General features: G+C 40.9%; 5 protein-coding genes and 1 long non-coding RNA gene across 9 annotated transcripts; 1 reads left to right on the top strand and 5 right to left on the bottom strand.

Moving 5' to 3' along the window:
• The first annotated feature begins 7,902 nt into the window (after window positions 1–7,902).
• Window positions 7,903–13,589, top strand: LOC133725889 (zinc finger CCCH domain-containing protein 18). Of its 3 annotated transcripts, XR_009854587.1 has the most exons (9): window positions 7,909–8,506; window positions 9,605–10,526; window positions 10,604–10,771; window positions 10,865–11,044; window positions 11,452–11,528; window positions 11,681–11,854; window positions 11,960–12,089; window positions 12,215–12,787; window positions 13,415–13,589. XR_009854587.1 is itself a non-coding variant. In XM_062153289.1 (8 exons), exons 2-8 carry the CDS (start codon window positions 9,619–9,621, stop codon window positions 12,270–12,272), a joined length of 1,695 nt encoding a protein of 564 aa, XP_062009273.1. In that variant the 5' UTR covers window positions 7,909–8,506; window positions 9,605–9,618; the 3' UTR covers window positions 12,273–13,051. The 3 variants fall into 3 exon arrangements, 2 of the variants coding, with proteins under 2 accessions (XP_062009274.1, XP_062009273.1); XM_062153289.1 differs by lacking the exon at window positions 13,415–13,589 and having other exon boundaries at window positions 12,215–13,051; XM_062153290.1 differs by lacking the exons at window positions 12,215–12,787; window positions 13,415–13,589 and having other exon boundaries at window positions 7,903–8,506; window positions 11,943–12,081.
• Window positions 13,590–18,851: 5,262 nt separating this feature from the next.
• On the bottom strand, window positions 18,852–21,572 carry LOC133725888 (uncharacterized). The gene is made up of 5 exons (XM_062153288.1): window positions 20,409–21,572; window positions 20,162–20,232; window positions 19,966–20,046; window positions 19,643–19,686; window positions 18,852–19,098 (listed from the first exon to the last, which is right to left on the bottom strand). The coding sequence occupies exons 1-5, from the start codon at window positions 20,446–20,448 to the stop codon at window positions 18,999–19,001; spliced, it is 336 nt and encodes a 111-aa protein (XP_062009272.1). The 5' UTR covers window positions 20,449–21,572; the 3' UTR covers window positions 18,852–18,998.
• Window positions 21,573–24,637: 3,065 nt separating this feature from the next.
• LOC133725887 (uncharacterized) lies at window positions 24,638–28,318 on the bottom strand. Of its 2 annotated transcripts, none has more exons than XM_062153287.1 (2): window positions 27,940–28,318; window positions 24,638–27,385 (listed from the first exon to the last, which is right to left on the bottom strand). In XM_062153287.1, exon 2 carries the CDS (start codon window positions 27,260–27,262, stop codon window positions 24,965–24,967), a length of 2,298 nt encoding a protein of 765 aa, XP_062009271.1. In that variant the 5' UTR covers window positions 27,263–27,385; window positions 27,940–28,318; the 3' UTR covers window positions 24,638–24,964. The 2 variants fall into 2 exon arrangements, with proteins under 2 accessions (XP_062009271.1, XP_062009270.1); XM_062153286.1 differs by having other exon boundaries at window positions 24,638–27,371.
• Window positions 28,319–32,409: 4,091 nt separating this feature from the next.
• On the bottom strand, window positions 32,410–33,744 carry LOC133743697 (F-box protein SNE). Its single transcript, XM_062171727.1, has one exon. The coding sequence runs from the start codon at window positions 33,228–33,230 to the stop codon at window positions 32,787–32,789; it is 444 nt and encodes a 147-aa protein (XP_062027711.1). The 5' UTR covers window positions 33,231–33,744; the 3' UTR covers window positions 32,410–32,786.
• Window positions 33,745–41,632: 7,888 nt separating this feature from the next.
• Window positions 41,633–43,681, bottom strand: LOC133743694 (uncharacterized). The gene is made up of 4 exons (XR_009863177.1): window positions 43,385–43,681; window positions 42,218–42,285; window positions 41,975–42,063; window positions 41,633–41,859 (listed from the first exon to the last, which is right to left on the bottom strand). It is a non-coding gene; the product is annotated as an uncharacterized LOC133743694 (long non-coding RNA).
• A 2,651-nt stretch (window positions 43,682–46,332) lies between these two features.
• Window positions 46,333–51,655, bottom strand: LOC133732153 (receptor-like protein 7). Its single transcript, XM_062159640.1, has 4 exons — window positions 51,547–51,655; window positions 50,248–50,490; window positions 49,906–50,003; window positions 46,333–49,284 (listed from the first exon to the last, which is right to left on the bottom strand). The coding sequence occupies exons 1-4, from the start codon at window positions 51,653–51,655 to the stop codon at window positions 46,333–46,335; spliced, it is 3,402 nt and encodes a 1,133-aa protein (XP_062015624.1).
• Between the last annotated feature and the right edge of the window lie 11,486 nt (window positions 51,656–63,141).

Genomic DNA, 63,141 nt, shown 5'->3' with positions numbered 1-63,141 from the left:
AGAGAGTTGCAGAAGAGAGAGAGAGGGATTTGGAGAAGAGAGAGAAACCCCGAAAGTGAGAGAGTTTTTTTTTTTTTTTTGGTTTTTTTTCTCTTAAAATGACAATTTTAGCCCTCAAAGTGGGTCCGATACTCCGATTATCAGAGTTAACGTCCAATTTGTACGGAATAGGAGAAATTGGACACAACTGATTAAAATTGGAAAATTTAGGGAGTAAAATTTCAAAATTGAGAATAGAGATGTCACCCCAAAACCTCAGGGGGATAAACTGAAATTAATCTTCTTTTTTTTAGACAAAGAACCTAAAGTTAATAGAAATGGGAAGGCCATGGCCAAATTATAACTTTTGCTTAGTACATGAGTTTAATACTTTTAATTTCCCAATCTAAAATACAGCACAACAAGTGTACGACATTCGTTCATCGTGACCCAGTACGAAGCTAGCATCATGATACATGCAGTCATGCACATGCCTAGTTGTCCTTGCTGGGTCAGCACGTACCTAATTCTCTTTGCTACTCCAGCCACGCCGGTTGCCGACAACAACCCCCGACACTACTGGGTCAGCACCTACGTACGTTTTTTCAGCCACCAATCCCACCATGCATATAACAAATTAACGTACTTTACCACATTCTTCCCACAAAAACCTTCCAGATGAGGAACCCTAATAAGTAATAACTCAGACACCTATAAATTTTTCACACACGTCTCTCTTTCAACAACCGTTTTCAGATAGACTTGTGTTTTTCGTGTCGAAGATCTCGACAGAAACGTCGCAAGAAAATCCGAAAAACCATATCCGGAGAGTGGATTTTCTCCATTGCTGTTGGGTCCTCAGCAAGCTGATGAACAGATCGATAGATGGGTAACCTGGAAATAAGCCAGTAAGATCCCGATAAGGTTCCCTTCACTGCTGCCACTCAATTACTTGATGCTTCTGATGGGCCATGAACATATTAGCAAGGCCAGAAACATCACACTCAGCCGTGAGCCGTCATATATATCGATCATGACAATGTAACACAGTAAAATGCAGATAGATATACAGATTAATATATAGTTGAATGTTCTAAATGATCTGATTAATTAGAGTGGGCCAAATATATTAATTTCTGCTTTCGGCCTTTCTGCAAAGCTTTTACCTCCCTTTTTTGAACCACATGTTGCCTGGAAAAAAGGCCAGAGGTGATTAGGTGAACGCATGTGAAGTAACTATCATTTCATTTCTATGTCTTTTCTGATTCCTTTTTCTTTTTTATATCGTAGAAGACCGAATGAATGACGAGATTGAATTCTTAACCTAACTTAATCTCAACTCAAATTTTCACTTTCCTTCAATATTTGAGCTAATTCCAAGAGCACCTTTTCAGTTATAATTTCTTTTTCTACATCCTAGCCTGCAGGCCAAAAAATTAAATATTATTAGTACCGAATATATAGCTGGGAATTACTAACAAAATGTTTGTAAAGTTGATTCATTTGGACGGTCTAAATTTGATTATGGTCTTAGTGTAGATACTATATGCTAATCAATGATTGCAATGGTTTTAATATCAATTTAGTGGGGTTTACTGGATAGTCTGGATTAGAACAAATACGAAATAAAGCTGAGAGAACGTCAGCCTGGTTTGTTTTTAAAACTGTTTGCCTGATCATGAAAAGGGTGTCAAAATCACATTCCTTGATCTGTTAATAATTATATAAGCCATTAGGGCATTAGGTATACATGTACTTATCACCCTTGATATATTATTCTCGGGTCTTTATTAGGATCAGGTCAAATCTCTCTTATTCACAAACTTGTGTATCATGTTAAGTAATTTCTCTAAATATGGATTTTCAACGGTCAAATATATTAGACTAGATAACGATCCATTTTAACGATTGAGAATTTACACATGTCCAGTATCATATCAGCTAAAATGACACTAATTAAGCTTAGCTATAGCTTCCATCCCCAACAATATATCTACATGCGTGTGTGTGTGGGATTTTTAGTTAACTTTAAACCATACAACTAGGGCTGGATTTGGTACGGTTACCGTTTTTTTTCAGCTGAGCCGAATACCAACCGAAACACATCGGTATATTGAAAACCGATACCACTACCGTACCGGAAAAGTCGGTAACCGTAAAGATCGGTTACCAATATTACGGTCGGTTTTGTCTCGGTTAGGGCCCAACCGAAGAGGATGATTGGGCCTAATATTGATAAACATTTACATAGTCCAATCACCCATTCTGGGCTGTTTTTAGACCATCTTTCCTGTTCAGTTTTTACCAAATACATAAAAGCTATTACATACATACTTAACTCTACAATTTCCTGAATAATACATCTTCATCAAGTGTATGTCACGTTGTCTAAAGGTTATTGAATATTACAGAACCTCAAATTGAAATAAACAATGAATATTACAGAACCTCAAATTGAAATAAACAAAAAGCTGCAAGTGATTAGAGTGTTCCAAAGACTAAACAAACAAAACAAAAAACACAGCAGCTGCATCCAAATCTTCAAGTAGACTCCAAAGACTTGACCAAAAAATGCACAGCAGCTATATCTTCGATCTGGATGTTTGCACCATCCAAATCTTCAAGCAGTACTTGTCGTAGACGAGTTCGCACCTCCCAAATTAAGCGCAGCAGTTTCTTCAATGTTAAAACCACAAAAAAAAATACAAATAGCCAAGTCAATATAGAAATAAGTTGATGTATTAATAAACAAAAATTTCAAGTAAGCTAATATTTCCAGATTATACCTTTCTGCAGTTCTTCTAGATCCTTATACAAGGACATCTCATCCATTGTTGGTTCTGAATAGAAATTAGGCTGCTCAGCTCTCAACCAATCACTAGTGCAAACTAGTGCCTCAACCATTTGAGGAGTGAGTGAACTCCTAAAGGGATCAACTACCCTTTTTCCCAAGCTAAATGCATTCTCACTTGCCACAGTAGAGCAAGGAATTGCAAAAATGTCTTTAGCAAGCTTGGAAAGAATAGGATATGCAACTGCATTGACCCTCCACCATTGTGAAACATCAAACCCTTTGACTAAAGGATTGACATATCTATCTGCAAGGTACTTGTCAACCTCATTGGATATCATTTCATGTTCATTTTCGAGTCTTTCTTGCATGAGATCAGCAAGTATCTCAGCTTGTCCATCTTCTAGATCATCAAACTCAATCCCCTCCATTACTGCAACACCATCTTGGGGGTTTGGTTGACTTAAACCTCCGTCACAGCCCTTATACTCATCATACATTCTCAACAAAATGTTCTTCAAGTCCCTAGTTATCTTCTCAATGGTGCCAACTCTGACTCCCACCCTTAAAAATGCTGCTTTCTGATATTGCAGTTTCCAGCGAGGGTCTAGGACATTTGCAATCACCATGATTTGATTCATGGTTTCAAAGCTGCCCCAATATTTGTTGAATTTTGCTTTCATCCCCACTGCCACCCTCTGCAAAACCTCATCAGAATTATCATTTGCCTTCTTATCAATCTCTGTTTGAAGGCCGATCATCTCTTTGAACTGCAAGTTTGCAGTAACTGATTTCCAAGCACTCAATTTGAGTGTTGTCTCGTAAAACTTTTTGAGGAAATGCACTAAAGCTTGAGCATTTCTCCAATCTGCCTCTACGGGAGGGCCTGTCCTCTTCCTACCTTTGGTATCTTTCTCCTCAAAATAATGCCTAAACTGCACATCTTCATCACCCATCCTATCAAACACTTTCTCATATTTTAATGCCGCAGCAAGCATTAAATAAGTGCTATTCCACGTAGTGATCACATCTAGGGGAACATTCGCATTCTTATTCAAGTGCTCAAGAACAGAAAACTCCCTAAACTTGTCTAATCTACTTGAACTTGACCTAATAAACTTTACACAGTGCCAAATTGCATCAATCCCATTCTGTAATTCTTTGATTCCATCCTTGACAATCAAATTGATGATGTGACATGCACATCGAAGGTGCAAGAAGTCCCCATCAAAGCTTAAAGTGTTCATGTTCCTCAGCCTTCTTTTCATGTAGACAGCTGCTTGGTCATTTGCACTAGCATTGTCCACTGTGATAGTGAACACCTTATTGATATCCCATTCCCTCAAACACTGCTCCAGTACCCTCCCTATATCTTCCCCTTTGTGACTGGTAATTGAACAAAAGTTAATAATCCTTTTGTGCAATTTCCAGTCGCTGTCCAAGAAATGGGCAGTGACCACCATGTAGTTAATGTTCTGAATTGATGTCCAAGTGTCAGTGGTCACACTAACTCTCTTTGCATGCTGTGCAAAGATCGACATCATCTTTCCCTTCTCAGATAGGTACAATTCCCACACTCCCTTGGCCACTAACTTTCTACTTGGTTGAATCCACTGTGGCTGAGCTTCTAGCATAAATGCTTTAAAGCCAAAACCCTCCACATGCCTAAAAGGAAGTTCATCCCTTATGATCATCTTGTGCAGCTTCTCATCTATCCTACCTTGATTAAATCTGTGATATTGTGGAGCCCCGAAAACATTATCCCTAGATAATATGGTCTGCCCTTTCTCGATTGGTTTCTCAAATAGAGGGTTAACCTTGCAGTTTCTTCCATGTGACCAACAAGAACTGGTTCCATTCTTTGAACTTAACGCAGGAACTACTGCTTTACAGTAGTTGCATTGTGCATTACTAGGGTCAGGCTTGCCATCAGGGAGCAAAGGCCTTGTAAAACACTCCCATACTCGACTCTGTTTCCTACCCTTTGTGGTCTTATCTACTCCTTTTCTTTTCCCCAGCCCCGCAGTAGCTTCCACCAATTCAGGATCTGGATTTGGTGTTTCAGTTGGGGTTGTAGTGGGAACTAAGTTAGGTGTTTCAGTTGGGGTACTATTATCTATTGGTGGTAAGTTACCTACTGGTGGTAAAGGGTTTTGGTTATCATTTGGGGAAACACTAACAGATTGATAACTTCCAGTAACCATGTTTGAAGTTATGGAAGGAGATGAACAACAATTACTTCCTGACCTACTTCTAGAAGCCATGGTCTACAATGACAAAAGATAGGTTCAGTTTTGACAAAAGATAGCTTAAATGGCAACATACAATTAAAAGCAACAGATGCGTTTCATACTTTCAAAGTTTTGCAATCATGTTCAATTTATACTTAAAAGTTAAAACTTTAAAAGCAACATACAATTAAAAGCAACACCTTCATACTTTGCAATCATGTTCAGTTTATACTTAAAAACAACATACAATTAAAAGCAACAGTTTCATACTTTGCAATCATGTTCAGTTTATAGTTATACACACAGAAAGTCACAAAATAATTAATAAGAGAACAAGCAGAAACTTGGTTCACACAGAAACTCTCAAAGTCACATACTAATTAATAAGAGTACAAGCAGAATAGAAACTTCATGTTCAAATAATCATAAACACCCATACACAAAGTCACAAGCAGATAATCATAAACACCCATACACAAAGTCACAAGCAGATAATCATAAACACCCATATACAAAGTCACAAAGTTCAAAGAATCAAAACCCAACCAAGCACACACAAGTTTAGACGTTTAGTTACCTAATCAAAGACCTCGATCACCTCCCTGCCTCAGGATAAACTGATAAAGCCTCAACTAAAATCCATGGTCAATACCTTCAAGCTTCAAAGGACTTTCCTACCAAAACACATATGAACATATATGTTAGATAACCACGATCAATTTCAACCATGAAATTAACAAAATCAACAACAGATTCCTTTTTTTTCATACAAATTAGAGCAAAAGGAGTAACAAGAGTAAAAAACTAAAAGGAGATCGATTTTACCTAATTATTTGTGCTCGGAAACACCAATTGAACACCGTATAAGTCTATGAGCAACCACTTCAACCAAGCAAGTGAAGCAAGTGAAGCAACTGATCTAGGGTTGGTCGAACGATTTGGGGATTTCAAAAATCAAACTCAATCTGGGTTGAAGCTTATGTTGGTGAGGTTCGCATCAATGATCGATTGTTGTTTTTGGGATTGGATTGGGGCTGGGTTGGTTCTGAGAGGAAGAGAGAGGAACAGTCTAGGGTTCGTCGGACGATTTGGGGATTTCAAAAATCAAACTCAATCTGGGTTGAAGCTTATGTTGGTGAGGTTCGCATCAATGATCGATTGTTGTTTTTGGGATTGGATTGGGGCTGGGTTGGTTCTGAGAGGAAGAGAGAGGAACAGTCTAGGGTTCGTCGAACGATTTGGGGATTTCAAAAAGGAAACTCAATCTGGGTTGAAGCTTATGTTGGTGAGGTTCGCATCAATGAGCGATCTAATCGACTGTTGTTGGGATTGGATTGGGGCTGGGTTTGGTTCTGAGAGGAAGAGATCGAGAGGAAGAGAGGGTCGAGACTCGACAGAGAGAGAGGCTGCAAATGACCTAATCTGAGTGACCCCTGTTAGGTTAACCCAAACTCCATAGATCCAACGGCTATCATTCACATATCCTATAAATCAACGGCTTAAAACATATCTGGTATTAAAAATAAATAAAAAATAATACAAGTATATATGTACGGTTGGTACGGTAATACCGTATAATTGATATGTGTGTACCGATACCGAGCCGCGTACGCGTATACGGTACGGTAAACCGAACCGGATCTTCCGGTTACCATCTCAGTCGGCGCCGACGGCGGCGGTTCGGCCGGTTTTCGGCCGGTTCCGGCAGGTTCGGGAATTTCAGCCACTCCTACATACAACAATTAAAAAAAAAAAAAAAAAGGATTCAAGGGTGCGTGACAAGATTCTAAGGAAATTGCAATTGACTCGCATAATGAATGTAAAGTGGTTAAATGGATAGAAAAAAGAAGAATGCATGTTACATAGGTTATGGATAATGTTTGTGCAATTTGTAGCTCACTCATGCTTAACGCATTGTTTAGCTTAGGTTAAGTTTGTCTAGGCAGTAATGTTTTTTAATTAGTGTGAGCACCTCCTATTTTCTTTATGTTACTTCTCATATGCAGCTTACATAGGTACATACATTCTCATTTGACACACGTTTATGGTCGCACATGCTTAACAATCATGTGGCCGGATATACTTGTGTACCTATGCATATGTGAAAATGCGAGCGGATGTGTTCGTATACCAAAACCAAAATGTGTGCGACCACAATTTATCAGACCACTTTCGATTAATGAGTTTTTTAAACATGTTGTTCAACACAACATGATTGTTAACATTAATATATTTCTAAAAATGAAAATCAAATCCCACAATAAATTAAATTAAAATGCATTTTAACAACCATGATTTTTTTTGAATTCAACAACAACCATGATTATTGAACAAACTTATACAAAAAAGGAAAATCCGAAACTATTCTTCTTTAATCGAAAATTTTCTTTTATATGTAACCAAAATTTTTTCTCTTTTTCTTTTATAAAGCTCAGAAGGAAACATTCAAGTTCAACCACCAATCACGGAGAACCGAACCGAGTCCCCTCTACCCTAGACCCCCATTGCCAGATAGGATTTGCGGGTACGGATTGGTCATGGGTCCCAAACCTCTCAAAAAAGAAATATATATTTTTAATATCCTAAAGTACACCAGCAACTTGCGGTTGCAATTCTCTGTGTCTCCCCCCTGCAGGAAAAAAACCGCTACTCGCTGCAACCGCCACGTGGCGGCCATGCATATGCCACCTTAGATTTTGCGCCCAGAACAGCCACCCCAAACTTCTAGAACAAATCGCAACCGCTCATCTCGTTCCGCGTGGGCCCCATCCCCCTCCCCACTGCATGTCAAACCGAAACGACTGGTCCAACGATTTCACATAGGAATTTACAAAATTGAATTTTTGTTTAAAAAGAAAAAAAAAGGTTACTGCTTGTTCTTGATGTTGTTGAGTAGAAAGAAACAGATAACTGGGTATGACTGATTCAAAAATAAAAGGTGGAGGCTGTTTCGAAAATCCAGGCTCAGTTTCCATAAATTTCTGTAACCACAAAGTACACCCTGTAATTTTGAATAAACCGTAGGTCAGCAAAACAGGGAAACAAACAAAGAGACCACAAGGATAAGAGTGACAGAGAGTGAGAGACAGAGCGGAGTGGATTATTACCCTTTTTAAATAAAATTTAATTTAGTTTAATCACCTTTTATTATAGTGATTTTGAGTGAGTGTTTTGTATATATATTTATGCAAGTTGGTGTGTGAGTTTGATTTTGAACTAAAGACAAGGGCGCTCTCTTCTTCTTCTTCTTCTTCTCCTCTAAATTAAAGCTCTCTATCCTTTCTGTCATTTTGCTTTTTTGTTTGTTTGAGAGAGAAAATGTGTCTTCTTTTCTGTTTGAGAGAATTGGGATATAAGAGGAGGAGGAGATAAAATTATAAAAACAGCAAAACAAAAAACAGAGAGAGGGGGGAAGCAATCATGGGTATGGAGGAGTTTGAAGGGTTGGATTGTTGGCTCCTTTGACTTTGGCTTCATATTCTTCTTCTGGCTCTGAAAACTAGAGGTGTGTTGTGTGTCAGATCTTTGCCCATGTTGTTTCTTATACTCCTTTTTTGTGCTTAATTGTGACCAAAGGTTTGGTCTTGACTGTGATTTCTGAGTTCAGAAATGGTTGGGAACTCTGAAGACATGTACTTTTGTTTGTGTTGCTTCAACTGCTTGTAGTTGTTTGTGTTTCTGTTTTGCCTCAGAGGTTTGTGTCTGATTTTATTATAGAGGTTAATTAAAAATGAAAACACTATTTCTTTTTTCTCTGTTCGCTGATCTTAGACATGTGTTTGTTCTGGCAAATGTTGTAAACAAGCGGCTGTGTTTATGACCAGATGGTGGTGTTTCACTAAAGTTCTGTAATTTTTCTTGATGAAATGAAAGTGTTTTTATTTCCTTTTTTTTTTTTTTCTTTTTCTTTTTAGAGAAAAATTAAAATGGTTCAGCTTTCTGAAGAATTGTTTCCCAGGGAAGAATATGTCTTCTGGTTTTCATTTGCCCTTGAAATATGACCAAAATTCACCGGAATCGTTTTCTGTTTTCCAAAAATTAAAACCCCTCTATCTGTCTCTCTCTTAAAAGAAATTTATTTTAAGCAGGTCACAGTTTTTTAGTTGTTAATGTATTTCTTTATTGTTGTGCTGATGCTTCTGTATTTTTCTTTTTGGCTGGTACTGCTGCTTATATTCTAGATTGTGATGAGTTTGCTGCTTTTCTTTTTGTTGGGAGTTATATTCATCTACCTATTTTTGGTTCAAATGTCATTGAATTTCTTCATCTTCTGAGCTCTGACCATGGAGTTGCAGAATTTTTATTTTTATAGACTATGCATGTGGTACCCTTTCTGAAGATAATTTTTAACCAGAAATAGCCTTCTGAACTGGTGCTAAAAAGATTACATGAATTTATTCGTGTTGGTTCATTGCTTCACTAGATCCGCATCATTTTCGATTTATTTTGATAAGGAAATTTATCTTCTTTTACCTCATTAATCCCTATTTGGAACAGAGCTGGATTACTTTACTTATTTACTTTATATATACATAGTTTGGTATTAGGCTATTCCTCCCTTTATTGTAATATATGTACCTTCGGTTGTACTTGTGCTATTCAGGGTTGCGATCTGAAATGGATTTTTCAGAGTCCACAAAAGTAGTGTACAATAGGATCCAGAAGCTAGAGCCTGAAAATGTCTCTAAGATAATTGGCTATCTTCTGTTGCAAGACAATGGGGAGCGTGACATGATCCGGCTGGCTTTCAGCCCCGATAATTTGATCCAGTCTTTGATTAATAAGGCGAAAACCGAGCTATGCAAACATGCAGTGTCGTCTCCAATCTCACCTTCTCAGGTGAACCAAGTGGCTGTCTCGGACCTGCCTTTGCAATTCACTCCCTACTCTCCGAGTTTAACAAGACCGATTTCATGTCCCACAACTCTTGGAGCAGCAAATCCATTTAGTAGGGAGGCCCAAGTGCCTGGTGATCAGCAACCACTGCAAGCTGTAGACTTTATTCCACCAGGGTACTCAGATTCAGCTGCTGAAGATTATTGCCTCCAGAGTCAACAAATGCAGTTTCTGCCAGACTTTTCAAGCAATTTCTGCTATCATGAACCTGCATTGGGCGTGAGGAGTCGAAGGTCTCCGAGCTTGCCTGAGTTTCCTCTTAAGGTTTGCCATTACTTCAGTAAGGGCTTTTGCAAGCATGGAAACAACTGCAGATACTTCCATGGCCACCCCATGCCAGAGAGCTTTTCACAGTTTTTCTGCCCAAATTCAAATGTGCTTCAAAGCGATGACCATGTCGTCTCTCCTGGCTCCCTTGAGAAGCTAGAGTATGAAATAATTGAGCTTCTGAAATCTCGAAGAGGGTTCCCAATATCTATTGCCTCTTTGCCAATGATGTATTATGAGAAATATGGGAGGACTCTTCAGGCCGAGGGGTACCTCACTGAGAGCCAGAGACATGGTAAGGCTGGCTATAGCCTCACAAAGCTTCTTGCTAGATTGAAAAACAGCATTCGTCTCATTGATCGGTAACACTTCGTTACTTTAGTAATATATAAACACAGATCATATTTGCTTGAAGCTTGACTACAGTTGTGTTATATAGGCCTCATGGACAGCACTCGGTTATATTGGCTGAAGATATTCCAAAATACTTGGAGTATACTGGCGAGAAAACTGAACCTGGTGGAATTATCGCTGGTTCTCGACAGATTTATCTCACTTTTCCAGCTGAGAGTAATTTCACTGAGCAAGATGTTTCTAACTATTTCAAGTAAGGATGCCTAAGAATTGTTGTTGAAACTCTTATTTTGAATACTTTGTCTCTTGGTTTACAGACTTTGGATCTGTAATATTTGTTTTGTAGCAAATATGGACCAGTTCAAGATGTGCGCATCCCATGCCAGCAGAAGAGGATGTTTGGGTTTGTCACCTTTCTTTATGCAGACACGGTGAGACATATTTTGTCAAAAGGGAATCCTCATTTTGTATGCGGGGCTCGAGTTCTGGTGAAACCTTACAGGGAAAAGTCTAGGCTTGTTGACAGGTAATGATTTTCTAATTTGTTTGAAGTCAAAGCAATGTTTTGATCTACCACTGTGCTTTGATCCTTGCAGTATTGGTCGTTCTTGGCCTCTTTCCCTTCTAGTATCATCTTATTGACTCATGTATCATGTTAAGTAGGTTCTAAGCTATATTCTTACAGGTGACAACAGCTGCTAGCATATCTAAACTTTTCCTAGTAGGAATGCTCTTGTTGCATTATGAATTATCTATAAGCATTCAAGAGTTAGCTATCAGTCATGACCATGCAGGAAGTGTTTGCTTACAAACTTTGTGTGTATTCAGTTTTCTTGCACATTTTGTGGGAGGTTTTCATTTCCATGTCTCATCCTTTTGTGGTTTTCAACTAGTTTATAAAGTTCTAAAGTTTCAAGCTAACTATATATACAGGAAGTTTTCAGACAAGATGCAGCATTCTCCATGCTACAATTCACATTACATTGATGCGGATGCAGAGCTTCACTCAAGTAAGCAAAGTCTTCATAAATGCAGTAATTGTCTACTTTTGCTACTCTACTTTTGCTATAGAGTTGCAACGAGATTACTCAAGTAATCTACTTTTGCCTTTGATTTGCAGAAAGATCACCTTTACCTAATAATCTATTCTTGTTTCTTACAGTGCCAAGAGTTTGTGACAGTTCAAGATTGCTAAGAAAGCAATTCATAGAAGAGCATGAGCAGGCATTTGAGTGTGAGAGAAGACGTCGCTCAGAAATGCACTTAGCAGCCAAGCCCTTGTCCCATCATCATCTCTATTATGGCTACTCCATGGATGAATTCAATCATCCAGAAGGTATGTCAATCTCATAAAACTAGAAGGGTACAAACAACTTTGTTTTTTTTTTTTTTTTTTTCACTTCTCAGTTAATAATTTAATTTAGTTATTCAATGGATGTAGCTCATGCAGAACAAGCTGAGTTCGCATCTGCGAAGGAATTTAACATTTTGCTGGATGCTTGGAATAATGGTTCCACCAGTGAGGACAAAATTCGACACATAAACACTAATTACATTGACCACCAGGATAGGTATCTTACTTTCATATGCTTCTCAAGGTTGAAGTAGTCATAATATATTTACCATTCTTCTTTCTTTATCATCTGGGTTATTTTTTTAACCTCTCCTTTTTTCTTTTATTCTTGGTTCTTGGCAGCCAAGGTATTATCCTCCCAGAGAGCCCATTCGCATCTGCAATATCAACAGTTATATAAGGATTCAAACAAACAGTAATTATAGAGGTAGAGGTACCGGATTGCTAGACTAAGAGACTACTAATTCATGCTTTGGATACAACAGGAACGACCTTCATATTCTTCTATTTCATTTTCACTTTACCTCAACTTCATGGGTCTGTTCATTTAAATAGAGTTCGTTCATACCAACTGAAGAAGAGAGAGAGAGAAAAACAGTAGAAGTACTTCCATTCTCCCCTGATATGTGGAGGAGAAGAATTCCAAGGAAGAAAGATAGAGAAAGCTAATATGTCACAGGTTTTAAGCCTCTTTTTTTTTTCCTCATTACTTCTTTTAATGTAATCACAGAGGCTGCAAGTGAGACTAGAGGCCCTAGAGAGCTCTCGTGGGTTCTTTACTGAAATATAAGTAGTTTGCTTTTAGTTGAAGAAGAAAGTAAGTGGTAGTGAAAAATATGCAGGAAGTGCAGAGTAAAGAAGAATGGTGTAGTGCGATATCTGCAACACCAAGAAACAAATTTCAATAAATATGAAGTACGTCATACAAAGTTTCTATTTACCGTATTACATATTTAAAATGCTTATGCCATGCATTATGTGAATTGCTTTTATTCAAAAGATGTTGGTTTTCTAAACCTTTTGAAATAAAAGATAGAGTATTTCATTTAGGCCACAAGTAGTGGAATATCTAAAGGTGCCTGACTACTGCATTAGTGGTTTCTGTACCATTTTGTTGTCCAACTGTTACAATCCTTATTGTTATATGATCTTTACCTCATTTTGATGGGAGATTAAGAATTGCATGTCCTAAAAGTATGGGGCTTTGATGTTGGTGTTTTGATTTACTTTTCAGATTAAAGGACAAAACTGGGCCTGATTTAGATTTTATTTTAGATTTGTGGAGCCTATATGACCTTTCACTGTATGAGGGGGTAACAAAAGATACTGAACTTGGCGATTTGATATTATCCTAGTCATGATACAGCTAAGCTTTAGAAGCCAGATAGGGATTTATTTATTTATTATTTTTTTTTTTGGTAGAAAGCCAGATAGGGATTTAAGATTGTGAAAGATCTGATCTTTTAGGTGTTGTAGCATCACCTCAGCTACAAAAATTGTGTATAAATCCCTAATAACCTTCCTGTTGTAACATACATCTAGGTCTCATGTACATGTTACGGTAAAGATAGATTTGAGTTCAAGTGGCACAAGACCTTTGCTTGATCGTAGGGCGTATTCTACCCTTAATTGAATTCAGTCTATTGAAGCGTAACATAAAAAGCTCTTGTCATGTTCCATTTCTTTGGTTTGGAAGTATCAGAATGTTGTCTGTGAATTTTGCCATTTGATTAATTAAAGTTCAGTGCTGTTCGCCACTCCCTGAGTCCCTGAGGCCGAGGTCAAACCGTAATTCTAGGATTTGCAGTCCATTCATGTTCATTATGTTGCCTAGTCAAACAATGAATACATCAGTTTGAAGGGAGCAAGCAGAATTTCATACTCGATCAGTATCTGTACGACTGTACCCAACAGAACATAGGATTTTGTCAATGGCACTGATTAGTTCCACTAGGATTGACCCCAGTGGAAGTTGGATTGTTATCTTTTTTATAATTCTTTTTCTCATTTATAAACAAAAGAAAGCCCAAGCACCCATTAAAGCAAAGTAACCAGTACATTACCTTAAGTACTACTGCATGCACTAGACAAACTGCAAAAGCACAGCATTTCATTCCCAGGCAAGCAAAGATTTTATTCATGGCATTGCAATAAACTCGATCTAGGGGTTGAAACCATTCAATTACACACAAAAAACAAAGCGAAGAAAAAAGGCACCAATCTGGAAACTAATAATAAAGTGAGCAGTTGTACTTAAATACATGCATATATGTATATGCCTGCATTTCTCAAACATTATGGATCCAGTAACAAACTGCACAGAATGTCAATACCACTAGGAACTGGTTGTTTGTGGTCATTTTTAATTCTAGGAACTGGTGTCGGCCACCATGGGAGCACAAATGGGAAGGCTCCAAATGAATCCCGAAAACCAAGACCAGGGCATCGCTTCACTGTATTGTACTTTATCACTCCGGTCCTCATGTTGCCCTTGCCGAAGTATCCAGATTTGGAGATCACATAGAAGCAATCCTCATTGATTGAGTCCAAAGATAGCAGCCAAGGCCTCCCAGTATCGTGGTTGAGAGGTATGCACCGCCGTGTAGCAAGTGTAAAACACCATTTGCCTCCATCCGACGACTGATCATCATCTCCTAATTCCAACTCGCAAATCTCAAAGTCACTATCCCGAAACCACACGAGGCACATACACCTAGGCGAATCTTTTCGAACATAGGGTTTCCGAAAACTTGAAATTGAATGAAACGACAATACCCCCGATTGATGAGATCACTATAACTAGTATTACTGTCAAATGCCAAGGGATCCAACTCCATGATGCCACCTTCGCCTAACCAATACAACTTTCCATTGTACACAAGGCCTCCACTATTATTGTAAGAGTTTTTCTCAGTAATGTCGATACTGCAATATTCAATAGCTCTTTCCGGGCATAATACAACAAATTCTCTCCATTCACCGGTCTCAGAAAAAAAGATGTCCATGCAGAATCGGAACGAATTCTCTGGAAATTCATAAATTAGCACAACACGACACCTATACTCATTATCGAGGATCATAGTTCTACTAGTAGTATCATTTTGTTCTTTATAATAGGGTTCAGAGATGAATCCCACTTCTGCAACGTCAAGGTCGTCGTGGTGGGGAAGGGTGGGAGGAAGAGCAACCCGTTGCATGGTATGTAGATTGCAAATGTTGTAGTAATTATCCGGAAAGCACAAAACTAGGTCATTGTACGTCGCCAGTACTGTGCAACACCCTTTCCTTCCCAAATTGTGTTTCAAAGATTTAGGAAGCTCGGACATTATGGTAAAAGAATAGTATTTTTCACAGTCATAGTCTGTGAAAATCATACCACTTTCAAGGGGGGTTTTCATTTCACTTTGGAGGCATAAAAAACAAGTGACAAACTTAGGGTCCGAGATGAGAGTGTACCAACGCTTGGACAAACACTTGCTCCGAACAACAGAGTTACGAGGGAGTCGAACAAGGATTTCAAGTATTATTTCTTCAGGGAGATGAGGAAGTTTGTTGACCTTTGTTGATCTTGATGGTAGTCTTTTTACCTCTCATGGTGCTGGAAACTTGGAGAACCAGGGCCAGTCTTGAGATTTTTTTTTTGATGATTCTGAGATTCGAAGTAAAAATTACAAATTAATGACAAGTTTTTAGAATAATCAACGAAAAAAAAAAAAACAAGTAACAAAATTTCTAACATCCAAAATTTCAAAAATAAAGAACATCAAATATCTATTTTGATCTATACCTCAACCTGCATCATGGAATGTCAAAAAATATGTCTACTCACTGTAGAAGAATAGAAAAATAGAGAGGAGAAAGATTGAAAATGACAAATGATGCAAGTGAATTGAAGGAATTAATAACCATAAAAACCCCAAATTTAAAGAGAAATTTGTTTGATTTCAAAGTTTTGAAGAGAGTGAAATACTCTGCTTTAATGATGCATGACTTTTTACAGTTCTCGATGACTCGAAGAGTCGAAGAAGAAGAAAACACATAGCTAGTTTCGTCTAGACTTCTAAAATAAAAGATTTTTTTTTTTCACATTCCCTAGCATATATTGCTATTTGTATATATATATATATATATATATATATATATATATATATATTCCACTAAGGGATCCCTTTTTTTGGTCTTTTCTAGGGATAGGGCATTAGACCAACTTTTCAATCACATTTCGTCATCTCAACCGTTCAGTTTTTAGATCCTAATGTGTAGATCATTTCTGCAAATTTTCAGCCAAAATGGTAATCGTTAAGGTATCAAACTAGATTAAATCAATGGACGAACTAAATCTGTCAAACTTGAACCGTTCATACTTATAATCTTAAATCATCATTTTGAATGTCTTAACTATAATCAATTTGGCTGAAAATTTGCAGAAATGATCTACACATTAGGACCTAAAAACTGAACGGTTGAGATGCGAAAATATGATAGATTAGTTGGTCAAATGCCTTATCCCTAGAAAAGATAAAAAAAAAAAGGATCCCTCACTAGAAGAGCCCTATATATATATATATAACCTTATATTTAAAAAAATTGTGCCCTACCTTCCCTTGGGCCCTGGGCTGTCGCCAAGGCTGCCCTTGGGCAAGGGCGGGCCTGTGGAGAACTGACTGATAGCTAGGGTTGCAATCCAAAACAACCAAGGTTGGAGTTAGTTTTCAAATTGGATGAGCCGAATATGTTGATTTTTTTTTTTGTCAATGTAAACAGATTCTAGTGAAATCAAAATTTAGATAATTAGAAATTATGCCCTAGACGAGAACAGTGATCGGAAAAAAGAAGAAGAAGAGTTTAGAACGACACAAGAATCCGAACCAAAGAGAATTACAACCAGGAAAAAAAAAAAAAGGACCAGACATTAAAGAATTAGAACTAAACTGTAACTTGAAGAAAACAATATGAAAAAACAGAATTAAAGAATAAGATCTAACCTGGGATTAGTATGGAAGGATTGGAAGCCGATTGAAGAAGATTAGAACATTTTGTTTCGACTCTTTGGGGTTTAGGGGTTTTTGGGTCTGAGCTTAGGTCCAGTGGGCTAGGCTTGTGGACACCCGAAGTAACATTTCTTTGTTTCTGTTTTTTAACTGAACACCTAATAATTACACTATATTGTTACGTAAACAACTAAACAAGCTTAATACATTGTTGGGAAAATGCTCGTTTACCCAATTTTAGGCTAAAAATTGCCCACTTGCTCCACCAACTGTTTTTTAACCCCATTTACCCAAAACACTCTAAGGGATTATTTCCCCTTTACCCAATTAATTCTTTTTTCTTTTTTTTTGAGACTTTTTTGCCCTCTCCTTCTTTCTCACTTAGAGAGAGAAGTCACCTTCCACCTTGCTGTGCTCCGGTGACCAGTGGTCGGCGCGGTCTCCGGCGACCGGACTCCGGCGACCGGTGACGGAACTTCGGCGAACGGTGACCAGATTCCGGCGACCGGTGACCGGAATCCGGAATCCGGCTATTATTGCCCCCCAGTAATCATATTACTGCCCCCCAGTAATCATATTATTGCCTCCCAAAAATCATATTATTGCCGTCCAGTGAATTTTATGAACTCCAAAAACCAAAATGAATACACTACAGGAACAATTGATCAATTTATAATCATATTACTGCCCCCCAGTAATCATATTATTGCCCCCCAATACAAAGTCCAATGTTTCTACTGCCTCCCAATAGACCACCAAAAATGCACATTTTTGTAGGATTCACAGATAATTTGACTTTAATACACAGAAAACAACAGGTAACTTATTAAAACACCACACTATAGTGATCCCTGTCCCTCATATAAAAGTCTACTGGGGGCCAATAATGTGTCTACTGCCCCAGTAGACCATCAAACAAACCCCACAGTTACATTGCAATTCCCCTCCTTCCTCATTCTTGGGGTTCACAGTGTACAAAAAAAAAAAAAAAAGTGATATGGGCACCCAGAAATTGCTCTGGGCACCCACCGAGTGTGAGGCCGGTGCAGGATTGGTCGGATCGTCATCGTCTTCGTCGAGATGGGAAGAGTTGGCGAAACAAGGTTAATGGGACCGGACCACCGACCTCAACCTCAATCACCGTACCTCTTCGTCGCCGTGGGTTCCCCAGTTAAGACCCGGCCAAGATCCGGATCGAGAAACAGAGACTAGATGGCCCAGAATCCGCCGGATCGATTGAGTTGTTGGCCCGAATCCGAAGGTGGAGCGCCTGAGCAGCCATGGCAGAGAGAGAGAGAGTCTGGGGGAGAGAGAGTATGGTTCGAGTGACGGCGGCGCTCGGAGGTTGAGGTCGAATCCGGATGCAGTGCTCCTATCTTCTCTGATGGAGGTGGAGACTTGATGGAGGTGGTGGCCCGAAGCTGCCGGAGCAACCATGGCACAGAGAGATAGAGAGAGAGAGAGAGCGAAGCCGGATGTGGGGCGCGGCAGAGAGAGAGAGTGTGTGAGAGAGAGTCTGAGAGGATAGAGTTTAATAGGGGGCAAAACTGTCACTATAGGTTAGATTGGGTAAATGAGGTCAAAAAACTCTTGGTGGAGTAAGTGGGCAATTTTTGGGCTAAAATTGGGTAAGTGGTCACGACCCCTTTATCATAAATTGGTTTTATCAAACAAATGATAAATCAAGACTACAAGTATTATATAGGCCTTTTTCAATGATTTGAAACCATATGGTTAAAATTCAATTTCACTGCCTAAAAAAGTCATTCTTTAAAATTTCTCTTTTTTTTTGTCGCACAAATAAAATAGAACATCACGAATGATCTTTGCTCTTAATATAACATCGTCTTCCCATTAAAAAACGAAAACATCCAGTTATTTATATATGAATTTTGTGGGCTTTCATTTCCACTACACATGAAAATTGAAAAGAATTCTACAAGTTTGTAACACAAGACTAATTGACTACCTGTAGTGACAGAACCGAATAACACTTAAAAGAGCACACGGTCATCAATTTAACATAAACCGGGAATTGACATTTATGGTTTCAAATTCAGTAAAAAAGCACAATGTGTTCACTAAGATAAGTAGATAACATTGTGTTGTACAGGGACTCGGAGAAGCTGGAGTTCTTAGAATAGTAAGCTAGCCCAAGCAGCGATGAAAGCAACGCCACCAAAAGGAGCCAATCTATTGTACTTCCTATCTTCGAGTAATGCCACAGTATAACACCTGAAAAACAAAAAAAGGAAAAAAAAAATAACAAAGGTATATCAATCAAGACCACTTCTGATATAAGGTCAACACGAAAATGATAATTAGTATAAGGACTCCAGTGAATATTGTTCCCTCAAAGCAAACTGGACTTTTAAATATACCACATAAGAAAAGGATTCATTGTCATGAAACAAGATACAGCCACCCAACAATTACAACTGCATGTATCCTTGTGTCATTAAATTGACAATTTCTGAGGCACTTATCAGTTTAACCATACCAACAGACAACTCTTGCATTAATAATCTAAAGATCTGTCCCTCAGAAGAGTAAAATACACTTTGCAAAACCTAACATTTTGACTTCTTTGCTTCCTAACAAGTGAGTGCTTTTACCCAATTTGCAAAACCTTTCAAATTTAGACTTAAGGAGCTTCAGAGTTTTCAAGTAACTTGAACTCCAGAATAATCTAACATGAAAATCTACTGCTTTGCAAACAAAATTAAAAGTTGAAACCATCCAACTTGTTAAAAAGGAGGCACAGAAGAATAGCACTTACGTCCCCGAGAATGCGAGTATACCGGTAGTTAAAAGGCCTCCAAACTGAAAAACAATGACAGAATTAGCAAAGACCAGTAGACTACCTAATATCCACCAACATAACAAAGTATGAACTGTGCCTGATCTGCATCACATTAACAATTGTCCTTACAAAAGCAAATCAATTTTACAGCTCCAAAATTCTATTATTGCTTAAATTTACTTCATAGCAGCAAGAAAAACACTAGCACAATAGAAGAGCTACAAAAATATGCTTCCGAAATGCTAAAAAACCAAAAAAAGGTAGCTGAAAATCGATAAAGGTTTCAACTTTGAACTCACAATATTGGGGTTTTTTGTGAGAGGGGCAGCAAGCAGAGCTGCTGTGTGAACCAAATGGTACAGAGAAGCCGTTTGCCAAACCTACCCATGATCAATCAAATGCATAAACTTCAAGAACTCAGATACCAAACAATCAAACATAATGACTGAAATGTACCAAAAATCAAATGGGCAAAGACTAAAACAGAAAATATACCTCTTTGTAAGCTGGGTTTTGGGGTTTAAAGCCATGGGCACCGTATGCGCCCAACCCAAGAGCTGCCATTCCTGTATATCACAAAATCACAAATTGGGTTTTCTCAGATTGATACAAAATCACCAGCCAAACACAATTTGAAACAAAAGTCTTCACACAACTACATCTAAACAGATATATGACATTTGTGATCAAAAAGAGAATAAAAATGATATCTTTTCTTGTATGAGAGAAGATGAGGTAGTACCAGAGACTGCAGCTACTTTGTGCCATAATATAGGATTCATTGCTGTTTCTTCCCTTGCTTGGTTTCCTTTCGGTCTCTCTCACCTTCTTCTCGGCCTCCGGCGGTGGTTGATTCGTTATATTATATGTGTTCTAGAACGACGGAGTCGGTGCAAGTTTGTGTAGGTGATATTTTCTCTCTCTCTCTCTTTTTTTTTAATTAATTTGGTTTGGGAATGTGTTACTAGTTTCCAATTTGGAAGAATAAAACCAAAAGAACACAAATAAAAATGGACACTCTTATGCCAAGGAAAACACATTTGCATGAGCATCAACACTTCATGATAAGCCTTCGGGAGCGAGAGAGAAAACCCTAGGGGCAGCGGCAGTCTTCGTCAGAATAGATCACTCTCGTCCGGTGGCGACCCCGGCATCTTGGCCGGCCTTTGGCCTCGCCGACGCCGCGCAGTCTGCTGCCGGACGGGGATGACAGGAATCGTTTTTGAGGAGCTCCTTTCGAGGGGTTTTGCTTGAGGTTTTTTGCAGGTTGGCTCGGGCTGCAGGCTGGGCTTGAAATCTCTATATGCGGTGGCTATGTAGGAGGAATCAGGACCTCGATTTGCTGCTGGATCAACGACCTATCGGGAAGGGTTCACTTTCTGTGGCGGCGTGGATTGCAAGCGGTTGGATTGGGGCGCGTCGTGGTGATGCTAAGTGTGGCGGCGTGTTTCCAGGTGATCTGGGCTGTGGCGAAGGTTTTGTCGCAGCGGGATCTTGGCGGAGCAGGCGTAGCGCTGATACTGTTTCAATGGCCAGGCGGGTGTGGAGATGAAGGTTGGGCCTGGACCCGGTCAGGCTTGCAGGGCTTTTTGCATGGGCCTATTTGGATCTGCCTTGTACAAAATAAGTTGGGCTAGGGTTTTTGCCCTCGGCCCATCCCTATGTTAATTAGGTGTCTAATTACAGTAATTTCCTTTGTTTTAGGAACCTAGGCACTCTTGTGCACCCTATGTCTCTTTAGCATCTCTGGAGTAGTACCGAAGGAGGTTATTCGCTATATCTACGTATTTGATTGTACAATGAGTAGGACTATATGTACGTACCACTGTGGGTACTACCACTAACTTCTTGTCTGTCTGTATATGGCAACGGCAGGGTATGTAACGGCCTATTCTGGCTTGGAACGACTATATATTCTAAGGGCAACTCCAACCATGAGCTCTATCTGGGGGTGCTATTTTCATTTTAGCACCCCCTTAGTGCACTATTCATGTATCCATCAATTCTCATCTCCAACCATGAGTTCTATTTGGAGGTGCTATTTTAACTATTCCTGACTAAAATATAATATGAGTATAATTTGAATGAATATTATATTAAAAATATGTTAATTTAATTAAATAAGGTAAGAAAAAATCATTTAACAATTTATCATAATATTTAATAATTATTCTTATTATTTAATGAATAAAAAAATGTTTAATTTTTTTTATTAGTGTCGGCATATACGGTGTGAGGAAATAGAAAAAAATGGGTTGGTATTTATAGAATTTCATATAATTTACTGTTCTAACGGGTATATTATTTTCCCTCAAATTTCTGATATTTTTTTAATTTTTTTTGGAACAAAATGGAATTAATAAGCCTTGAATTAACCAGAGCCATTGATCTCTTTTTAACATCAAATCTGAGCCATCAGATTTGAGATATATGATTTCAGTAAAAAAAAAAAAAAAAAAAAGGAAAACATCAGACCGTCCATTTTCAAAATGGAGTGATCTGAGCCGTACATTATCAGACCGTTGTGTGTCCCAACGGTCGGTTTCCGACAGGCCGAAGCTGGTGGGGCCCAGTGGAGCAGACCACAGCAGGCGTATTACCTCTCCCCAGCGCGAGTTGGCGCGTTTCTTCGCTTCCTCGTTTCACCCTGACGCGCGTGCTGCCCAGCTCTCCTTCCGGCGCGTCAGTCGAGCTTCTGGGCTGGGCTGGAATTTGGAGTGGTCCCGGGACACTGTTCCAAGTCCTGGTCTTGGTTTTGTCACATATTTGAGACTGGAAATGGCTCCAAGTCTCATAATTATAGGACTAGATCCACCAAAAATTATGGGTTGGAGATGATGAGTTCTATAAAAATCCCAAAACTGATTTTGAACCCTAAAGGTTGGAGTTGCCCTAATGGCTATGCCTTCATTCAAAAAAAAAAAAAAAAAAGGAAAACACATTTGCCACATAATAGAAATTCACATACGTATCCCAACAAAATATTTGTTGGGAAATTCTCCTATTAAAAAGAAACTAAAGGGATGTACATTTGAAAATGAAGAATCCGTCATTGAATGACAATACAAAATATAAAAGGGACGGATTCTGGCATTTAGGGTGCAACACTCCACCGCTTTGTTAGGCTCTTCCACAATCTCGTTTCATGATTAGGCTCTCTCATTTGCTCACCGCTAAAAGGTAAAAGTTCATAAATGGAAGAGAAAGATTAGAAGGGCTAGTTTCATCTCCAACTTCTTCAATTATATTCTCTCTTTATTAGTTGATATTACATTTCTAACTTTATTATAACATGTATATTGTGAATTTGATTTTCTATTATTGGGTTAAAAAAAAAAAAGACAACTTCTCTCTCTATCTCTGAGTTCCAAATCGCCTTTGAACCCTAGCCAGCTTCCAAGCGTTGCTCGTTCGGCGATAGCCAGCATTTGTGTCGTTGCTGTTGCCGGACAGGGATGGTTTCTAAGGCCTTGTTTTTGGTTTCTCTGGTTTGTTTTTTGCTTAGAGTTTGACGGCATCAGTGTTGGATTCTGGCTTGGTGTTGTGCTGAAGCATGGAGTTCGACGATGGCGTGGCGGCGATAGTAGCAGCAATTCAAGGGACGCCTAGGTGGCAATGGCCGCATCGGCAACATGGTTTTCAGTTGGTGGCTTGGTGCGTTGGGAATCTATGTCCTTTGGTTTGGGTCTTCTCCTGCACGAGTTTGCTAATGGATCCGATGCTGGGGTTCCTCATGGCGTTGGTTTGTAGGATCGCGCCGAGTTGTGCTACGTTTGGCGGATTAGCATAGTGCGACACATGTTTGGTTAGGGCTGGATGCTGTTAGGCTTGGGCTAGGGCAAACTTTTTTAGCCCTTATGCTGCGGCCTCTATTTAGCTTTAGTTTTTTGTATTCTAATAATTCCATATTTTTCTAAGGATCTATGCTTGTTAGTCCTTAATAAGCGCTAATGAGTGTAGTACTGTGCCTATGTGTTGTGTCTTAGTTTTATCTATAGGCTCGCTTTTATTAGTGAGCACTAGATGTATAATGAGTAGTCTATCCCTATGTATCATCGTGGTAGCTAGCCATACAACCTCTTGTCTGTTTAGTTTATGACTTAATGGTAGCGGAGGGATATGTATGTAATGACCATTTTAGCTTGAGTATTAATGACAATCATTTATTGATTGATAAAAAAATAAAATAAAATAAAATAAAATTTTTTAATAATTCGATCTTAGTTCTCAATAGCATAAAAAGTTTTTGATTGGAATAAATTCATCCATTGAGCTATGCAATCTTTAATTTAGGTTCATTTAACTATTACTTTATATCAATTAGCTAGTTCAATGTATTAAGAGATCTCAAGCGTTGTAGATTTACTTTGCGTTGAACTTTTCAATTCTCAGGGTCGGAGAATCAAGCAAAATATTGTGGAGATTGTTGCTAATTTGTAACTACAATTGTTTTGAGAACAAGATTCTCGTTAGAACGTTGAATGATGTATAAACTGTTCTAGGTCATGTAATTAGTAAATTTGTGTTGATACAAAGTTTTTTATTTCGGCTCCTTAGCTACTTAAAGAGAATATCAAGAAAAACAATCTCCAACATTTTTCTTAAGCGGCTCTCTACTATGTTTTACTAATTAAAATGCTCATCTTTGGTTTCTTTTTATTCTTATAACGATAATTATGATTTTATTTAAAACTTGCTTGCTAAAATATTTTTTGACTACTTTAGTTAAAATTTGACTTGTTGTTCAAAGTGCACATAGTCGGGACTTATACAAAGCAAGAAAAGTATTGGCAAAACTGTTAAGAATTGCTCTTAAAACACTTAATTTAGGGTTTAAATATCTTATTTGAATGGATGTTTAGACTTTTCTATTGGTGATTCGAAGTAATAGTTATGAGTAAAAACAATAACAATACAACACTGGTGTATGCAGGGAAACACAGTACATTGGAGCAATCAGCAATGCAATAGATCGGCAACAATGAAGAACTAAAAAAAAAAACCATTGCATTAATGCAATAGTGTTCATTTTCCAATCTCTCCTGAATAGTATTACAACTCTCCTGGACAAGTCATAACTGTGGGGTAATGGTGTAAACAAACAGTCACTAGAATCGAAATTGTTGTCACAAGTTTTGCTGGGTAAACATAGCACCCCCTAAATCATATCAGATGGGGTTAATGCTAGCCAGGTGTGACATATTTGTACAGTTAAACCTAATTTTGTCTAAAGAATGCTAAAAACGAACTCCCAAGCAACCAAATCTTTTGTTCCCTAGCTGCTTTAGTATGTTGTGCTTAAGCCTCAGCTTCCATAGCAGCATGAATCATCTCATCTGGAGTTGCAGCAGCATGAAGCAGCTCGTCTCTTGTTGCAGCATGAGGTAGCTCGTCTGGCGCTGCAGCATGAAGCTGCTCATCTGGAGTTGCAGCATTAAGCAGTCCTTCTGGAGTTGCAGCAGGATCCAGATCCCAACACTTACCAGGTAGGTTAGTCCCTTCTCCGTTGAGTAACCATGCGGGCACCTGGTGAGAAAAGCGTAACATCTCTCTTCTTGGAATCCATAGAATGGCGCTTCTATCCGTATCAGTCTGGTACACTGACCTAAATCCAGCCAGCTTCAAAAGGGGAGAGACGCAAACACCAATCTCTTCCGAGTAATCATCAAGAACCTCCACCATTTGATATTGGTGCCTCACTTCATCTGGAGTTGAACTATCCCAATCTTTTGACCAATTCCGATACAGAGCCCAGATATCCCCACTTTTTGGGTATATCTGAACAATACCTCCTCTAGCTGCTTTCGTGCGGCTCAAAATATGAGAGAATATGTTAACATGCTCAACGACATCAAGGTGTCGAGCTCTGAAATTTCCACAGGACTTGGTGAACCCGCTATCCAGCCAGTTCACGGGCCCGAATTCACTATCAGTTTTAGAGCTCAAGTAAGTAATGAGCAACTTAAATGGTTTGACTGAGACCACTTCACGTACCAGACAGTACAACCGAGGCATGCCATCTTCATCATATAAAGCCCATATTTGCTTTGGCTTAAAACATTCCTCTGACCTATCTTCGTCAAAATTGTGGAAGTCAGAGTCAGGGACTGGCATGTTTTGGGGCTCAGGGTCTCTATGGAAGTGTGGCTCACTTTTCTTTGTCTCTAATTGATGCCCTGGAGCTCCTCCAGATTGACCCACTCCAACACGTCTTTTTGTTTTCTTTAGTGAAGCAGCAGCCACTTCAACTTCAGCATGCCTTTTTGTTTTCTTTAGTGAAGCAGCAGTGACTACAACTTCAACATGCTTTTTTGTGTTCTTTACTGCAGCAGCAGCAGCAGCAGCTTCTGTAGCCAACTTCATCTCTTCTAATTTCTTCGAGATTTCCGTTCTCGCCTTCTCGATCAACATCTTCCTAGCATCAAAGGCTGGTGCCGTGGAGCATCGTCTGGTGGGAACGTCTGCTGAACTAGGAACTTTCTGATCATGCCCAATGCTGCCATTTCCATTTGCTAGGATTGCTTCTGAAGCAGATTTTGATACTCTGTCGTGATCCCCGACTCTAAAAGTTGCTCCAACAAGAAGTTTCCTTTTTTTCTCAGGTCCATTACGCTTGATTTTGGGATGTTCATCATAGCTAGCAGACACATTCAAATCCACATTAACCACAGCATTTTTTATGGAACGTTTTCCATTCACTCTCAATTTGGGTTTTGCTCCAGCTTTCTTAACCTTTCCATTTGCCTGATAAACAACATCAGAGGTTACAGCTGATGAGGACCCGTGAGGGCTGACAACTCCAGCAGAAGTTCCAGAATATGAGCTCCACTGAAATGACACATTTGAAATATAGTCATATGCATGTCCAGTATGAAATCCAGGGGCACCATTTGCTGGGAACAAGGTACCGTTGTTTGGAACATAGGTAACCCCATGATTTGAATGCCCATTATTAGGATATGGCCAAGGAGTATAGGGGAAGGAGCCATTTGCTGGGGCTGCCCCAGATTCCACAGCAATGAAAACACCTCGACAGTTCTTACACGAAAGTCTTTTGTTGACATATTTCCGGAGATACTCATACTGAACCTTGCAAGAAGTGCAAACGGTCCAGAAAGTGTCAAGTCTACCATGAGATGTCATAACCCCACCAGCATGAACTGTAGAGTAATTTGGTTGATTAACTGCAGTTGCCAAGTGCTTGTTTCTCTGAAGATCATAAAAGCCTCTCTTGGTAGTGTCAGACAACAAGGTCCATGCTTCGGAGACAAGTTTGAAAGCGCCATCAGCTCCCACACATTTGTTCTTATCAGGGTGGAGCAACACAGCCATCTTCTTATACTGCTTCTTCACTGCATCTTTACTTGAGGTGGGCTTCAACCCAAGAATCGAATAATGATCTATTTCACCACAGAATCTGTACTCGGTAGCGGCATAAACTTCAAATGTGGCAACCATTTGAGCTATGCCCTCCAGTTCCGGATTGAGTGATTTTGCCTTCACTGCATAATTCATAGCATTTATATAGTCCTTGTCAGCAAATCGCTTCTCAGCGATCTCTTTCGCCTTAAGGGCCTCCTCTTTGTTAACTTCCATGTAGGGACTCAGATCACTTCAAAACCAAAATCTCGAAACAAAATCTACAACGAAAATGTGCTTAACCGCGGAAACAGCCCAATTCTCATGCATATCCACATTTCCAATTCTGCAACAACACAACTAAGAACATTTAGGATATTACCAAGTAAAGCTACAATAATTCCTGCTCACAACCATAACTGGGCTATAAATGATAATAAATGCAGAATTACCGGAAAATATATAATCCAAATCTCACCCACCGACTAACTTTGATCACCGCAAATCAATCCAATTACGCAAACAACCGGTAACAACTAGAAAGATTTGATCTTCATATCAAGCAAACAAAACGAAAAGATTTGATCTTTATCACAATATGAGAATTGGGATTTCTGCATCAATGAAAAATTAGACAAAAAAGAATTGACTGTTTAAGCTCCTTTCATTATCCTCAGTGTTTCTAAGCAAACCAAACACTTCCAGGTATCAAAATAAACAATCCATTTCTCCACACCCACTAACAAACAACCATGAAATCAGCTCAATTTTTCAAATCCAGCCCCAAATTCCACTAAATCCCCAGCTTAAAAAATGCACAGAGATCGAAAATCCAAAGACAAAACAATTCACCGCAAAATCAAAGCACACAGTACAGATTGCTACACAAAGCCCAACTTAAAAAAGGGACTCACTGAAATTCCCGCAGCAACGGAGGTGGAGAAGACCCAGATCGCCACGTGTGCTTGGGAGCTCGAGCAAAATCAAGCTCTCAGCTTTAGCTCTGAATCTCAGTCACTGTATCCAAAGCGGAGGAGGACAGTAAAGTTTGCATCTTTAGGGTTGGGGACTGTAGAATCGCGGGGGGTTTGGGGAGTCGGTGGATTTGGGGAAGGACGGCGATCGACGGCCAAGAAATCTGGCGATTCCGTCGGAAATGGGGACAAGATTTATTAGGTAATAAAATGGTATGAAATTTTTTTTATTTTCAGTGAGAAGTAAACAGTGTGTTAATACTATTTAATGGTGGAGGAAGCTATTTTGCGCTGCCGTGCGTTATGGGCGTTTTGGGTTATTTTTTTTTTTCTTTCCTTCCTTCGATTATGTTTGGTAGTGGGTAGAAGTGGACTTTGGGTTATGGTATTTGTTTAATTACAATTTGGGTGGCTAAGATTGGCTAATATATTAATTTATTGATTTATTAGCTAATAATTACATTATGTGGATTATTTTGAAAAATAATGACACGAATTTGTTCATTTATGATTGAGATTTTTAAATTTCAAATAATGGCATGGAAATGTTGTTCTTGTCTAAAGTCCGATGAAATGGGAGATACGCATGATAACAAGAAGATTTCATACAATGGCATGGAATGATTGTTCATGTCTGAACTCCGGTAAATTGGGAGATACGCACAGTAACGAAAAGATTTGGATTCACTTGCTGTTTTTGAGCTTTGTCGTTTTTCGATTATATTTTCTTTCGTATAATGGGAGTAACCGTTACTCGTAGATTCGTCTGGAATATTTCAAATAATGGCATGGAATGATTGTTCCTGTCTGAAGTCCGATAAATTAGGAGATTGTTTTTGACTGAAGTCCCTGATAAATTGGGAGATACATATACTAACGAGAAGGTTTGGATTTGCTTGCTTTTTTAGTTTTTTTTTTTTTTTTAAGTTTAAGGTTTGTCGTTTTCAATTAGATTGTCTTTCATATAATGGAAGAAACCGTTACTAGTAGCTCAGTACTTATAATTAACTGCACTTGTTCTATTTAGGATGTTTAATTTGGAGATCCGTACAGTACGATAATGAAAAGACTTGGACCTATTCTCTATTTTGAATTCAACCTTTATTGTTTTGTACGTAGTCGACGGTTTTTCTTATAATTTCTATATCTAACGAAAAGTCAGTTACAAGTAGCTTTGTACATATAATTAACAACATGTGGCTGGGCTGGGTTTCGTTTGTTCCTGACGGAGGCGGCTGGGTTTCGATCCGGACGACAGCAGCTGGGTTTCACTCCAGACAGCGGTGAGTGTGCGACCTATACCAGGTTGGGGTTGAGTTTCAATCTGTGATGCGGTTCGTCCCTCTCTTCTGGGTTGGGCGCGAGCTCGGAAGCGGTGGCGGCGAGGCGGGGTCACGGCGGCAATCTACAGACGTGCGTGGAGCTTGAAGGCTTGGGGCTGTGGAGAGAAGATGGGTTGGGCTTCGCTATTGGGCCTTGGTAGGATGTCCTTTAGGGCTGCTGTTTATTGGCCTGGGCCTTCACTTTGTCATTTGGGCCAAGTGTTTGGACCTAGGTCTATAGATTGTTAGTAGTGTTGCTTTCAATAACCCTTTTCTAGGGACCATGCTTGTTAGTAGTGTTGCTTTCAATAACCCTTTTCTAGGGACTATGCTTGTTAGGTTTTCTTTCGGGCACTAATGAGTATAGTTTTACTCGGTCTATTACTACGTTCTAGGTTTTCGTAGTAATAGGCTTGCTTTCATAAGTGAGCACTGGTTGTATAATGAATGGTCTAGTCCCTATGTACCATGTGGTACCCCCACAACCTCTTGTCTATCTGTCAATGGTAACGGAGGGGTATGTAATCGCCATTATGACCTGAGATTTATAATGACAATCATTTATCGATTGATTCAAAAAAGTAGCTTTGTACATATAATTAACAACATGTGTACTGAGCTATGTCTAATTAGGAGATTAGTACTGTAGAAAAATAGTTGGATTTACTCGCTCTTTTGGAGTCAAATCTTTTCCTTCTAAATAAGGTTGTGGTTAACAATTTATCTTATAATTTGTTTCATCCAACGAAAAAAACTGTTGCATGTAGTTATGTATTTTAAATTAACTGCTCGTGTGCTATTAAGTATGTCTCGCAAGAGATGAATTTTGTGACAATCCCACTAGTCAAGTACTTAAATCTAGGTTTTGATATTTTTGATGATCCTATTATTTTTCACAGCCTCATGTAGACCTCTTGCTAAGAGATGTGATCTTTAGCAAGAGAGAAACCTATTATTATTATTTTTCTTAAAAAGACATATAATATGGACAACATTATCTTGAGAGACCCGCCTTATTATTTTGAAAAAATTTATTAGTTTTCTTAAAATGACATATCATCTGCTACACTATTCTGGAGAGCATTATCTCGAAAGATCTGCTTTATCATTTAAAAAAAATTATTGTTTTCTCTTAAAATGACATATAGTATGTTACCCTATTATCTGGAGAGCGTTATCTCGAGAGATCCGCCTTATCATTTTCAAAAAAAGTACCTAATCAGATTTTTCTGCTAGAGTTTCATTTATCATGTGTTGTCACTTAAAATTACATGCATCATTAGTCATTCTTTATTTATGGTAGGTAGTTCCCTAATTTTCTCTTTGCCATCACTACTTCTTGTCTTATGTAATTACTTCAAATTACCTATAAGCCTGTAACCGGCCTTCTCCTCCATAACTCAAAACTCTACCCCTTCACATGTTTGGTGTGATTTGGAATACTTCCAAATGTGACTGCCTCTACTTCCTCTTTTCCTGGTCTGCCTTGCTAAGGCAACCTTGTTGAGATTTTGAATCCCACCACCAAATTGGGTTTTAGCCTCACATTAGTACTAAATCACGAACTTCATTTAATCTGCTGAACTAATTAAGTTGAGCTAATGGAAAAATGAAGTACCAAAACATGAATGGATATCCACCAAGAAAGTCAGGCTCATCATAGAGAATAGGACTGAGTGTTTATTGAATTCTGGAGGACTGATTGTACTTCCACAATAGTATTACTATTACACATATTTCCTTTGGATAATATGGGATAGGTGATAGGTCTACACCATAATTTGTCTGCTGCTCTTTTGCTTTTTCCAATTGAGATATTCTTCTTTTGGCCCAGAAATTTTTGTCTGCTATTAAGATTCAAATCTTCATCTTTTGGTACAGATAATGCACGTTACAATCTTATTCCTTCATCCATGAAAAGAACAAGAATATAAAAAAAAAAGTTTTATTTTCTTGATTACGTGGGGACAATGAATTCGAACTTGAGACTTTTACAAACGTTTTATTGAAGAGAAATGTTTTATTAACTTTACGGAATGCTAATTGGTGAAATAGCTTTCTTTAAAGTTCCGCATTAACCATATTTAATACCTGTTATGTTTCCTAGCTAACTAGGGGAGCTCCCTTAAATGACATCTAAAATGGCCGCTTACCGTCTTGGTGTTTTGATTCTCAAAATACTATCAAAATACCTCTTTTGTTCATGACTTTGATTCAGATGCATTTTAGGTAATTTCTGATAAATTTAGTGTACTGCAATAATATCTGAAAATCAATTCAACGAACACTTTTGTATGAAATTATGAGTCGGTTACATAATTAGGTGATCGGTCATGAGTTGACTAATAAAAACTTAATCGTTGGTCTCACATCTTAATCGTTAGTCTCACGTCAATCAATGGTTGAGAATCGTCCACATACAAAGGTTGCAGATTTCACTGTAAAAAGCTAGAAGATGTCTTGACCCAGATGGGGTGGTCGGAACTAGGGACTGTGAAGCCAGTGAAGCGCTGTAAATTCTTAAAGATGCATAATGATTCAATTATCATGAGCTACTGGTTGGACCACCCAGTTCTAGTAGATCAGGCTGGCTTAATTGTCCAGTCCCAATCAAACATTTTAGTGGCCCATATCTCACTTTCATAACCGACAACCAAATGCCCAAGAGAGAATTGCTTCTTTGTTTGGCCGATACACTCCTCCATACACTGGCATTAATAAACGGCCTAATGCTCTCTCGTGAGGTCTTGTCTCTCTAAGACTCTAAGCCAAGCCCTTTGAGCATTTTCCACTATTTGCCTATCTGGGTTTTGTTTTTCAACTTGTATACCCCTACTAGATCTTACTTTCACTACAAATTTCGACTACAATTTAATTCTAATCAATTAAAACGAGAAAGTATCACTAATTTCGCTCACAAACAACTAATCGATCAATGTTTCTTGGCCTAGATTCAACACAAGATAGTGAAAAGAAAAATATGTAAACTAACTGCTAATCATATATGTTTGCTGAATATGACAAACAAATGTCAATTATTGATTTTTTTGGGGAAAAAATGTTTAAGAACCTTGAGCTTCAGTGGGAATTTCTTGGGGGTATATAGAAACAAAAGGAAAAGAGAATCCACTAAACTTTTGTCACTACCCACCTAATCTTCACTGTCCATGCCTGCTTTACTTAAGATTCTAAGTTCCACAAGGTAATTAAAAATGAACAAATAAACATATTTTTCTTACAATTTCCTCAAAAGAAAATTACAATAAATTTAATAATACTAGACATGAAAAGCACCACCATCTCTCCTTTTCTCCCCACCCAAAATGACAATTATTTAAGGGATACCCATAAACCTATAAAAATTAAAAAAAAAAAAAAACTAATTATTTTTTTCTTAAATAAATAAATTGATATGTATACTAAGTAAATACTATTACCATTAAACTACAGAAAAAGTCAAACCAATCAGACGTTCACCGGGTTGCAGAGGAACATGAGCGACGAAGCCGACGCATCGCCGCCGCCGAGTCTCCTCTCGTAGTAGTCAACACAGAACAACGAGAGCGAGAGCTGCACCTCGTCCCTAGTCCACACCCTTCTGACCAGGGCCGAGTCGCTGAGTCGACTCAGCACTGGCCGCACGCACACCATGTAGAGACGCTTGTAGCCTCCCAGGGCCACCACGACGGGCCGAACGGAGGAGGGCGGCGGGGACGACACGTGGCGGAAGCAGAGGTGTTCCCAGAGCGAGTCGTTGCGGGCCACGGAGCACCAGAGGCGGCAGACGCAAGCGGAGACGCCGAGGGAGGGCCCGTCGAGGCGTTTGAGGACCTCTACGACGATGTCAATGTGGTCGTTGATGCAGAACTGGTGGAGTCTCTCGTTCTCTTCCGGTGAGTTTTGCTGCATGGCTAGATGGGATACTCGAGACTTTGCAGTGTTGGTGTTTGTGTGTTTAGGTCTGAGAGAGAGGAGTGAAACAGTACTTGAAAATGGTGAGGACTGAAGAGTGAGTGTAATGGAGCGTGTGTATATTATATAGGGTTGTGCATGTAGTCATAAAGTGTGGTTTAGCCGTTTAGGGGTTTAGGGGTTTTGACTTGCATGACATGAGAGAGAAACAAAGTTCCTTTGGATATCTGGTTACAGTAGTGCTAGACTCGTTAGATTTTTTCACCAAATAATAGATGTCGAGAATGATTAGAATTTCGAATACTGCTGTGTTAATCATATTTTTAGTTTGTCATTCTACACTATATTAATTTTATTATTTCTAACATACAAATTCGTAGTAAGTGTAAGTAGGACGACAAACTGAGGCTGCGTAGATTGTTCTAAGTTATGGGGTTTGGTTAGTGAGAAAGTTACATTCAAAAGAGAAGAAAAATGTAGTTGTAGAGGGTATCGAGGGGAGAGGAGGAAGTGGCCAAAGGAAAAGGTCCAAGGCCAATAACTGGAATCGATGCTGAATGCTGTGCTTTTTTCTCTTTTCACTGATTTTAAATAATGTTTTTGGGGTTGAGCAGATTTGTTGTTTGTTGTTCTTGTTGTTTTTTTATATTTGTGATTGTGTGTGCAGCTGGGAATACTTCAAGACTTTGGTTTGGGGCCGTTGGGAAATAACTTTGGAAGAACATCTATATAGTTTGGGGAGGGTCTGCAAAGTCTATATAATTGCTAGCTGTGGACGTGTGTTTGTATTAAGGTGTAGGACCATGGACTCTGTTGATGCTAGGGTTCTGTAGCTGTGGGGAGTGTGACTTCTCTAAGGGCTAAAGGACCCTTTAGTTAGGGTCATCCGGTCATGTGTGTGTCTCATTCAATTTCACGTCCTAGCCTCTAAATCTTAGAACAACGGACCCTTTAGGGTACTGAGAATTCGAACACAACTTGATGGAACTAACTTAGTCTTGCTTGTCTCAGTATGCGTAGGTTGGGATTTGGGGTTTGATGGAATTGATATTGTAAAATTATATTAATTGAGTGACAATTTGTGGCATGATGATACAACTAAAACTTGACGATAAATTTTGTTATTTCATGTGTAGATATTGTACGAGTGATTGTATGACATTAGGGTTCTACATAGTTGCAAATACAATATTAAAAATGTCTAAATTTGAAGATCTAACTCGATCACAATTGATGTTAAAATAGTATAAACTTTAACACAAATTATTACTCTTTGAAGTTCAATGATTGTCTTTATAGTTTGAAGCTATGTTTCTGTATGTACCTTCCACTGCCACTATAATAATTTGCTTCTGGGTTGAATTGAAAAGCTAAAGGAAACTTTTTACATGTTGTATCAGATTCAGACTAGGAACTTCTTCTCCTTCTTCTTTCTTCCCAATGGACAGAGAGAAGTCATATCATAGGAGGTTGTGTTCCAACCTTCCTCTGCAGAAAATAATGTGACATTGGATACCAGCCACAGCAATAAAAGACTTTATAAGCTGATGAGTAGTCAAGGAGTAGCTATTTGTTTGTCTCATGGGGTTGGAATTTGGCCCAGAAAGGAAACCCCCCAATCCCTTTTAGACAAAAAGCATATAACCAAAATAATATCAATAAAAATACAGGTCTTGGATTTGAGCCTTTGAGATTGACATTAGATTGTGTACAGAAAATGAATCTTACCCCACAGTGACCCCTTCAATATTTTTAGAGGTGAGTGTTGTTTTGTATTGTGTTGGACTTGTTTGTTGGACATATTTGAGATAGAGAACACTGTTCCCTATTCTTTGCAGTGAAAAGAATTTGATAATTGCAAAACTACAAGCAGATCAAACCTTGTGAAGCACATGAAAATTTCACAATTTATTTTACTTACTTCCGTGAAGACTTGTGATTTGGTACCATGTTGTTTGTAAAGTATGTGCCACATTAATAGGTCAACTTGTATATTATTGTTCGATACAGTCTGATTGGATTTTACATGGATGAATGAACATTATTGTCAGAACCCTTTTGAGATTTTCACATCTGTACTTGGATAATGCATGAAATTTAGGATCAATATGTATAGAAGAATCCATTCAAGTAGTTTAATATTTACTTTGTTTTTAAAATGACAACTCAAGGAGATTAAATAAGAATCTATTTGATCACAAGGTTAAGGATGTATAGATTCAGAGTCTGCCTGCCCAAACACATAGAGATAAGAAGTTGGAAACAATGTGATCCAAACAAAGAACCAGGAGGGAAATGGTGAACAGAAAAAGACTTGGAAAAGAAACAATGAATTTACAGCAAGGGTTCTGAATCAATGCAATAGATGACATAGACACATAGTAGGCTAACTGCTCTCTTATCTAGAAGTGAACCAGTATGGAATCTAAGGTCTCATTGCTTGGGAAGTTTAGCTTCAAATGCTTGTTGGTTTTCTGTATGGCATTGTTCTAGAGGTATGGGGTTGAGGGTGTGTTTCATTCAACTTTTTAATAGGTACTTACTGGGCGGAAATTTCCTAGTTCATGTTGCAAAGTAATTGCAGCAAAATTTGACTTGGTTAGGCATGTAAAAATTAGCAGAGTTTATTCACTGACTACTGCTTGTGTTGAGACAGAAGGAAAGAGAATAGCCTCAGAAGAGTTTGGATTCATACAGCTGGCACAAACTCTGGTATGGATAACTATTTCTTGGACATTAGCAATAGATAGATACTGGCATAATAACTTATTGGCATCTTAATTAGTGAATAACTGTTTGCAGATATTTTCTCAATTTTATCGGATATCCTTGATGTGACACTATTTCTAGACATTTTTTTGAGTAAAATGAGGTCAGTCCTTTTTTTTTTTTTTTTGAGTTGAAAAAGTCATCCATTATGCAATTTAGCAAGCAGTACAATAATGACTTGCCCGTTAGGGCTGTCAGAAAAAGCCATTACATAGAGCACACTATACCAGCACACCCCTCACACAAGCATACTACGCAGCACACCCCTAGCACACCCACCTTTTTTGGTTAAGCGCAAAAACAAGAAACTAAGTAACCCCAAGAAACAAATAAAATTAACAAGAGGCTACTAGGATCTTGTCGATCTTTCCCCCTCAGAAAAAGAAAACAGACCTAACATCCTTTCGTGAAAAAGAATACAGGCCCAAACCTAAAATAAAAAATAAAAATCCCGAGACCAAAGAAGCCCAAAGCCACAGGCAGCAGCCCAAAGTCCAAACTCTCCATCCCGTGAGAAACCTAGCATGCATCACGTCTACAGCCCCTTCAGAACCGCCACCACCGACCTTGCCTCCATCGCCGATGCCAGCCAGATGTCCGTAAGGACAACCAGCAACATGACCGCCACCGCAAGTCCTGATCATGGTAGCCCGGCCAACCTCCAAAACCTGCTGCAAAACACACCGATCCAAGTCCCAGCCTTCAATGTCGAATCCACCAACACACGCATTGATAGCCGATCCGGATATCAACCTTCTGCCATCAGTATTGAGCCTACCACCACCGCCACCACAGAGCAGCAAGACAAGAGTAAAGTCTCCAGCAATGCAGGCAGAAGATCCACCAACAAATTCAGTCTTCGCCACTAGAAAACCAGAAGCAAAGGAAAAAGAGTCACGGGGCAACCGAGCACCGCCACTCAAGGGATGACCAGAGAAGAGGGCAAGCCTAGCTTATCCATCCGATCGTAGGTACAACGCCGCCGCTAGGGTTGGGTAGCCACGAGCGCCCGTGAGAGAGTCAGAGAGAAACGCATGAGCTTGACTGCTAAGAAATTACTTAATGAGGTCAGTCCTTTATTGAAAGGAAAATGCTTGAGATCCCAAAAAATTATACCAAAACTCATTACCAAATGATGTGGCATATGACATGTCATTGATTACATGGAGTTTTTGCTTAGTGGATTTTTTATTTATTTTATCTTTTGTAATAAAATAGACTAAAGTGATGAATAGAAAATAAATTCAAGATAAATCATTAAATTTGTTTCAGAACGAATCATTCAATTGCTGCTGTGAAATCATGATAAGTTTCATATGTCAATTCATTTGTTGCTGCAACAACAATTTGTAATTGATTTTGATACTTTTTTCTTTTGAAGAGAAATTGGTTTTGATACTACGATTATAGTGATCAGTGAGATTATATCAGGCAAAAAGATGGGTTCCAAATAGAAGAACTTTTTGAGAATTAATCAACAGCCAAAACAAATGCTTCCATCAATTGGATTTGCAAGATCATAGTTCTCAAAAGGCCGAGATAGGGTGAACAATGACATAATTGAATCACCATGAATTTTATTTTGATTAAAACAATCAAACATCTGTTATAGGTTGTTTCATGAAGCTTTAAGATTTGTAGAAGATGGTGGAGAAGATGTCAAACTTCGTCAGATACCTACAATAAGGTTTTAGAAGAAACTCATAGGCATCGGTGAATTAGGGTTTTCTAAAATATATTAAAAATAAAAATAATTGTATTTTATAATATTTTTCAGAAATCCATGTCACTAATATTTGAAAACAAGAGTGTTGATGTGGCTGATGCCACATCATTTTGTATTCATATTTGGTAAAAAAAATTTGTGATACGTAGCACTACTCTTATTGAAATTGAAATAATACACCGATACGATGCCAAAAAGCATCAATAAAAAAAATAAACAATGTGAAAGGAAAAGATGCAAAAATTGCATCAGAATTACAAAGAAATAATAAAAGTGCTGCAGCAACGTCTAAACGCAACATTGATTTTACACTACGGATTGCAGCAGTGTATAGTAGGTGGCTTGACTACCTATGCCATTCCAACGCACAAATTGACAATAGTCAATTTGGTCCCAGAATGAGGGCACTCTCCCACCTAAAGAACGAAGCCGGTCAATGTTGTCAAAACATGACCATGTTGGCAAACGATCTTTCACGAATAGATACCATAAACCTGGGCCCCAAATCCAATACCAGTAATAAGCAGAGGCCCCAAATCCAATACCAGTAACAAGCAGAGGCCCCAAACCATTCCAAAAATTGAAGAACAGCCCAATGAACAGAGTGGGCTGGAACCCAAGCCCAACAATTATAGTGGGCTAGAAATCGAACCCAACATCGAGAATAGATTGAAGCCCAATCCCACGGCCCGCTCGGATCCCAAATCCGGATCCTCTTGCTCCGGTCCTAGACCCGATGCGTCTGGTGCACCACCCAACTCCACCGCAGGCAAGACGAGCCCGACACCACCGCTGCCTCAATTGCATCTCCGCCACAATCAAGCCAAAACACAACCTGGCAATCGAGGATCTCGTTCCTAATCTTTCAAAACCTGAGATGCGGCATTCCCTGAAGAACACTGCCACCGCAATGTTTACCACCACCGGGGTCTGCCTCACGCCGATGCCAGAAGTCGCCTGACGTCAGTCCGTCCACCATAGCAGAACCTTCAACAAATCTCGTCCACACCAACAACGGGCAAAACGAATCACCAACCCTAACGAGAGGAAGTAAAAAGAAGAATAACAGGCCAAGACCTGTAGATTTATCCATGGGTAGGAAGAGGTATAAGAGTTGCATCCACTAGGGACGACGGCTCAGAAACCCTAGCACAGCTAGGTCATACTATCCGTGTCACTATTCCTGGACATTGCCATATGGTATCTACATTATATATACTAGCCTTCCTACACGCGCGATGCGCGTGTGGAAGAGCCGCGCTCGCGCGTGCGTATTGTCCTTCCTCTCTTGATACGCATATTTGAAATGTTACTCATGAGTGCAATATAATTTCTGTGTTGCATATTACCTAACTCTTACCCCATACAGATATTATAAAATATTGTATATGTCTTTAGCAATCCATTAGTAAAAGACATAAAACTTTGTACAAAAATATGCGCTGGTATATACAAATTTATATAATTTTAATGGTGGGAAGCCAGAAGGAGGAAAGGCCTTCCCGCCTTTAAGTCTACTTATTATTGGACTTGGTTAAGTACCACAAAATAAAAAACATATTTAAAGGAAAAGAAGCAGAGCTTAAGAGTTCATACTGTGCAAGTGTGCATGCTTCTTTTTATTCCACTCTTTCAAAATAAGCTCACTGAGATAATAATGTTCATTTTGACTGATTTTCCCATGCACCAACCACATGAAAATACTGAAACACGCCTCCTAAAGCCCTCGTCTCTTTAAAACTTTTTCTTTTGTTGAGGGCAACGATCTCGTACCATTCCTACAAATAGAAAGAATTACACAAAGTTACAGGTTGTAATCCAAAAAGGTGGAAAAATAATTAGAATTACACAAACTTTTTCTTTGATCGCGGCCCTTCTGCATATGCGCTCACGCTTGCGTAATAATATTGGAAGAGATATAGTTCAAATATGCAAGATCCCGACCCATTATAATTCAATCTATCAAGATTTTATCTAAGTACCAATCTGACATCTTTGCGTGTGCAAGATGTTGAATGTTTTTTTTTTTGTTATAAAATTTTGGCTAAAAATCTTTTATTATTCCTCAACTTCTGTTCTTATTGAATATGTTTCAAGTAGTTTTATTTTCTATCGTCCATAATGCATAAATTTTTGTGGCTATGGTAGAAGCAATTGAAGGGCTGCAGTATCACTTTTAAATTGGCTTTATAGCTTCCATTTTGAGCCTCCGTTTTGACATGCAATACTTGATAGTTGATACTTGTTTATTAGTTCATGGAAAGCATAACAATTATCTTACCAAACGAAAAATTAAATCCCAATTGGAGCCAAATCTTAGCATAGAACTCAGAATCCCATGGCAGTATATGGAAAGCATAACAATAACTGTACTAAATGAAAAATTAAATCCCAATTGCAGCTTAGCATAAAAGTATTCATTTGCAACAATTCCCTAAACACAAAAACAAAATCCTGAAATCACTTCTGAAGAAACATACCCACTCAAAAAGTCTTATTGCAAACTCCATGTGATCTACATATTCAACTGTCAACTTGAAATTTTCTTCCAAAAAAGATATCAAAATGTACACATGTGATGCAGACAGTTACACATTTTATCCAAGTTAGAAGCACTGTCCCTCTACCGATAAATAAAACTTCCCCAGCACCAACCTAGGATTTAATATATATTTTTACTCTTCAAGCTCTCATCTTACAAAAGGTCTTCAATGAGCTTTACATGGAGAATCTAAACCAAGAGAATTACAATAAAAATTACAAAGGTTAGATCATAAAATATGCATTAACCCTCAAATATGCAACAACTTAATATCAAAACTTTGGTTCTCTCGTTTTCTTTCTAAAACAAAACAAAAGATTTTGGTCATTTCAACAAACACGTCATATGCAGCTAAAATTGTGAAACACATAAATAAAAAATAAAATAAAAAAACCACAAATTGTATTAGTAAGAACAGAAGAACATGCGACATACTATCACGAAGGACTGCAGTAGAAAAACTATTGGTCTGAGAGATTACCTTCAATATAGAAATATGTAAGCACAAACATGAGGCCCAATAGCAACCAAATAAATTTACGTGCACAATCTAAGAGCAAACAATAATTCAATTGAAGCTTAATTGAAGGTGGATAGAATATGACCTCAAAAGTGAAAGGAAAATATGTGATGGCATAATGTTTTGGTTGTTCACTCATCTAATCCTAATCATAATCACCGTTATTATAAGCTGAAACCCTTAACCTCCAAACTCCAAAGCACCATGAATCTGTTTCCCCACCTCCAAATTATTTGTGCCTACAATCGCAGATAGAATAATAACTAATGTCACACTTTCATCATTTCATGCCCAACTTTTGATCTAATCATATTTCTAAAGCAGTCTATAGCAGCCCAATTTTCAGCAGCTCGTTTAACATGCTTGATCCTGTTCCATGTTTCTCTTGCCTTCATCATAATCAACTTTGTTTATCCTACTAAGAACACAACACTCGCTAACATCGTTAGGACCTAATCCACTCGATGCAACTTAGAGAAAAGAGCCAGTGCTTCTTCCTGAACCTGTAGCACTATAGAACGCAGTATTTGAAAATAAAAATTGGAACACACATATTAAGAAAATTATAAGATGACTAACAATTCACTCACTTTATCAACAATGGATTGACAGAGAAGTGATTTCGTAGATTATATCCTCTAAGACAGAGGAGATAGTAAAGAACATAATGAAGAAACAAAAACTATTGAAAACCAATACCACAGTTCTAAGAAGAAGAAAAAACTATCAAAAACCAATACCACAGTCCTAAGAAGAAATAAAAACTATCTGCAACTTCCTAGAGCAAAAAAGGCCAATACAAAGTAAAATCATTGCAAGGGAAGCCAAATAAAAGACGCAACTAAGAGAGGAAAGAATAAAAACTGTGCTGAGAATTCGTCCTATACATCAAATTAAGATTATGCGGCAGATCAAATTGCATGCCTAAATGAAATTCAGGCCCATCCTTCAAACTGGCCATCGTTCAAAATTAGAGGTGCTAAATCCATGAAATCAAAATATTAGATGGCAACAGTCTGATCCTTAATCTAAAGAAGAGGGAGCGGCCTTCTTTTTTTGAAGGAGGGACCTGGGGAATAAAGGAACTTGTTAGTACTGTGAAGTAAGAAAACCACAAAACAAAATGTTAGTGTTCCTCTCTACGCTCTTGATAATAATGGGAAGAATGTTGAGAATAGACTTACCTTTTGAAGTAAAGAATTCAGTCCACACGTTGTTGAAAACTTGAAAGTATCTTCATGATTCTTCAATTATCATTACTTGAGACTCCACACTAAAAAGGAAAAAAAAAAGAAAAAAAAGAGAGAGAGAGAGAGATCAGAGAACAATTAATATGGAAAATGAGCAACTGTATTTACCTACAAATAGAATGAAATGGAATGAAGTAAAACTGTAGAGAGATGGAAAGAACTGGTTTAACTTAATACCTTTGAACGGAGCATTGTTTTGCTCCTGTTAAAATTATTCATATCTGCATCAAAGGAAGGTGCTACAACTGGAATGACAAAAAATTGCTCATCAAGTCACGAATTTATAATTCTCAAAAATCTACAGCTTTGACCAAAAGAAGAAAAAAATCTAGAGGCAAAAATAAGAAGAGATCAGCAATTAAAAAGGCGATGAGTAGAGATGCAGATGAATCACAATGTTGTCTTCAATCACAGTTATAAGGAAAAATAATGTATACTGACATATGCAAAACTGAGGAACGGATGAAATATGATATGATCTGCATCTGCTGATCACAGCTAAAGAAATTTGAGACCTTCAATGCTTGCGCCAGCCTTTCTATCCCTTATCCTTTCACAGTACTATTATTTATCAAGAATCCTTGTCTCAGCGAACTGAGCCAAGGAGAAAAACAATCAATCGTTCAATGAAAATCGAGCAAAAGTGATAAATTGGAAGAACATATGTACCTACAAAGTGTCATAGCAAAACCTTATTGAACCATATGCGGGATTTATATTGCACATTTGAATCATATCATTTAGTTTCTATTACTTGGCAGGCCCCATCTCGACTTGAAGCAATTTACTCAGTAAATCTTTATTAATTAAGCCAAAACACCAATATCTGTTGATATAATAAAACAATGAGTCCTTTCAAAAAAATAATAATAAAGCAATGAGTTCCTAAACCACATATAACCATCTTACATTAGACCATTAGTATGACAGGAAAGAAACAATAAAGACCATTTTGTTGGAGTAAAACTGACGAATTTCTATTGGCTGATTACATAACACATACTGACATGTATAGCACTGGACATTAGATAACAGAAACTGAAGCACTACTTGAGAAAAACTAAACCCAAAGATTAACAACACGGAGTGCAAATGTTCCATAAAACAATTAATTCATTTGAAAGCGAATGAAACCGAAATAACTAAAATTCTGAACAATTCAACACTTTGATATAAAATCAATCATCCAAGGATAAAATCAATGCATTGAACGGTTTGATATAAAATAAAAGACCAAAGGATCACACCGGACTTCTTAGCATACCACTGAAAAATTCACACACCAAAGAAACGCAAAAACCAACTGAATCTGAAATTCAATGGAAAACGAAATTTGAAACTTACCCAATGACAATTATCAAGTCCGACCTAAGCCGATTTTATAAGAATTTTCTCCTCCTTTTGGGTTTGATTCTGCGCTGCTCTTCTTTCTTTATTTGTTCTCTATTTTCGTGTGAACTGGGAATTGGAAGACAGATGAGTGTTGATGTTTACATTTGAATTCCCAAGTCGTCCTAAGTCTCTGCCTCCAGTGAGTTCGTGGCCTGGCGGTTCTCCTCAAGTCTGGAGATCGTGGGCGACGGCGGCCGTTTTTTTTCTTCTTTTCTTGTAATTTTTTTTTTCTTTTCATCTCTGCCAAGAAATTGTTTTTGTTTTGCCTTTTATTTTGAAAATTACCATCACACTCCTCGTATAGAATTTTTTTTAACCATTCTGTGGGTATTATAGACACTTCAAAAATTTAACCATTCTGTCAAGAATTTACTTAATTAATAAAGATTTTTAAATTTATATTTTACTATTCCATCCTCAATACATTAAATTGTACTAAAGCATTTAATAAAAAAAGATGATTCATGGATTTTCTTTTCAAAAAAAAAAAAAAAAAAAAGTTAACCAGGATATAACTTTTGTACTAGTTAATAGTTATGCGTCAAGGTTTTTGTTAATGGGAATAATGGCTTAATGCCAACAGTTGCAATATTAATTTGTCTGCCTTATACTTCTGATTGTGTTTACGATGCAATTCTTGGTTTTTTGCTTCAACACTTTATTCAGAGCACCGCCGTGCACTTGCACCAACATAAATGAATGGTTAGATTGCATTAAATACACTTTTTGTTTATTAAAAATAAAGTTGATAATAAATATCAAGGGTTGAGATTATTTTATAAGGGTTGGGTCACTTGCACCGTCGGTGCATAGAATAATTTCCAAACAAAGTGGGATTCAAATTTGCTCACCACTTAAATATTGGTGGTGGTATCACCCCTCAATAAACACATGACATGTGTATAATAACTTAATTATGGTTAGTAATAAATAATTAATAATTTTTAATTTCTATCATTAGAAAAGTCTGCAACCGTCTCTTTCCTCCAATTTAAACGTCCAAGAACACCACAACCCCTCTCGCTCTCTCCGCACTGAAACACTTCAACCACCGCCCGAAGTGAAGTCTACAATTTCATCCTTGCAACACAATATCTCAGACTTCATAACCCAAAAAGAATCTGATTCCGCTCTTCGAATAAGGTAATGGAAGCTTCACATTTCCCTTCTCTACCTGCAACTGTTTCTGCATGTATATAAATAACTATCCTTAATCAAAAGAACAATTAAAAATTAGTATTCATTTTCTCTTTTTTGATTGATTTTTTTTTATTTTTTTATAATTTTTTATATATTTGGAATAGCTTGCAATTTTTTATTTTGGGGATGTTTATAAGGTAAAGCACAGATTTTTGGATTAATTCATTGATGGCTTTTTCTGGGTTTTTGATTTGGTATTAGTAGCTGAAGTATCGGTATCTGATATGAGCGTTTGTGGTACTTTCAGGAGGATCTGATGCTACAGTTGCAGTTCTGGATCGATTCATTGATGGGTCTTTCTTGTATGATTATTTGTAGTTAGGCCTAGAAAGATCCTGATTGAAATTTATTTTTCTTTATATTTTCGGGATTCAGCTCCTGAATTACAGAGATTCAAATTGATTGGATTTTTATATTTTCGGGATTCAGCTGCTGAATTACAGAGATTCAGATTGATTGGATTTTGGTAAAAGTCACAGCTTTTAAGTTTTAGATCGAATTGCTGAGCTATTGTGGGAAATGGAGGGTCAAGCATTATTTGGTAATGAGATTCCTGTTAATTTACCTAGAGAGGAAGATGAAGAAGAGTTTCGAAGTTGTTGCGATGATGATGGGGTATGAAGCAGAACGACGAACCTATGAAGGTGGAGAGAGAGAGAGAGAGAGAGAGTAATAATAGAAATTAAAAATTAAAAATTATTTATTACCAACCATAGTTAAGTTATTATACACATGACATCTGTTTATTGAGCGGTGATACCACCAATATTTAAGTGGTGAACAAATTTGAATTGAACAAAGTGAATGAATTTAACCAAAGATTTCTTTGTCGAAAAAAAAAAAAAAAACCAAAGATTTGTCCACTAGATTTGTACTTTTGTAGAAGATTAATTTGGAGAAGATTAAATAGAAAGAAAAGGCCCAAAATGAAACCATCAGTCCAAACAAAACAGAGAAAATGGCAGACAAACAGTAATCAGAGGCCCAACTATGAGCTTAATTTATGATACATAGAAAAAAAGAAAATGATTTATGAACTCAAGTTGTGAACTCCCAAGCTAATGATTTAATGATTTAATCAGTGCCTCAATACTTCAAACCGTTTCAAAATCCATCAAAATTAATCAAATCAACTTTATCTATGCGGTGAAGCAGAGTCAGAGCTCATTCTGTGCCACAGTCTTCAAATTTTTCTACTTGTTACTTGATGCTTTCAAACCAAACAGAACCAACCCAGTTCTTATTCTATATGGTGCAATACAGTAGGAAAGCGTGAATAAATTCACATTTGTTCAATTTTCAGTCGTGCTCAGTTCTAATGAAAGAGAAGCAATAAGCCTGCAACTATAGGGAGTTTGACGGAGCAGTGCAAGTATTAAAAGCAATGTTAACTGAAAGACCTCTTGTTCTATCTGGTTTATGTCTAGGTTGAGATAGAAGCTAGGCAACTCATGTCTCTAGGTTTTTGATTGGATATATATAGAACAAGAAGTACTCCAGACATTGTGAAGGTTAATATATAGTTATTACAGTCCCACACCATGTTAGTCTGCTCAAAATATACAAAGCTAACAAACAAATATACCAAAACACATGACATAACGCATCAGAACTACATAAGCCCAATACTGCTCTAAACACGAGGAACATGAAGCTAATGTTCATGAACTGGGCCCTTACATACATGGATTAAATGAGAACTAAGTTCTGAGTCGCCTCCTCCGCCTTGTGCTTCTCGGCTCACTCCTCCTGCTGAATGCCTCTATAAACCAGTCATGCTTCTTGGCTGTCCAAAAGTTTTCCCCAACCACTCCAACTATTAGACCAGTAACAACTCCTGGCAGCACCATAAACCAATCTAGCTCAATTTGAAAACCAGAGTCTTCGTCTCGTTGAAAGTTTGTTTGTGGTGTTGCGCTCTCAGAATCCTCACATTTCTTTGACAAAGGTTTTCCACACAAACCTGAGTTTCCTCGGTACATATCCTCTTGGAATGTATCAAACTGTCGACCTTGTGGGATTGAACCATAGAGACGATTGTGGGATACATTGAAGTATGCAAGGAATGTCAGTTGTGCTAGATCACTGGGGATCTTTCCTGAGAGCTGATTTAGGGAGAGATCCAATGATTCAAGAGCAGTCAAGTTCCCCAAAGATGAGGGGATGGGACCAGTGAGAGTGTTGTTGCAAAGATTGAGCAAATGAAGCCCTCTTAGATTCCCAATGATACCTGGAATCTCTCCTTCAAAGTTGTTACTTGAGAGGTCTATGAGTCTCAGAAGATAAGGGGTCTTGAAATACTTCAATTGAATACCTTTGCTAAAAACTGTAATCGGGTAATCATAGTGGAACGTGTCTGGATACATCCCGAAGATGACAGCGGATTGGACGTATATTTGCTCGTTTTCATCAACAAATTTCATGGCATTCCAGTTCTCTAAGTAGTTGGAGGGCAACAGACCTGAAAAATCATTGCTAGATAAATCAATGATGGACAGCTTAGGGAACTCATGGCTACTTGCAGGCTTTCCAATTATGCCATGAAATATATTGGACCGCAAAATGAGAATTTTTAACTGTTGAAGCACTCCTAACCAAGAAGGGAAGGTATCACTGATCTGATTATTTCCCAAATTAAGAAACATCAACTGAGGACAATTAGCAATTGATCTTGGTAGCTTCCCTTGTAGCTGATTATAACTCAAGTCAATCGCTGCCAACTCCGTACATCTGTTTGAACATATTTGAGGAATATCTCCGTGAAAAGAATTGTTCCGCAGTTTCAATATCTGAAGAGCTCCGAAATTCTCAAAACATTGAGGAATCTTGCCATTCAGGTTGTTGTTAGACAAATCAAGAATAGTTAGCGTCCCCGCATTACAGAATGTTGCTGGAATTTCTCCTTCATATTCATTGTTTGAAACAGAATAGACTGCCATTGACGGCCCTGGAATTGGCAGTGATCCTCGTAACATGTTAGAGTCTAGCTGTAAAGAGCTTAACCGATGCCATGGAATCATGATCGAATTTTCTTCAAATCCAGTTAAGTGGTTGTGAGAGAGGTTGAGGTATCTCAACGTTTCACTAGTTGAATTCCACATCCATTTTGGTATTTGGCCATGAAGATTGTTGTCAGATAGATCTAGATGCATCAGTTCACTACTGAATTTCAAAAATTCCGGAAACTCTGTCAAGTTGCATGAACCCAATTCTAGTAAATTAAGCTTCGGAAGAATAGCAGTAAATCCAGTTTTGATCTGCACAGATAACTTGTTGAGCGACAAACGAAGTCCCCTCAACCTTTTGAGCTTAGAAAACTCATCGAATTGAACATATCCACTCAAGTTATTTGAGTTGAGGAAAATATATTCAAGACTTTTAAGCTGTAACAGTGACCTGGGAATTGCTCCTTGGAGATTGTTGAATCGTACATCTAACAAAGTTAATTGGGTCAAAAGCATAAGGCAAGATGGGATTTGACCAGTTATTTGATTGTGGCCCAAGTCTAATTTGAAAAGTTGTGTCAGATGAGCCAAACAACATGGGATTTCACCTGTTATGTGATTCTGGCTCAAGTCTAATTCCAAAAGTTGAGTCAGATTTGCCAAAGAACATGGCAAATCTCCCCTTAAGTTGGTATCCACAAGGACCAAGTGGTTGAGATTGGTCAGCTTTCCAACCCAAGACCAGGAATCTGAAACTTGGCCACCAAAAGTATGGATTGTTGGAAGGTCAGGTTGATAACTATAGTCATAAAAGGAAGAAAGATCTAGGAAATTGAGCTGGGTAAGGTTGGAAAGTGAAGATGGAACATGGGGATAAAAGTGACAAGATGATATGTTCAACAAATTTAAGGCATGAAGGTCTCCGATTGAAGCAGGCAGATGACCAGAGAAATTGGTTGACTGCAAATTCAATATCTTCAAGGGACTGCTCCTGTTAAGGTAATCAGGAAAATAACCGGTAAGATTATCGTTATAGGCCAAATCAAGTACTTGCAAGTTTGGTAGGTGGAAAATGCCTACTGGGAATTCCCCCTCCAAGTTACATGCTTGAAGACGGAGAGATGTGAGAGAAGACATATTCACCAGTGTATTAGGCACTGTGGAGAGTATAGAGACCTTACTAAGATGAAGCTGTTTTATGTCTGTTAAATTTTGAATTAGACTTCTGAAGTTGGCCTTTTCAAGAGCCAACATATAATCAGAAGTCAGATCAAGGGCAGACAGCTTGGATAGATATGAAATTTCTGATGGAATGTGGCCAGAAAATGAAGACATTGAAAGGTTGAGATATGTTAGACTAGTAAGATCATTGCCTAATCTGGATGGTATTTGAGAGAAGCTGAAGTTATTGTCAGAGAGGTCAAGCCTCTGCAACTGAACAAGTTGAAAAAGACTGCTATTGGAGTTGATGGAACCATGAAGATAGCTGCTGGCAAGGTCAAGGCCAATAACATGGCCAGATACGTCGTTGCATTCAACACCATCCCATGAACAACAGTTACTCCTTTGAGGATCTCCTTCTAGCCTACCCCAGGATGCAACTTTCGGATAAGCAAAGGGATCTTGGGAAACAGACTTGTCTATAGTGAAACTAGCTTTGAATTGCAACAAGGCAGAGCGCTCATCATCGTGGCAAAGTTTCTGCGTCTGTACAAAAGAAAAACAGCATGCAACATTAATGAGCAACAAAAGCATAAAATAACGCACAGAAAAGTAGTCGCACCAGGATGATCCCATTCCCATTCCCATGAAAAATTATGTTTTCTTAGTATATGTGGAAGTGTATGTAAGTAGGTTTGTGGGTTTCACATAACAGAAAACTTAAACTCCCTTTATAGACAAAGAACAGAGCTTCTTTCATGAGCTGGGATGTTAAACTAGAAACCAAAGTCTTCAGGAAATTTTCAATGACAAAGGTCGTTTTTTCATATGATGATGGGCCTCACCTCATATGACCGAGTGGGAATGTAATTAGGTTCTAAATCACTTTTACTTGTTATTAATGTAGTGTCTTTGGCATGGAGCTCTTGATCAATTGTGTATGGTGTCTTGCTCTAGTTTCTGCTAGTATGGTTGTTTGTTCTTTTGTATATACATTTTCCATTTTCTAAATTAAATATCCCAAAGCATTCTCATAGTCAGGTCAATGATCTATGCGATTCATATAAGTAGGTGTTTTCTTTTTGTTAAAGAATATAAGTTTTGTTTGCTTTCTATCGGGTCCATTTGTTATAATTCCCCGAAGTTTGGTAGGTGGAAAACGCTTACCGGAAATTTCCCGAACAATCCACATTCTAGAAGTCTGAGATATACGAGAGATGAAGCATTTGTCAAGATATCAGGAAGAGCAGAGTATCTGAACACCGCTATGATGAAGAAGTTTTATGTTGGTTTCTGAACTAGGCTTCTCAGGTAGGACTTGTCCAGTTCCAACAAATTTTTTTTTTTAGCAAATATTTATGGTTGTTAGAGAGGTCAGCTTGGATAGGCTTGAGATTTCTGCTGATGGAATTTGGCCAGCAACTAAGGACGTTGAAAGGTTGACATATGTTAGATTGGTAAGGTCATGGCGTAATCTTGATGGAATTTCACGACTATTGAAGTGATTACCTGATAGGTCAAGCCCTTGCAAGTGAACAAGTTTGAAAATGCTACTGCTCGAGTTGAAGGAACCATAGAGACAACTACTTCTGAGATCGAGGCCAATAACATAGCCAGAGTCCTCATCACACTCAACACCATCCCAAAAACAGCAATTACTGCTCCGTTCTCCTTGTCCCCAAGATGCAACTTTTGGATAAGCAAAAGTATCTCTAGAAGAGCAAAACTTGTCTAGGGTAAAGCTTTCTGTGTCTGCGCATATATGAAATAAGCAGGCAACATTGAATAACAACAATGTAAAATAATGCACAGAAAGACAGTAATGCCCGGATGATCCCATTCCCATGATGATGGGTCTCCTTTCTGAGTTTATATGTTAATGTGTTTTCAGTCTTCACAAGTCACACAAAATCCTCTTATAGACACAACTCTTGCTTCTTCTGCTAAAGATTGATATGTATCTAGTCTATCTTGCCGAATCAAGTTCATCTAGTAATATATTTTATGTCCCCTTGGATTCTTTTAGCCCTATAACAACCCACCGAGGTTGTCTTTAGTTGATTCACATTACTTGTTCAATCAAATTGGTATTTTTTTTTTTTTATAGAACTTTCTTTTTGGTTCAGAGAGTTGGGAAGAAAATTAAGAATAAAATTAGAGTTTGATGCATTTCCATATTATTAATGTAACTAGTGTGCCTGGCTTGTTGCTTTTTGGTCAAGTCTGGTGTGCCTTGGCTAGGACCTTCTCAGAAGAACCATTGATCCTATTGTGTAAATATCCGGGGTCAACTACATAAGGGATATGGATTGAGGTTGCCATGGTGATGGAGTCATGGAGATGTGATGTGTGAAAGGGTAATAGGAGTCAGGTACTAACATGGACTTTCTTGCTAAAACACCCACTAGTTTTCATACATTCAGAAAAGTTTAACAATTTCAGGTCTGTAGTTTAATAAAGGACAAAATTCAGTTTGCCCCCTCCAATTTTGGGGCAAACATCAGTTTGGTCTCTAATTTTTTTTTTTAATCATGATGGTCCATGCACTTCTAATTTTCATCACCCGCGTCCAAATCTCAAATTTCTCTCCAATCATGAAGTCACTTGTTGAGTTGGCCCCGACATGGGGCCCCACTGTTTTTCAGCCTCAGTTTAGATGAAATGTCGAAATTACCCTTATTACCCCATATTATTTTCCTCGTCTCTCTTCCTCTTCTTCTTCTTCTTCTTCTTCTTCTTCTTCTTCTTCTTCTTCTTCTTCTTCTTCTTCTTCTCACCTCGCCGTCTCCAATCGTTCGCGGAGCTCACAGTCCCTGTCGCCATCCCACTTGGCCTCCGCCTCCGCTACCTCCTCCATCCACAAGCGCAAGTTCGCATCTAAGAACCACGCGCCTCCCTTCCCTCCCTCTGCCGACATGCGCGATGGCGCTCTGACCTCCAGCGACGACCTCGAAAGCATCTCAGCACGCGGCCGCAGCGACGATTCCGACTCATACAATCCATTCCTAAACTTCAAGTTCGAGTTTGTCTTCAGTGGAGACGACGTGGATGAGGTGGGTTCTGGCGAGCTGGGCATGGGCCAAGCCCTATTCGGTGAGCAGGATTTTGTTGTCTGGGGTGGTGGTGTAGGCAGCCATGGTTGTAAAGCACAAGAAAACAAAGACGAAGATGATGAAGATGAAGGTCTCAGATTTATACTTGTCTTCCTCTCCGCCACTCTCAGATTCGAGCAGCCCCAATTGACCTCCCACTGACGGGATACCGGCCTCAAAAATCCCAAAAACTCCCTCAATCAATTTTTCAAGGTAACCCATTTCTAAAGCTTTGATCTTTCTCTTCTGGGTTTCTTTCATTTTGGCTAAAGTTTCGATCTTTGGTTATGGGCTTATAATTTTTTTGTGCAGGTTTGCTCAGTTATGAAATCTGGGTTCTGGACTTTTGTGGACATGGCCAGTGGCTGAGTTGACTTGCCACCAAGTACATGTATAGCGCGTTGCTTCTTGGAGGAAGACGAGAAATCTGGTTTTACTGGTGAAGGCGAATTGAATTTTGGTTTTGATGATTTGGGTGGTGAAGGTGAAGGGAAATATGGTTTTGATGGTTTGGGTGGTGGGGTGATGCCTCTGGAGAGTACAGAGAGTGGGTTTGGGGAGATTGAGAGATGAGGGAGAGAAGAGAGAAATGTCTAGTCGGAGACTAGTTTTGATGGTGTTAATGCTCAAAGTCTGGCGGTAGCCAAACCTTCGTTTAACGCGGGTCCGGTGGGCGGACCGCTACTCTGTGGACTTGGTGATCTTCGCTAGCTGTCAGACGAAAGACAGGGCGTCAGAGGGAGACCGCGTTGGGCGGTCTTCACTTCTCCGATGCCTAAGTCAGTCAATGCATATAGACAACATAACAATAAATGAGTAGTAAATGCGTAATTAATGAGGAGAGAGGAGAGAACCTTTTATAGGTGAGGAGGAGGCTGATCTTCTCCTTGTTTTCGATGTGGGACTGATGTGCTTCAGTCCCCAGCTTCAGGAGCTTCTGATGCTATCTTGGCCCGGCGCGTGGCGGCGCGTCGGCGGCGATCTGGGAGCGATCCGAGGCTCAGGCTGTAGCTCGCCTGGCTGTGTATCCGTAGGCTATTCCTTTGGCGGGAATCAGTACCTCTGGCGGTACCATGAGCGTAACTCATTATAGCTAATTATGCTTGTAAATGTACATGTATGTACAAGTCCCCCAAGTCCCCAGTCAAGGAGGGCAATCTTGGTTGGGGAGTTGTTCGGCGGTTTGAAGCGTTATCTTCCGCTAGACTTGCAACAACATAATTTGCGTCAGTGCGTTGTCAACCATGGATTTACTGAGCAAACGCTTTATACCCTTTCGGGTGGGCCCCTGCTAGGCCCCTTAGGGAGTCCCTCACTCCCCGGCTAAGATAGACCTCCGGATGGTCGGCAAATTGTTTGTTGAGGGGGAGCTGCACGGAGCATAGGGTGTTGGGTAGCGAGCCCAATCTTTAGTACCCAAGTGGCGGGGGTCAACGTGCCTGATCAGGGCCGTCGTAGACTGTTGACAAGTCCCCGTGTCCCGTAGGGACTGTCTGACCGTAACGCCGCGTGGCGGTCGTTGTCAGAGTGAGGCGTGGCCTCGGGATCAGCCGCTGGCGGATATCCCCCCGTTGGTTGAAGCAGGAAACAGCATCCAGTAGACGTGCTTGGCGGTATTTTATTGAGCGGTATTGCGCTGAACAAAGTACGCTGCTTGCAAAATGAAAAGGGGGTTCCGCTAAAGGTGTGTAGCGGAAGACGCCCCGCTTGCAGGATGACAAGGGAGAAGTTCCGCTGGCGGGGTTTGGCTCAGCGGAGACTTCCGACGGTTGGTGATTTCTTCCCAAGTGGTTACTTCCATTAGACGCTTCGTCTGATGGTGGTCGACACGTGGCCAACTCCTAGAGGGTTAGCGTCTGGAGGCGTGTCTCCTAAGCCTGGCCGTAATTATGGAGTAATTAATGCGAGTAATTATGGATTTCGTAACCGAGGCGACGCCTCGGTTAATCCGGAGAGTAAGTGGAGACGTGGGACACGTGTATGGCTGTTGCGCGATGTCGTTTTTTCAGTGGACGGTTTAGAATTCGTTGATGTTGACATAAAAGGGGGGGGGGAACTCAGCGAGATTTGACACTTTGCTAAGGCTTCAAACTCTACTCGTCGTCTTCACGCTTTGCTCGTCCGAGACTTAAGAAAGAGGCTGCTGGGATTTCGTGGAGCTATCGTTCCCGGAAAAACGAAGATTTTCCTCACCGAAGACTATTGTTCACCATCACACCGGAGTTTTCGTCATAAAGGTTGGTATCTTGATTCTGTTCCCTGTTTCATTGGATCTGTTGGTTTCTGGGTTTTGTTGTTTATGTTTTTGGGGTGCTATCTGCTCTTCTCTGGTGTGCTCTGAGGGTGTGAAGTGAGATTTGGGGGTGGGTTATGGTGTTTGGCAGAGGGTTGGTGTTTAGGGATTTGCTAGATGGTCGAATCTGGGTTGAGTGTGTTTGTTCTTGTTTTGGCATTTTCTGGGTAACTGTTCTTGATGTTCTTGGCTATGACTGATATAGGTATAGGTTAGATCTTGTTTGAGCTAACTGATTTGGGTTTTAGGGTTTGGGATGGCTAACGTGGTAGAGATTTCGAGCAGTGAGGATTCCGGGTCTGACGTGTCGTTCAGCGTGGCGGATAGAATGTTTATTGACTCGTTGCGTCCGTCTGCCCATGCAGGAACCTCACTGCCAGAACCGCTAGAGGTTGAGCCGCTACAAACCATACCTTGGGAAGTGGCCATGGGTCGTGCCTCGCGTCCAGAGAGTTCTAGGGCAGGGGAGGCCGCCGCTGCCAAAAATAGGCGTGACGAGCGGTTGGCAAGTAACAGCGCTGCCAGTGGCTCCGCTGACGGGGGAGAGGTGGCGGGGAGGATGCTGAGTCAGCGTGGGTCCTCCAGGACGACACTCCTGTTGACGAGGCAGGAGGGCGGATGACTGTTGCCGCCGTGAACCGGGTGAAGCTGATGTTCCGGTTGCCAGGTTCGGTGAAGCTGCGTCCGCCGACGGTGGATGAGAAAGCATCGATTCTTCCAGCGGGGTTTGCCGCCGTGCACGAGGCGATATTCCGCCAAGGAGTGACACTCCCGCTGGTGCCAAATCTTCAAATCTTGGTGTGCGAGTTTGGCCTTGCCTTTGGGCAGATTTGTCCCAACATGTGGCGGTTAATCTTGGCGCTGAACTCACTTTGGCGGTTGTCCAGCTGTGAAGGACCAACCGTGGCAGAAGTGCTGCACTTCTACAAGCTGGTGTACGTGAAGCGCCAAGGTTGCAGAGGGCAGGTGAATTTGAGTCGCCGCCAGGGGGCGCCCAAGCTGATCGAGAACCTAAGGGATTCCATGTCCTACTGGCGGGGGACCTTCTGTGTTGCCACGGCGGGGTGGGAATACCAAGCTGGGTCCAACGAGGGGAGGCCGACGTTTAGGATTAAGTCGGAGTTTCAGCACATCCGAGGTTGTTTGCCGGTCTCCGCTGAACATAGCTGGCGGTTTCTCTTATGCATAGCCTTGTATTTCTACTAACGATTACTGTTTGTTTGTGTAGCGGGCTTACGCTATAACCTGACTCGTGAAGAAGAGTGTCGCGTGGCACGCATCAGAGGCTGTTGGCGGAATCGCAACTTGCTGGACTTTCGCCTTCTTACCGGTTGGGAGTTGTTGGTCGATCAACGACTGACTCGTGCCGTTGGTAAGAAATCTCCGCCACATTGTACTTTCGATCAGACTGTCTCAGGCTGACTGGTTTGTTTTTTTTTTTTTTTTAGAAACTCCGCCAGGTAACAAAGCGAGCCGCGACGCTTTCGACAAAGCTATGGACCGCGCTGAGATCGATAACTTCCTGGAGACCATGTATGCCTCTGGGCTGGCGGCTCAGCAGACGGTCGTTAACCCGGAAACGCTGGCATTGAGCCCGTCCGAGGTTCAATGGTGCTACCTATGCCGCACCACTCCCATCTTGGTGGTGACGGCCTGCCCGTCGTTTAGGCGGGGTCCAATGTGGTCAGTGGGGCTGCCGGGGGGAGCAGAGTTGCTGCAGGCGCGCCGCTGAAAGAGAGGGTTCTAGCCAACCTGTCGGTTGGGCTGCACGAAATGTTTCTGGCGGCGTCGAAGCAGCCCGGGGTTGAGCGGGAGCTCAGGGAGGAGGTCCAGGGTCTTGAGAGAGAGTTGGCGGAGGCCAGGGACAGGCTGGCGGAGGTAGAACGACGCCTGACAAAGGCGGATTGTGATGCCGCAGATGCCCGCGGCAAGCTGGCGGTGGCCGCGGGACTTGGAGCGGAATGATCATGTCTCCAAGCTGGAGCAAGACATGTCTCTGCTGCAGGAACGAGTGGCCGCCAAGGATAAGAAGATTGATATCCTGCAGCGGGAGTCCGCCCAGATTGGCCTAGGTGAAGAAGCTAGAGGGTGAGGTCGCCCACCTGAGAGCTGAAGGGAGCCGCGCTGCGACCGCCCCTGTTGAGGCATTCAAACAGTCGGCGGATTATAGCAAGGCAATGATTGAGGCAGCGAAGTTTGGGGCCCTAGCCAATGTGGAGATGCTGAAACAGAAGGGTGCTATCGACTGGGTGAAGGCGTCCCAGCCCAATGCTCCGCCAGTCCAGAATGCCCCGCCGGCGAAGGGTGTGGTCCCTGCCCAAGCTGAAGGCGCTCGCTCGGGAAGTGGAGAGAGTGGCGCACGCCCGGCGGATGGCTCCCAGCGAACTCCTCCTCCTACCCAGTCGGAGGTGTCCCGTGCTGGTTTCCTGGCGGCTCATACTCGGGCGGATGGTACCATAGAAACTCCAAGTCCCACCGCCCGAGGGTCTGACCAAACAAGCCGCGCACACCCGCCGCCGCATGTTGAAGGTGAAGATGCTGAGGCCAACCCCTGAGAGATGTTGGAACTTCTTTTTGTAGCCGCTGAGGCGTAACCTTTTTTTTTTTTTTTTTTTGTAGCCGCTGAGGCTTAAATATCTTTTTTGTACTGAACACTTTTGGGTGGGGAGTCCCAGCCCTTTATATGGAATGAAGTTTTGAAATTTGGTGTTTGTCATGATATGCTTGTACCGCTAGGGTTTTGACTTAGAGTTTTCTTTTGCCAATCAATGAAACATTAAAGGAATTAAGATTGGTCCAAGTGCACAATGTAGCGGACGTGGTCCGCTGACGATATATTGCTGGCGTTGCCAGTTGCCCTCAGTGCTAGAATTGGTAACAATGGTTTGAATAATTCCTCGTTTCATTGATAGCTGACTGATCAGCGTTACAAAAGTGGGGTAGTACCCATTGGGTAGCTTCCCTTAGCTAAATATTGAACAAAAATTTAGCTAAGTCAAGAAGCTCCTGGGTAGCGGCATGACTATTTGTAGTAATACCGAAGGTGTTCGGTATTCCAAGGGTGGGTCGTTGTGACGCCATCCTTGTCAATCAAGTAGAAGGTGCCTGGGCTAACGACTTCCACAATTTTGTATGGACCTTCCCAAGTTGGGCGGAGTTTTGTTGGCGGTGGAATGACTTCCTTCATTACCCAGTCCCCCAATTGGAGGTTCCGGGCTTTGACCCTGGCGTTGTAGAAACGCGATACCCGCTGCTTGTTTTGCAAGTTGTGCAAATGGGCCTTGTGTCGCTTTTCCTCTAGGAGGTCCTTGTTCAGGTTGACACCGTCGCTGTTGGTCTCTGGGCAGTAGCCTTCGACCCTAGCGGTAGGTTGAGTGACCTCAATAGGTAGGACAGCCTCTGTTCCGAACATCATACAAAAAGGGGTTTCGCCGGTGGCGGAAGTTGGAGTTGTCCTGATGGCCCATAGAACCTCTGGAAGCTTCTCCGCCCACAAACCCTTGGCGGTATCGAGTTTCTTTTTCAGCAGCTTCTTGATTATCTTGTTTGCTGCCTCGACCTGGCCGTTGGTTTGGGGGTGAGCGACAGACGCAAAACTCATCTTGGTGCCAAGATTGGCGGTAAAAGAGATGAGTTCCTTGTTGTTGAACTGTGTGCCGTTATCTGTAATGATTGTATGTGGGACACCATAGCGGCAATAGATGTTCTTCCAGAGGAAGTGAATTACCTTGGCGGTAGTTATTGCCGTCAGTGGTTCTGCCTCTATCCACTTGCTGTTGTAGTCGATAGCAACAATGATGTACTTGAACTGGCCTTTGGCGGTTTGGAATTTTCCCATCAGGTCGAGTCCCCACGTTGAGTGAATCCATGGGCCGATGATGACTGACAGTGGTTCTGCCGGTGCATGTGGGAGGTCAGCATATTGTTGGCACTTGTGGCAAGATCTTGATATCCGCCGGGCGTCATCACCGAGTGTGGGCCAAAAGTAACCTTGTCGCATTGTGCGATTGGCCAAGGATCTGGCACCTGAGTGATTTCCACATTCTCCGCCATGTATTGCCTCTAACACGACCTTTCCCTCCTCTGGGGTTAGGCAGCGGAGGTTGGGATGGGTGAATCCCTGGCGGTAAAGCTTGCCATTCTGGATGTTGTAGCGGGTTGCTCTCCGCTTGAGCTGTCGCGCCTTGACTTTGTCCTCTGGCAATGTCCCATTGCGCTTGTACTCGATAATCTCGTCCATCCAGCTGGGATTGACCTCAATGCTGAAGATCTCCGCCAAGGTTTTTGTGATACTTGGCTTGTCAAGACACTCCACTCTTGTGTCCGCTGGACTCTGATGTGGTTGGGCGGTTGCCAGTCTCGCCAGTGAATCAGCCTTGGCGTTCTTTTCCCTGGGGATTTGTGTGATGGTGTGAAATTTGAATTTTTTGAGCAGTGTCTTGACTTACCCCAAATATGCCGCTAATTGTTGGTCCTTGGCTTGGAAGCTGTCGTTGACCTGGCTAACGACTAATTGAGAGTCGCTGAAGATGTTGACGCTGTCAGCTCCTGAGTCGATGGCGAGGAGTAGGCCGGCGATGAGTGCTTCATACTCCGCCATATTGTTTGAGGCTTTGAAGTTGAATTTCAACGCTTATTCCACGCTCAGCCCCCTGGTTATGTCAAGATGACTCCGGTGCCGCTGGCCTTGGCACTAGCGGAGCCGTCCACATGCAGGTTCCAGTCTGACTGCTGGGGAGCTGGTTCTTCAGAGGTTACCATTTCCGTTCCGGGCTCTGTTTCCACGCCGGGTTCTGGCTGACGCTCGGTGAGTTCAGTGATGAAGTCCGCCACTGCCTGGCCCTTCATGGCGGTTCTTGGTTTGTAATCAATGTCGAACTCGCTGAGCTCAATGGACCACTTGCTGAGGCGCCCCGAATGTTCAGGGTTCTGCATTACCTGCCTCAGCGGTTGATTGGTTAACACATGGATTGTGTGGGCCTGAAAGTATTGGCGGAGGCGCCTGGCGGCAACGATGAGTGCGAGAGCTAGTTGCTCCAAGGGAGGATATCTTGTTTCTGCTCCGTTCATGCCTCTGCCGGCATAGAACACTGGGAGTTCGTCCTGGCCCTCCCGCCGGACAATGGCGCAGCTTACCGCTGATACCGATACCGCTAGGTATATGAATAGTGTCTCTCCTTGAACAGGGATAGAGAGGAGTGGGACTGCCGCTAGGTATTCCTTCAGGCCTTGGAATGCCGCCTGACACTCTGGGTTCCAATTGATGACTTTCTTGTGAGTCGTTTTGAGGAGTTTGAAAAATGGGGCACACCTGTCAGTGAGTCTGGAGATGAATCGAGAAAGGGCGGTTAACTTGCCCTGGAGGCACTGGACGTGCACCTTATACTCAGGGTCCTCCAGGTTGAGGATGGCTTGTACCTTGTCCGGGTTAGCTTCAATACCTCGCTCGCTGACGATATAACCCAGAAACTTGCTGGGTTGAGGCGCATACCATAGGCCAGGAGAATGGTTACTATGATCCTGAGGTTTGCCACATGTCCGCTGGCTTTTATGCTCTTGACCAGCATGTCGTCCACGTAGACCTCGATTATTTTTCCGAGATGCTCCGCGAACATGGCGTTCATCAGTCGTTGATAAGTTGCGCCGGCGTTCTTCAGACCGAAAGGCATAACATTGTAGCAGTATAGGCCCTTGTCGGTGGTGAAAGTGGTGTATTCCTGGTCGCCGGGATGCATCTTGATCTGATTATAGCCGGAGAAAGCGTCCATCATGCTAAGGAGCTCATGCCCGGCGGTTGCATCAACCAGTTGATCAATGCGGGGTAGCGGGAAACTATCCTTTGGGCATGCCTTGTTAAGGTTTTTGAAGTCGACACACATCCGCCACTTTCCGCTGGGCTTCTTGACCATAACCAAGTTGGAAATCCACTGGGGATAGATGACTTGGCGGATGAACCCAATGTCCTGGAGCTTGGCAACCTCCTCTCCTATTGCCCGATATTTTTCTTCATCAAAGGCCCTCCGCTTCTGCTTGATGGGATAGAAGGATGGTTTGATGGTCAACTTGTGTGTGATGATTTCAGGGGAGATACCTGGCATGTCTGCATATGACCATGCAAAGACTGCAGCGTTGTCACGTAGGAATTGAGTGAGTTCCGCCGCTACCTCTGGGTCCAATTGGGCGCCTATGTGGACTGTCCGCTCGGGGTGCTCGTCCGAGATGCAGACAACCCTCAACGATGTTTCCGGGTTGACCGGCTCCTTCTTTACATACTTCTTCTCTTCATCCCTAGGGTCCTCGAAGATATTTGGTGGCGGTGCCTGGTTACCCACCGTCAGGATTTCATGGCGGCGCGTTGGCTGCGCTATAGTCGTTGAATAGCATTCTCGTGCCAACTGCTGACTTCCCCTCACACAGCCCGTGCCGTTGGGTGTGGGGAACTTCATGAGAAGCATGTATCCGGACATGATGCATTTGAGCTTGTTGAGTGCCGGCCGTCCGATGATGGCGTTATACGAGCTGAAGCAATCGACGACTATGAACTCTGTATGTATCTCCGCCATGCATGGACTAGTGCCAATAGTCAGCCGCATGTAGTCAGAACCCAGCGGTTGCGTGACGTCGCCAGAGAAGCTGAGCAGTGGCTCATGATCCTGGAGTAATTTCCTGTTCCGCTTGAGGTGGTTGTAGCAACCGTTGAAGATGACGTTGACAGCAGAGCCGCTATCCACCAGGATTCTTCCCACTGAAAATCTGCCAAGAATAGCGTCGACTAAGAATGGGTCATCGTGGGGTAGATGCACTCCGTGTTCCTCCTCCTCCTCTGAGAAGGTAATGGGCTCCCAACCAGACTTTGGGAGTTTGGCGGATCTTTCGTAGCGGATGTTGCAGACTTCCTTTGGATGATTAGCCCGTGCATAACGCTTTCTTGCCCTGTGAGACATGCTAGTGATTGGAGCACCGCCGTCGATGGTGTTGATGCGGCCCAAGGTCTCAATGTTGGCCATCACAGGTGGCGGTTGGCGCACCTTGAACTGCTCCATCTTGCCGTCACGGTACAAGGTCTCAATGGCCGTTTTGAGAGCATTGCAGCTGTTAGTATTGTGACCGCTATCCTCGTGGTATTTACACCACTTGCCGGTGTTTCTTGGTTTTCCCGTTTTTGGGTATCTTGGTGGGGGTGGCGGTGGGATCTGATCCTTGCACTAATTGTATATTTCCTCATACGAGGCTGTGAGGACTGTAAACACTGCATACCGCTGAAAGGACTCCGTTTGTTTGTTGCGGTTATCCCCATGGGATGGGCGGTTGCCCTTGTTGTAGTGTTGGTCCTTCTGCCGCTTGCTCTGGTGGTGGCCCTGTTGCCACTCTCTCTTATTGTCAGTTGGCGGCGCTGCAGGGGTCTTGTTAGCGGTCTCCTGATGACTAGAGGATGGTTGTGTTGACTTTGTTGGTGTTGCTGGTGGCGGTGGGGTTTCTCCATATGTGATAAATTCCGTCTGGGCGTGAATGACCGCCTCACTCATAACGTGGTCATATACCGCATTTGGATGGTTGTAGTTGAGGTGATAGAGGAATGGCCCCTTGAGGAGTCCCTGCTTGAAGGCCGCCGAAGCCATTGTTTTGTCTAGATCGCGGCACTGAGATGCTGCCGCCCGCCATCTTGTGACGAATGCCTTCAATGATTCGTCTGCCCCTTGCTTGACGCTGAACAGCTGACTTGTGTTGTGATGTCCGGCGGATAACAAGATGAACCGAGAGAGGAAGGCGTGTGATAGTGCATGGAATGAATCAATGGATCCCGACGGACACTCGAAGAACCAGTTCATTGCCTCACCGTCCAACGTTTCACTGAACAAGTGGCACAGGGTGGCATCGTCAAATCCCTTGTTGTTGGTGACCTTCTTGAAGGTGTCCATATGGATGAAGGGGTCGGACATGCCGCTATAGTGTGACATCTTTGGGGTTTTTGCGTACGCTGGTCTGATAGCCTGTAGGATTGCAGCGGTGAATGGCCCTAGTTTGGACGCGAACAGCGGATTTTGAGTTGGCGCTGGGGCGCCCGACTCCGCCCGGATTAATCTCTGCTCCAATTGTTGCATCCTTTCCATTATTTGGGCTGTTGCATCGCCGGCGGAACCTGCTTGGATATTCCGTTAGACCTGCCTGCGCCTTGGCGCAGGTGGATTGCCTTCAGTCCTCGCCCTAGCTTCCGAGCGATTGGTGTGCGACAGTGACTCCGCCTCCTGCTCTAACATTAGTTGGGGGATGGGCGGTGGTCCCATCCCCAATAGTTCAGGTGGGTCCAGCGGTACCTGCATCTGTATGACTGGTCTTGGTACCAGTGTGCCAGTGTTGGGCCGACTACGCCTGGTGCTGCGTGATTGCTCGCTCTGCGCTGGATTGGCGGTGGCTTCCAGCGTCCTCTTTAGTTCATCAAAACGTGACATCAGCGTAGCCACTTGTCTTTGGGCCTCGGCCTTCTCTCTGCGCTCCTCTTCACGCTCTCTGTTTGCCTTGTGAAGGTCCGCCAGTGCCAGCTCGTACATAGTGGTGAGATCTTGGCCCGGTGGGCGGCTGCTGCTTGGATTCGCCTCACCGCCGGGGTGTTGAATAGTGTGCGGTTAACACCTATCGCTGGGTTGGAGGGTTGGGGAATGGCGGATTGGTCCGCCTGCTCTTCAGCGTTTCCCCCGCTACCGTTAGTCATGGTAATTGTGGTGGGATGACCTTTTGTTCAAGGGTTCCCACAGACGGCGCCAATGTTAATGCTCAAAGTCTGGCGGTAGCCAAACTTTCGTTTAACGCGGGTCCAGTGGGCGGACCGCTACTCTGTGGACTTGGTGATCTTCGCTAGCTGTCAGACGAAAGACAGGGCGTCAGAGGGAGACCGCGTTGGGCAGTCTTCACTTCTCCGATGCCTAAGTCAGTCAATGCATATAGACAGCATAACAATAAATGAGTAGTAAATGCGTAATTAATGAGGAGAGAGGAGAGAACCTTTTATAGGTGAGGAGG

This window comes from Rosa rugosa, chromosome 1 (assembly GCF_958449725.1).
Source record: "Rosa rugosa chromosome 1, drRosRugo1.1, whole genome shotgun sequence".
Taxonomy (NCBI): domain Eukaryota; kingdom Viridiplantae; phylum Streptophyta; class Magnoliopsida; order Rosales; family Rosaceae; genus Rosa; species Rosa rugosa.
The sequence above is the reverse complement of the archived record's forward strand: the minus strand, read 5'-3'. Positions and strand labels throughout refer to the sequence as shown.

What these genes read in the sequence shown, in the direction of transcription:
- LOC133725887 (XM_062153287.1), bottom strand. Translation starts at nt 27,262, where the DNA reads ATGGAAGTTAACAAAGAGGAGGCCCTTAAGGCGAAAGAGATCGCTGAG.
- LOC133743697 (XM_062171727.1), bottom strand. Translation starts at nt 33,230, where the DNA reads ATGCAGCAAAACTCACCGGAAGAGAACGAGAGACTCCACCAGTTCTGC.
- LOC133725889 (XM_062153289.1), top strand. Translation starts at nt 9,619, where the DNA reads ATGGATTTTTCAGAGTCCACAAAAGTAGTGTACAATAGGATCCAGAAG. An exon ending in AGCATTCGTCTCATTGATCG is followed by an intron (nt 10,527 to 10,603) that starts GTAACACTTCGT and finishes TGTGTTATATAG; the next exon opens with GCCTCATGGACAGCACTCGG. An exon ending in GATGTTTCTAACTATTTCAA is followed by an intron (nt 10,772 to 10,864) that starts GTAAGGATGCCT and finishes TTTGTTTTGTAG; the next exon opens with CAAATATGGACCAGTTCAAG.
- LOC133732153 (XM_062159640.1), bottom strand. Translation starts at nt 51,655, where the DNA reads ATGTCGGCAGAGGGAGGGAAGGGAGGCGCGTGGTTCTTAGATGCGAAC. An exon ending in GTGGGATGGCGACAGGGACT is followed by an intron (nt 50,491 to 51,546) that starts GTGAGCTCCGCG and finishes ATATATGCGCAG; the next exon opens with ACACAGAAAGCTTTACCCTA. An exon ending in GATTGTTCGGGAAATTTCCG is followed by an intron (nt 49,285 to 49,905) that starts GTAAGCGTTTTC and finishes TCTTTTGTACAG; the next exon opens with ACGCAGAAACTTTGCCACGA.
- LOC133725888 (XM_062153288.1), bottom strand. Translation starts at nt 20,448, where the DNA reads ATGAATCCTATATTATGGCACAAAGTAGCTGCAGTCTCTG. An exon ending in AAAACCCAGCTTACAAAGAG is followed by an intron (nt 20,047 to 20,161) that starts GTATATTTTCTG and finishes GATCATGGGTAG; the next exon opens with GTTTGGCAAACGGCTTCTCT. An exon ending in ATACTCGCATTCTCGGGGAC is followed by an intron (nt 19,099 to 19,642) that starts GTAAGTGCTATT and finishes TTTGTTTTTCAG; the next exon opens with GTGTTATACTGTGGCATTAC.